This window comes from Apus apus, chromosome 22 (assembly GCF_020740795.1).
Source record: "Apus apus isolate bApuApu2 chromosome 22, bApuApu2.pri.cur, whole genome shotgun sequence".
Taxonomy (NCBI): domain Eukaryota; kingdom Metazoa; phylum Chordata; class Aves; order Apodiformes; family Apodidae; genus Apus; species Apus apus.
In genome coordinates, this window is record NC_067303.1 from 3,507,335 (window position 1) to 3,568,282 (window position 60,948).

The following is a 60,948-nucleotide window of genomic DNA, read 5'->3' on the forward strand; positions in this document are numbered from 1 at the left end:
TGGCATCCTGAGTTAAGTTCACTGATGTGTAGCAGTTCCCCTGCTGTACAGAGTGGAGGAGATCGTGCCTAACCACCTTTGCCACTGGATTTGTCCAGTGAAACAGCTGGGAAAAAGAATCAAGATTTATATTGAAACTGGAAGATGTCAAATATTAGTTACCTTAATATTTAAATCTACATAGATGTTATTATAAATATTTGTATGTGTGCGTGGATGGATAACTGGAAGAATTAAGTGATCTCTGCCTGTCTCTCAGCACCTTCTTGGTCCTTAAGCAGTGTGTGTGTCTGAGACAGCCCACCACTTTCTCTAGGCAGTGAGAGTTACCACCAGAAGCCTTGCCCCAGTGGCTATTACTGCCCTCCTCTGGCATCTGCCCCACTGCCCTGTCCCCCGGGGACCCATGGAAGCAGCAACTTGGCAAAGCATAGAGAGGATTGCCAGGCCTGTCCTGCTGGCACCTTCAATCACCTTCCTGCCCAGGCTGCCTGTTTCCCCTGTGGCAGCTCTTCTTCCTCTCAGCCTGGTGAGTTACAGTTTGTGCATGAAACTCTCGTCTCTGTTAAGGGAAAGACTAGAAAGGAAATCATCTAGAACCTTTTATTTCCCAACCTGGTGTCATGATGGACCTCAAGAGCCCTGGGATCCTCATGATGTGTGTTGTCAGTTCCCTGCTCCTCTTCCTCTGTTCACCCAGAAGAAGAATTCACTTTTCAAAGCTGCCTTTTGTTCTCTTGCACTCAGTCAAGGGAAATTGGTCTCACCTTCAAAAGAAGGAAGGTAGGAGCAGCCCCACTAACTCTTGCTCTCTCATTGCTTTGAAAGCAGTGGAATTTCACCTAGAGTGTTTTTGCCCTGCATTGGGAAGCTGCATTAAGCATAGGTGTGTTTTGGAGTCAAAACTGGGCACTGTAACCCTCTCCAGCTTGGGCCATGATAACGTGGGAGAAGGCTGGGCAATGGGAGGGGAGGCAGCTAAGCACAGCAGAGAGGGCAGGTACTGGGCAGAACTGCCCCAGCATTGCAAAGCAAGTGGATTTGGGAGTGTTGGGGCACAAGAGAGGGGCTTGGCAGCTTTGATTTTGACTCGATCCTTACCCTGTTCAGTGGCTTCATGTACCGTTTAAAGGAGTGCTTGTCAAAAATGCCCCTGCTGCAAATGACCAGCTGAACTTGTCTGCATCTCTTGTTAAATGGACACTTCAGGAAATGGTCTAATGATTGTGTTGGTGGAGCAAAAGGCAGGCTGGCTCCAGCTGGCTTTCCTGTTGGCTCTGCTGTGCCAGTGGGGCAGCAGCCTCCAGGAGTGTCACTGAAAGGAGCAAAGAGCATTAAACACAGGAACTGCTCCCGTGTGGTGACCACTGTTTTGTGAACTGCATTCCTTACCCTGATGGCCATTCTAAATCCAACCTCTTCTCAAAGGTGCTACCAGCTGTACCTGCCATGGGCTGAACCGGGCCTTCCAGCACTCAGATGCCTCCTGCATCTGCCAGGCAGGGTATGTTTACTATGACGAGAGAGGCAAGGAACACTCTGACAGCAACAGCGACCAGGACTGCCAACCTCAGGTGAAATTTGGCTTCAAAACAAAGTTGCTGTGTGACATACAGGAGAGGGAAAAGAGTTCAGTGCTTTAGGCCCTGTCTCAGGGAGTGTGGGTGTGTGCAGTCTGAGCTTGGGTCTCTGGGCTGCAGACACAAAAGCAAGTCCTTTAGCTGGTTTGTTTGAGACCCTTGGCCCTTTCTTGTAGGATAATGGCATTTGTCATCTTTACCAGAATCCTGTGAGTGTAAATTCATAAGGGCTGGAGACAAAAGATTCTTCCATTCTGGGGCAATGGGGACCAGCACAGGCTCTCAGATGGATGACAGATGCAGGAATTTAAGTCTCCAAATTGTGACTATGGAGTTCTTCATCAGATCTGCTTGAGGAGTTTGGATGAGAAGTTAAATTGTTGTAATCTTTCTTCCATGCTTTCCAAGTTGTCTCTTAATGTTGGATTACCTCCGTGTTGAGTGTCGTTAGCACGGGTGGGAGAGGAAGAGAGTTTTAGGGATGCTGCATTTTTGGTGGCAGTGCTAGAGCTGGTCTGGTTTCCCAGGCTGGATGAGTGTTGTTGTTCCAGGTGGATGAGCTGTGTGCTCCTGGAGAGGTCCGGCTGGCATCCACACGCCAGTGCCTTCTTCCTGAGCGCTACGACTGCTCTCCTTCCTGTGGGCCTGCAGGTGGAGAGCTTAATGCAGAGCTGGGCATGTAAGTCTCAGCCCAACCCCTCACTGAGAAGCACTTCATTAACTCTGGCTGCCTGAGTTACTGATCCTAGGAGGTCATTCCAGGGTAGGGCTGTGGGAAGTGTTTTTGAGGAACTTTCCATTGCTGGGGCTCCTCTCGGTGGAGACACTGGCCTTCACTGACCTCCTTGCTCTACCTGGAGAGTGTGCCTGTGTTTCCAACATTACCTAGTGATTTTGTATGCTTGGGTGGAGACACCAGAATGAACTCTGTGTAACAAGGTGAGGGTGGACAGAGCTCACATTTCCCGAGGCAGACCTTTTCCTTGTCCCTCAGGTGAAGTCTCAGGAATGTGGATGGTCACTCTGCTACATCTTGACCAGAAATGAGGAAATTGACCCTCATTCCTGCCTCCCTTGAATGATGACTAAAACATTGAAGCTAATTCTTGTCATATGACAGCATGTTTTTCAATTTGTGAATGAACTTCTGCATAGCAAAATCTTCTGGCAGAAGATTGCATAGAAATCTAGTGTGTTAAAATTATACTCTGTTATTTTCCCCATTTTCTTAAAGCAGAACTTTGAGGGGGGGATTCATGATGTTCTGTTACAGGGTTGAAATTGATCTCTCCCTGTTAGAGAGTGGGGTGTCCCATCTTTGGCCCTTTGCACACACTGAAGAGCAGACAGTACTGGATGAGATGGGTTGTGAGTTTGCTCTATCCCGTTTTCCATGGATAGAGAGCAGGCCCAGATATTGTGTAGACTGGGAGACACTGGAGCATGCTTGACCATCAGTACATTGTAGTTGTCTGCTCAGGAATGACAAGCAATCAAGACCTTTTTTTCTGCTTTATAGATGTCACTGCAAGCAGTATGTGTCTGCTGAGGAGCTCTGTGACCAAGTGTGTGTGCTGAGAGCCCCACAGATCTCCTTGGGATTTGATATCAACAGAGAGCTGCTTCTGAGGGTAAATGGAGGAGAAGTGAAGGTGAGTATTGAGTAGGGGGCTGCTTTCTTACCATACAAGTCTGGAGAGAGCCCTTAGAGATGACAGTTAAGTGAAGGGACTCCTGGGGGTGAGGTTACAGAAGGATGTGAAGCTGTGAGCAGAGAGAAGGAGGAGATGCTCAGTATGTCTCACAACCTAGAGTACTGATCAGGCAGAAGGTTGGTGCATTTATGAGAGATGACAGTTCCTGGATGGTGGGGAGAAAAACCTCACTAAGGCAGTCTTGCATAGCTGAAGGTAAGGCTGATCACAAACCGGGGTCTGAGCCCAGGGTTGATCCTATCAATGATCAGGGTTTCCCTCTGCTTTTTAACAGGAAGTGGCAAATGTCCTGGGCCCAGATGAACACGTGCAGAAAAGCCAGTGGGTACACTTGGTTCTGTTCAGTCCCAGTGGAGTTCTTGGTTTCATTGTCTCCAGCACAGATGTTCTGGATGCATTTCTCATGGGTAAGGATTGATAGCTCCTGAGAGTGAACCCAGCTTCCAGCCAGACTAAGCTATTTGTTTCAAGTTGGCACAGCAAGTTGGCACAGAGGGAATTTATTGTCAGACACTCCAAACTGTTTACAAAGTAGGGAAAGATCTCATTCTGTCTGGGAATGAGCAATGGGGACCTGCACTGGCTGCACAGTTGGCTCCCTGGGAATGGATCAAATAAAGATTGTAGGATGATTTTGGCCTTCCAAGAAACTAGAAGGAAACTCCATTTGGAGGCAAATCTGTTGGCAAGCGTGTGCTGGCTCCTGATGGCAGTTGTTCCTCATTTACACCATGTAACTGAGGGCACTAGTTGGCTTTGTGAGCTGTAATTGCCCACAGATGCAAAATGAATTGTTCTCATGGCCAAGGGTTAGGGGTTTTCACGTGCTGCTCATTTTGTGGAATTCATTCTGGTTTGTTCTGTTGCCTGTGGCAGGAGATTTTACGTCAGATCAGTTGCTGCAGAAAGGTCGTCAAGTCCAGAGGGCTTCCTCCAAAGACATCCATGCCCTGCCTGTGGTTCCTAACCCAGTGGTATGTTTGGAAGCAGGAGACACGATTCTGTTCCACCTTAGCATCAATTCCCAGAGTAAGTGCTGTTTGGGTCTGTGAGCTCTTTTCAGATCTCTGTGTCCAGACCCGTTCCCAGCAATGACTCCACGTGTGGTAGTGCTGCATGTATGAGCACATTCCTTCACCTGCCTCCCTCTCTTGCCTTCAAGGGATTCCAGAACCTCAGTCTAGGCTCTGCCAGTGACTTACCTGGGGTTTTTTTTAGTTTTTGACTGGATTTCTATAGAATGGAGAGATTTTTTTTCCTCTGCTGGAGAGTGTAAGTCTTTGTTGGACAGTAATGTGTCCCTCAGTTAAATGACAGCCCACTGCAGGGCCCTGTAAGAGCCATGCAGTCTCATACCTTTGCCAGACAAGTGTCAGCTGTCCTAACTGAGGTGGGTCAGAGCTGCTGAGACTGTGCTGAACTGTTCCCAGATCGTGCATCCAGTCATTACCCTGTTTATCAGAAGCAGCACCTCTATAACAGCAACCCAGGCTGGGACTTCGGGCCCTTCCGAAGGCTAGACCACCTCATCCAGGAGACTCATCTCAACATCTCCTGGTAAGATCTGCTGTGATTAGTAGTGCATGTGTCACGTGCAGGACTTGAGAGTGAGTCTTTCACGGAATCATCAGCATCCATCACTTGGCAGTGACCAGGATGTGAAAATGCCAGAGTTGGGTGTGTTCAAGTCCTTGTATTTAACCATCATCACAGATGGAGGCCAAAGGAAACTTGCATCAACAAGTGCCTTCCTTACTTCTCCCTTTTAGGTTTGCCCATGTTTTCCTGGAGTCTGGGACATACGTTTTCAGGGATAGGACCATTCAGGAACACTTCTTGATTGTGACTGTGAATGAAGCAAACGTGGCCTGTGACCCCAGAGGTGTGCCCTTCCAGCCCTCTTCTCTGTTCCAGCTGGCCAGACATGGGGTTTCGAAGCAAAAGGAACTGAACTTAGCTCCTAACTGGGCTGCTATCACAGGTACAGCTCAAACACTGTGATACCTACCTTGATGCTTAGCTTTGACTTCTCTTGTACCTCTTTGGGTGTGTTATAACAACCATTGGATTGTGTTTTGTTTTGGTGGGTTTTTTTAATATCACAAAAGCACCGGTTTTGTCAGTTTTAATCTCTTTCTCCTCTGGAGTTTCCCAAAGGTCACTGCTCTCTAGCCAAGAACCTGCCTGTGTAGGAGCTGAATCAGGGAGAGAGGAAAGAAGCAGTTGTGTTTCTCCCCACACCCTGCTTGAAGAATTCATGTCAATTGAGAGCTTTGTTTTCCTTGGCATGGGAGCAGAAAGTGCCTGTGTGTTTCCTGATAACCTAAACTGAAATAAAATGCATCATTTAAAAGTTCATTAAAGGCTAAACACAAGAGCAGGTAAGGGCTTTCCTCAAAGCCATACCTCTGGGGAAGTGCTGTGCCCTTCCCTTGGCCATCAGTGAGAGGACAGTAAAGCAACAGAAATGAAAGTGTGTCTTGCCAGCATGATCCTTGGTTCTGTCACCTTCAGCTGCCAGTGCTGAGAACATTTTGCCTCCTGGCCTGCATGCACTGGATCAGCAAGGGGAGAAGCAGAAGCCCATGTGATGAATATGAATGTTGCTAAATGTTGGGGTTTTTTGGGGGTGAGAGGGTTTAGTGAAGTGTAGAAGGCAGACTGTTCTATTGATACACTCTGCTTCCCGTGTGTCTCACTTTTTACCATCCCTCTTGGCTTCCCCAGTGGTCCTCTTTGTCCTGGCCTTCCTAATTGTGGTGCTGACAACCTTGGCTATAGTGTTCCACCCTGCTGTCCCCATCGTTAGCCCCCTGAAGAGCTGGAAGCCACGATGGAGGAGCCTGAGTGAGCCACACATCCCCCCAGAGTACATCCTCCTTAAAGACAGGTAAGATAAGATAGATACCAGGAGCTCAGACCTTGACAGTACCAAAGCATGTCCTACTGCAGTTACCAACTCTCTCAGTCCCTGATGCTGGATTTCTTGCCAGGTTTACAGCACACTGAGTTTCTAGCTGCACAGGGTTACCCTGGAGTTCCTCAGTGGTAGTCCAGCTCTCTTCCAGTATAACAGCTCTGTTGTGTCTTCTGCACAGAGCACCTGAAATTACCTGGCCTAGGCTTCTCCTGCATATTTTGACTTCAAAATCTGGACAAGAAACCTGTCCTTCTGCTTGAACTAGGCTGGTGCTACTGCAGTGTCTGATTTTACTGAGAAGAATGAGATGCTCTTCACCCTTTTCTGTCATTCTCTCCAGCCTTCAGTTCTATCAGGCGGTTGGTCCTCATGGTTCTGGAGAAGATGCTGGCTTTGGAGAGAAAGGAGCTGCACAGAATGCAGGTGAAGTGCTGTGCCAACCCCTCAGGTCTTCTCCCATTGGCTTCTTCTTCCCACTTACTCCCCGTTCTGTTGTCTGTTAACTCTCTGGTATGATATTGTGAAACATGCTCAGCAGAAGTTTGTGCCCACACATCAGGTCACACAGGCACTTGGGCCGCTGGGCACTCCCATGTTTCTGCACGTTTACACAAACACACACATCTCAATTCTAGGTTTATTTGATCTCTTCAGTTGTGGAGTGTAATCTCCTGTCCTTGGTTAGGGTTAGTGTTTCCTTCCTGAGGAGTTAGGAGGGTCCTGACCAGTCCTGACAAGGTTTTTAAAACAACGGTGGGTTCAAAGGGCTGGTGAAGAGAATGAAAATCTTTAAAAAATATTTCCTGGGGTTCTTCTGTTGCTCCTTCTGTTCCCAGAAGGCACGGGACTCGGGGGCCTTCTTTGCCTTCTGGGGATAACCTCATCTTGGGAATTTCAGGACGTTCACATGGCACAGCGAGCCCAGCAGATGGCACCATCCAGGGATGCTGAGAACAGCTTGCAGAGAAGTAGCAACCTGACAGCTGAGCGGCCAAGCTCGGAGTTGATAGTGATGCTCTGTCGTGCTCCCCCCTCGCTAAGGAAACAGGCTTCTTTATATCTCCTGCCTCACCCGCTTTCCTTCTGCAGAGTACACGAAATGCTGCTGCCTCCTGTGGACGGGTAGTGCCCCTTCTGGGCAGCAGAGCAGCCTTGTGGGCAGTGGGTTAAGTGTGAGACTTGCCTTGTGTTTCAGAAGAGCGTTTTGCTCCGAGGGTTCTGGAGGATTTCAGTGTCCGCACCCTGTACGACAAGCTGGAAGATCAGAACTTGCACCTGGCATCTCAGCTGGCAAAGCAGAGGATGGACGTGTTGGTGTTTTACAATGGGATCAGCCAGCAGATCCAAAGTCTGGTGGTCAGTGTAAAGAAGCCATTGAGGGAAAGGAGTCTTGGAACAGTGAAATTTGTGAGATAGACGGTTCCCCTGAAGTTGTAGTTTTCTTGGGAAAGGACATGAAGCTCCTGGAGAGAGTCCAGAGGAGGCCTTGAAGATGATCAGAGAGCTGGAGCAGCTCTGGAGACAGGCTGGGAGAGTTGGGGTGTTCAGCCTGGAGAAGAGAAGGCTCCAGGGAGACCTTAGAGCACCTTCCAGTGCCTGAAGGGGCTCCAGGAAAGCTGGGGAGGGGCTTGGGACAAGGGCAGGGAGGGAGAGGACAAGGGAGAAGGGATGGAAACTGGGAGAGGGAGATTGAGGTGAGACATGAGGAGGGAATTCTGGAGTGTGAGGGTGGGGAGAGCCTGGCCCAGGTTGCCCAGGGAAGCTGTGGCTGCCCCATCCCTGGCAGTGTTGAAGGGCAGGTTGGATGGGGCTTGGAGCAACCTGGGCTGGTGGGAGGTGTCCCTGCCCATGCAGGAGGGTTGGATCTAGATGATCTTGAAGGTCCCTTCCAACCCAAAGCGTTCTGTGATCTTACTCCTTTTGGTACCTTATTTTGCCATAAAGTAGTTATGCTAATCTCTGCTGTGAGAGGCAGAATGTGGGATGGACAGATTGTGAAGCTTGCAGAGTGTAATGGTGCTGCTCTCTGTAAACAGGACATGGTGCAAGGACTGGACTCTGAAGGCCTGAAAATCTCTGCTGAGCAAAGGATTTGTGGGCATGAACCTGCAGACAGCAACGGGGCAGCTGTGGGCTTTGAACAGTGTGATGGGTATTGGGGCAGCAACTTCCAAGCAGGTGAGAGAACCAGAGTGCAGAGCAAGAGAGAAGCTGAGTGTGAGGGTGTCAGTGAGCTGGTTAAAGAAAGGCATGGCTCACACCCACGGGAAGAGATCCCACAAGACTGTGTCTTCCAGTGGTGGTGTAGTTCTGTAAGAGCTGACAGCCTGTTTCCATGTGAGTTCAAAGAGAGGACAGGCCTGTCAGCTTAGGGATGAGCAGAGAGTAGGAAATGTTACAGCACGAAGCATCTTGGAGCCATCTTGTGGAATTTCCAAAGAAAGGTTCCTGTTCTTGGTTTTGCTCCAGAGATAATTGCATGTGGTTCTGTGGATGTCCATTTAAATTGATTCATTAGGTGCTCCATGGCAAGAGGCAACAGAGTTAATGAAAGCTCTGGAGATGCTGCTTGGGAATGCTCTGTACAAGAATGGAGCTGTGAAACGAGAGATGGAGCAGAAGGTCCAAGAGCAGGATGTGCTGGCAGTTGTACCCTCCCTGGACAGCCCGGCCAGTGCGAGTAGATCTGGAGTAGTGGAGGGGCAAGTGAGTTACAGGTGTCTGTTGTTGGGCCACCTCTCAGCTTTCTGTCTATTCCAGTTGCCCATTTTTTTAAACTCTTGGGCTCTCTTTATCCCACAGGGTCACAAGGTGCCTCAGCAGTGTGAGCTCTTCAGTAGGAAAGATGCTTTTTTCAGCTTCCCTGGACATGAGGAACCAGGTAAGGGCAGTGACTTCATTGTGGGTGCCCTGGGTTCTTTTCAGAGATCACAGCAGAAGGCTCATACAGTGAAGTCTAGGTTGAGAGAGTGTGTGTATGTTTGCCATAATGGCAAATGTATAATTTCTTTTTCCCATTTATCTATTTCTTGTTTTCACAGTTGTTTCTGGTTTGTTTTGTTTATTTCCTGCATTAGACAACTGAAAGCCACTTCCTCCTCCTCTCTTCCTCTGTGGAGGAGCTTTCATCTCCACAGACCCTTTACACCTATATATTAAGCTATTGTAGGGAAGAGGTTTGGTGTCATTATACTAATTAAATATGGGGAGGCCAGGCAGATTCTATACCATGAGTTCTGTGATGTTCACAGCCTCTGGGTAGGCCTGCTCTCTGCTCAGTGCAGCATTGCCTTGTGGCAGCAGGTATGTTGCAGTCATCCAGCCACCAAGAGCCTCTTCTTCCTTCAGGCTTAAAAGTGCCCCCTTGTTTTCTTCAGGTTTAGATCTTCAGTTGGCTTATCTGACTGAGTTGGAGGTGGAGGACCTGATAGCAGCTTCCCCCCTTGCCAAGCCTCTGTGTGAGATCAAGCAAGCTTTGGTGAATCCAGGTACCAAACTGTACTGCAGTTTCTGTTTCCCTATAGTGGATGGGATACTAGATTACTTGGGGAGGGGGGAAATGTCTCACCCTTGGTGAGACACACACACAAATGTCTGCTGTTGAGCTGCAGGTCATTGAAAAGAAGTCACCAGAAGGTCAGTAAGCAGATCTAAGTGCTTGACTAATTCACACGGGTAGACTTGTTTCCTTCTTTCTCTCAGCAGGTACTCACACAGAGGATTTTTGTTCCTTATGCATTCATTTGTTAGAGCTTTTCTGTTCATCAGAAAAGGCTCCTGACAAAAATGTTGTAATGTAGCCAAGATCTGTGACCTCAGGGAGCAGTTTACCAGTGAGAGAATACAGGGTTGTTTCTTTTAATAGCAGTAAATAAACAAAGAGTTAAGATAAGCAGGATGTCTTCTGAACTGAGTGTTTTCCTCAAGCTGCTGCTGAGTTTTTAGACTGTGAGGCTTAGAGTTTGAAATGATGAAAGCTGTGATTTGGTGTAATTAGGGGTGGATCATTTGCATTATTTTGAAATTCAGATTCATTGAGCTTTGCAAAGGCCTGAAAAAAAACGATCAGGGTGCACTGTGCAGCTTGACATGTGCTCTAGAGCCAGAGGGTTCAGTGCTAGCTGTAGATCCTGGTGTTCTGCCCACTGCATCAGGCTGCCTTAGTGGTGGCACAGCAGTCCCTTGATGCTGTCCACTCAGTTTGCACTCTGCTTTTTGTTTTGAATTTCTGTAACAGACAGCAAACATCAAACAAGCACGGGGAGCTCAGCCCTCTTCTGAGCTGCTGGATTCTTGGGCCACAAAGAGGAATGAAGCTCTGCTGCTGGAAATAAGGAGGAGCTGCATTGCTCAAGGGACTGAAGAGACAGAAGCACAACTATTTCATTTTCTGCAAAGGAAAATAACCACCAGCTCATTTTCTTGAGGATCCCAGCTTATTCTTGGCAGTGGCTAGAGGTGGTTAATGGGAGAGTGTGTGTGTCTGTGGACAGAGCTGCAATACCTGACATAACAGAATAGATATTTATTTAGTTAGAGATGTACTTGGTCAAATATGTAATGAACACCCCATATTCTGTTTGCTTCACCTGACTGAAGCACTTTAACAATTGCCTTGCACTGTCAATAATTTGTAGACTTGAGAAGGGAGCTGAGGTTCTTGGCATTGTTTAATAATTTGATTTTTGAGTCAGTAAGACAGAAATTGTGTGAGGCCACAGTTGGTGTAAGAGCCCCTATTTATCAGTGCAATTGGTCCAGCCTTTCTGTTCTCTGATAGGAAGGGAATTTGTGAGGATTTTTCAAATATAGTTTACAGCCACACTTTTTAAGCCTTGCCCAGCACCTCTACGTTGTCTGTGCATGTTTTCAATATGCTCGTGTTGCTCTCAGTAAGGTCTGGTGGCAGAGATGTGATTTTTGAGCAAAGAGTGCACTTTACCAGTTCCCTTAGTGGTGACTGCAGGGATCAGTGCAGCTGCTGGTGTCCAGTGCTCTGGGAGCCTCACCCTTGAACTGAAAATATCCTTCCTACCACTCTAACTCCTTTGGCCAAGAAGTGCAGCAGTGTAAAATCTCTTGACTATGAGCCAGCACAATACCTTGGCAACACCTACAGGTAGGCTTCAGCCAAATGTTTCCAACAGCAAAGCCTATTCTCTTCTCATTGCAGTATTTACGGAATTGCTTATGTGTGAAGAGGTTTGTGAACCCAGTCCTTCCTGGTTCCTAGACAAAAATCTGTGTTTACTCCTTCTGCCTTTGCATAACCAGTAGTGGGTGTTAAGAGGGTGAGCCTTCAGTGCTCAGGAGCCCAGACAGAAGCTCTCAGTTTTGCTCCCACTAACTGGTGTCTCTGGTGGATCCAAAGGAACTGCAAGGTCTTTCACCCCATCTACTCATTTTGGTCACTCCACGTTTTCTCAGCTTGCTCCCCAAACCAAAAGGTTTGGTTTGGTTCCTTTGCCACTTCACCTTGGGAGAATTTAGCTGCTTACTGACACTTCAAGGGGACTTCCAGAAAATGGGAGGATTTTAGGAACCAAAACCTACCTAACAGCAAACACTGCAAGACACCTGTAGATCACACTCTCTCACTGCCTGTTCTAGAATGTAGTAGTGAAAAAAATGTCATTGCTTTCCTCACTGCTCTTTTTTTAGGTGAGCAGGTTTGTTTCTAACAGTACTACATGAAGGTGTCCTCAGTGGCTGCTTTCTCTCTAATATCCACAGGGAACCATGGCATCCAGACAGGTGATAAAGTTATCTCTATTTCTTCTGTTTTCTTGTGGTTCTATTTGTAAAAGCCAGCGTGGAAGGTGGTAGCAAATAAAATTTGTAACAGTAAAAATTGAAACAGTTTTCCAAATAAAACAACTTGGGGGTTTATAGATCCAAAGATATGTGCATGGAATTTTGCTACAAGTTTTCTTTTTCCCCTGCTGTGCTTTTCCTAACAAGTGCACTTCAGTTAAAAGTAAATATTTTTGAGTTTCAAAATGTTTTGGCTCTTTTTTTTTTTTTCCCCACAAGACCAAAGAATATCAATGAAAAGACCAGAGTTTCACCCAGAGTTTCGTTTTGTGCTGTTAAAAGTCCCTTGGAAAGAGCAAATAAAAAGGAGTGGCGCGATGAGGATTTTTGTTCTACTTCTGAAGTATGTTCATAGCTTTTTTTTCTAGTGTTCTATGGAATCTTCTGGAAGTTCAGGGCTGTCTGGAGTAGCTGTGAAGTCCCCTCACATCCAGAAGAGTGCTATTTTCCTCAGACTCCTAAGAGGCATCAAGTGCAGGGTCCCTTCGTTTGGAGTGTGGAAAAGGGTCACATGGCTGTTGGTTTTTCTTCGGTTGCTTTGACTTATGCCTCTTTAAACAGAAAATGAAAAGGCCCCTTTCAACATCAGGTGTAAAGTTCAGCTTCTCTTGGAGAGCATTGAAGCTGCTGAGGCTGGGAGGAGGGAAGGTATGGTTGAGTTCCCTGGGAAGGAGCTGTTTGATTTCGTGGCAGTTTGTGGCTCTGAGTTCTGAAATGAGCTGGGTGGTTTCTGCTGATTCTCTCTTCCAGTGTCCTCCAGTGTGTTAACAAAGGCTGATACCATTCCTGAGGGTGTTTGTTGCAGTTCCTGAGGCCACCCTTGGCAGTGAGCATTACCTGGTTAATCCTTGCCCCTTACACAGCTAGATGCAGGGCTTTTAAATGTTGTTGGAAGAAAAGGTCCATTGACCATTCTAACAAAAATTCCCATCTGCAGAGATAATCCAAGAAGGATTTCATTTCTGTGTCAACACAGTGAGAGCTGCCAACAGCCCAGATCTGCTGCTGGATCCATTGCAGGTTTTCACACTCCTTGAATACAGTCCTATTAACTAAGCCTGACGAGTTGCCACGGATGAACATAACTATCCACTGAATCCTCCCAGCCCATGGCACGTGCAGTGTGTCACAAGCCACCTTATCCCACAGCAAGAGAGGTTTGCACCAAGCTGTGCTTCTCCGTATCTTCCCACTGTGCATGGAGGACTGGAGTGGTAGATAAGATGATGTGTGCCATGGAAGTACAAGAATTACATTTGAGGTTCTCTTATCAGCCACTTTTTCTCTTCTTTTGACAGCTAAATTGAGGAAGTAGGAAGATGCAAGTGTGTCATGCACCAGAGTGGAATCCTTGCAGACACTGGGCTTGGATGGTGAATCACAGAAGTTGGCAGAAGGACAAGCTGCAGCCCCAGGTTGGTTCATCTTTAACTCAGTGGGTTTATTTCTGGAATCATTGAAGTATTCAAATAACATGCCTCTAGTAATTTTATCTCAACTTCTTCCTGACCAACTTTTAAATAACTTTATAACTCCCCAAGTGGGTCATATTTCCATGAATTGGACTCTGTCCCATCCTTCACATACCTGCTGGATCAGCAAGGACTTGTATATATGCAGCACAATGACAAACTTATTAAAACTGTGTATAAAAATTTATATAATCTTACAAAAGCTGCAGATGAGCCTTTCTTCTTCAAGGTTCCTCTTAAAGAAAAAAAAAAAAAAAGGCTGTAAAACCTAATCAGTGAGAATATAACTTTTCCCTCTGCAACACCCAGTGGTACATTGATCTCACATAAATTCACAAGCAGTTTTAAAGCTGCAATACCTGACTTCACACAATTCTCTAATTACTGAAAAGACTTTGAATTAAACAATAAGATCTCCAAAATGTATCTTTGAACAGCAGCTCCCAGATAAGAAGAGAGCTGTTGGGACTTTCCAGTAAGATTCCCTATCATACAGTGAAACAGGGAGCATCAGAACTAACAATTCTTTCAGTGGGAAGTCTCTGTTTTCTCTTGAACTTACAGAATTTAGTCTTGCAAGAAGTCAGAGAAAATGAAAATTGGGTGAAAGGAATAGTTACCCCTGCTAGCTTTTGCTGGGAAGGAAGGAGAGAACCCTGAAAGAGCAGCAGACAGGCAAGATGACTTCAGAAATTAAAATCTCATCTTAAGTCAAGCATCAAGTCATTAGAACTGGAAGAAACTTGAACTGAGGAGAGGAAACTTGCTTTTCCTTGTTCCTTTTTACTGTCTGGCAGTATTAGACCCTGAAAAAGAGGGACCTGGGAAAGCTACTTCTCTCTACCAAAACCAGCAGGCATGGCTTCCCAGTCCTCCCCTCACCCAGCTGTCAGCCACTCTAAGTTCTGACAAATCCAAGCCCAAAGTAGCAGAAGATATGCACTGCTTTCTGTGAATAATCTGCTGCAGCCCATCACACCTACACCTTTGAGCAACAAAGCAAACAAGTCTGTTATTTCATAGTTCCAAAACCATACCAAGTGTACACCTGGGGTATTCTTATTGGGAGAAAAGCTGCTAATAAGCCTGTGTCTTGGAGCACATTTGCCAAAGCCAAACACAGATAAGGTGACAAATGTGGCATTAAAACAGCTGGTGGTTTCCAAGTGCCCAGCTCTTACTGAGTTCTACCAAGAGCCCTTGTGTGTAGGTCTGACAAGCTGGGCTTTGTAAACAGAGCCAGGGCAGGAATGAGCTGATAACTGGGTTGTGGTCAGTGAGGAAGTCAACGTGCTCTATAGGTCAAAGGCCTCTCATCATGCTGGATGTTGAGGTCAGTCCTTTTTGGCAGGTGTAAGAACAGTGTTTTCAGAAGCAGCTTGGCTGGAGCACCAAGCTCTTGAGGATCCACAGACTGAGCTGTACTGCAGTGGTAGAAGGCAGGAGGGGAGAATTCCCACAGTCCAACAGGCAGATCCTGGGCTAACAGCTTTTTGGAACCAGATAGTGAATATGCTCAGAGATAATGCCAGAGGAGAGATCAGAGGGGAAAGTGGATATTCATGGTTTGGATTTATATTACAACACTGCTGCAGGAGCTAGAAGTTGGAACGATAAAGAGACATGCTCCTCTCTTATTACATGCTGCTGTGAGATTGGATTTACTCCACTTAGATGAAATGTCAGTGTATTTTGCTGCAGATGAGGGGTCAGGACATGTGGGGTTCCTTTTTGGTCTTGTCAGAGAAGCCAGAGTTAATTTTTTCTCTTGTAGCAGAAGCCTTGTACACTAGGTAAAAAGTCCTTGAACTCTCTTCTGGAGACAGAATTTTAAATTTAAGATGTAAATGTTATTTGATGCATAGTAAGTCCATCAGCAAATATGCCCCATCAATGATTTACCACCCTAAGCAGTCTTCCTGCAGTTGATTTACCTGTGCTTTCTAGGTCAGCATAACTTAGAACAAGGAAGACTTTGTAGTGTTCTAAATCCTTTGCTTACCTTGGCTTCTCTGCCCTCTCTTAGTAAACTGCATTTCCAAAACTCTAAGCTAAGCTCAGAAAGGAAAGTATTCATGCAGCTGAGTTACTCCCCATGGGTTTTATTCTTTTGTGGATTTTTTTTTTTCTTCATGCCACATTCACCTTCTAGACTGGGAGAAAATTTGAGACTGGGTTATATAGATCCTGGACTCAAGGAGAAACTCACCTTGTGGGAGAGTTTAATCTCAGGAACAAGCAAGCTGGATCCAGCTGCCATCTGAACAGGAGGCTGTGCAGCCAAGCAGCTCCTTCCCCTTCCAGTCACTTCATACCTCATTGGGTGGTGCTGAGAGGAAGAGGAGAGCAGTTCTCCTGCACCCTAGTTGACCTGCCCTGTTGTGTTCCCTGTAAGGAAAGCTCAGCTGACCAGCTGGGAACTCTGAGGAGATTTAAGACAAATCTCATGCTGGGAATGTTCTGTCTGTTCAGGTCATAATGAACGCTCTTCCAAAGTAGTTCAAACCTGGCTATTGCAGACAGAAATACAGAGTCACACAAGCCTCATCTAGCAGAGCTGACTTGAGCCCCCATGGAATTTAAAGCAAAATTCATTTCAACCAAAATGAAGAGACAGGTTCTAGATGGGGCTGTGTTGCTCCCAGAGAGGCAGAGGAGTGGAGAGAGCTAATACAAAGCTCTAAATGTTTCCCAGAATGACTGACCTGGATGCCTGAAATGAAATAACAGAACAGCATTGTGCTCCTGACCTCACATGAGGACTTGCAAATGTACATAAGGAAATTGCTACCAGTAGCTGCTTTCTCTGGTTCTGCTGGTATAAGATTTGGGGTTAATCCATTAGTGTTTGTGTTTTGGGAGTCTGCTGAACCTTGCAGCTGAGGTTGTTTGGACTGTTACCATAGGTTTATGATCTCTTTCTCCAAAACTGCTTTTTAGGTAAATGGAGCCTGCTGTTGCAGCATTGCATGAGATTCCTTCTCCAGTCTTGGAGGAATGCTGATTCTACAAAGCACATGAACCTCCTAAGATGAAAGGTGTAGGGTAGTACTGTACATTCACAGCCTCCCCAGCCAGCACATCCAGTGAGTATTTCTTTGTGTCACAGTTTGTTAACTTCCAGAACTAATATAAGAGCTGGTTTTGAGCCCTTTCAGGTCACAAGCACCCTATTTATGTACCACGAAGGAATAGATCAGTTTTCCTGGAATAAAATCCCTGTCTGGACTTCAGTTACTGTCTTTAAAATCCCATCTGAAGTGTACTTTGCCCATAAGTCACTCTTTTGGGGTGAATTCACTTGGGAAGGGCAGGAAAACCCATCAAAACAAATCCCTTCAAGGGGGAAAAATAAGGTCTCTATAGATAAGAGGTTTGGTTTACTAAGGAACAGTGAAGATGGCCAAACAAAATTATCAAATTTGATGCAATGTGAGTTCCTAAATTGTTGCAACTCATTAACTGGCATCTTGAGACTGGAATAATCTGCAAGAATATCCCTGCCCTTATTTGAACTCAGTGTTCTGTTGTTTAAAGTAGAACCTGACTCTCCTGTTAGCATTCCTTGTGACCAAGGGAGTTTGCAAAAGCTTTCACTGTCCCCAGGTTGTTTTCTGCAAGGTTGCATTGTGAGCTGTGTGATCTGTTGCTGTGTACCTCTTGGCCTACTTTGCCATTGCTTTGGCTCTTGCCCTTGTTCAGACCTGCACGGTCTTGTCTTGATAAGGCAGGACTTAAAAACTGAAATTCTCCTCTCTTTTTGCCACAAGAGAGGTGAGGGCTACGAGGAACTAGTGCTGTAGTCATCTTTAAAAACACCTGTATGTGTATTTTGCTTCCTCTTTCTGTGACATAACTCTAGTGCTTCTGCATGGCTGCCTTCTCCTCCCAGCCTTTCCTGCCAGCAGGCAGCAGAGCCAAGCTCAGAATCAAACAGAAGCAAAGCATTGCTGGGAGGGGTCTCTGAACTTTAACTCTCCCCCTTCCCCGACTCTCTGGCACCACTTTTGCCCCCAGGAGAAGTAAAGGTAGCTTCTTCAGCAGTTTCTGCTTTAGGGGAATTCCCTCTGCTTGGTCTTCTGGTTCTTATCTACTCTCTTACTCAACATACTCTGGTTTTAGTTTGTGCAGAACTTCTGATGTGTTACTGAGCTGCTTCACATAGTCCATCCATGCAGCACAGCTTTGCAGTCCTCCCTCTGTCCATCTTCCTCCCTGTCCTAATTGCTACCATGAGTCTGCTAAGTGTATTTCTACACTTTGTTTAGGATGCACAGCTCAGGACTGTTCCTGTTTAAGTGTGCACTCTTTGGTTTGCAGACCACTCAGACTGCCAGGGAAGTCATGAGATTTTGACTTAATGCCTGGAAAACAGGCCTAAAGACCTGGTGAGATGTACCAGGAATTCTACCAGAAATAAGTTTACTCACATGATAAATAATACTGTCCATGGGATTCTCATCAACAATGAGTCCTCCAGAGAAGTTACAGTAGGATAACTCAATTCTCTCCTTACTTTTTCTTTCTTCCATCTCCCTGAGGATCATGTCACTTGCCATGTATTCTTGTCACCCTTCTTTGTTCTATTTTTTCCCTAATTCTGTTATACTCTTCAGCTTCTTACTGTAATTATTGTAGCTTCCAGGTGATTCTTTCTGGCATTTAAAATCTGTGAACTGCTAGTGTCAGGTCGGTGTGATAAAGATGATGTGCCATGTTCTCTCCCTAAACCTCTGATTGCAATATAGGAGGCAGACAGTCAAGTGTCACAGACTTACCTGAGCCATTAGTTAAGTGTCACAGACTTACCTGAGCCATTAGTTAAGTGTCACAGACTTACCTGAGCCATTAGTTAAGTGTCACAGACTTACCTGAGCCATTAGTTAAGTGTCACAGACTTACCTGAGCCATTTTGCCTCGTTTACTTCCCTGCTTAATGCACAGTCTCCATGTCTGCCAGCTGTAGCTGTGAAGGATTCTTCCATGCTGCTGGAACTTCACCTCTGCTGACAGCCTGTGTGACAAGGAGGGACCAGGGAGATGTCAGGGCCTGGGGCAGCAGTGGTACGTGGAGGTGAGAGGATCTGCTGGTACCAGGAGAGAAGAGAGGGCACAATATGTGCCTGCAGCCTCTCCTCCTTCCCTGCTGGTACCAGCGCATTCTCCTTGCTCAGGTTCAGCCTGGTGTCAGCATTTCACATGTTTTATTGTTTCACACAAAATAATTTGGTTTTCTACAGAGCTAAAACAAAGGTCACACCAGCTCTTTTAGCTGAGGGACACCTGTTAGTGGGAGCCTTTTCAAAGGCATGGCTTTGAGCTGTGTCCCTATTCTGTCCCTGCCACAGAAAGGCCAGAAGAGACAGTTACAGGGAGTCTTTTCAGTATGACCAGCATATTATTGAGACCAGCCTGCCTCACGTGCTGCAGAATTAACAGAAGGCCAAGATATCTAGGGAAAAGAGGAGTTAAGTGAAAGATTCTTGAAGAAAAGAGAGAAGTATCTTACCTAGAAAATTAATTATTGTCTGGAAATGCATTTTCTGTTCAGCCAGGGGCTATCCCAGGTGTTCGGATCTTTCCACTAAAATAGATGAAGTGTATTTTCTTCCTATTGGATCTCTTGTGTAGCAACCTGATCCTGTAAATCCTTTATTCAAGATAGACAAGTAGGTGTTGTACCTACGCAAGGTTTTCAAAACTCTGCTGTGCAATTTTTTGGCCACCAAACTCCAGGTCTGCGACAGTTCTTGACAGTTTTCAGGTACCTTCTTGGAATCACAGGGATGTTTCATGGGAGGCCGAGCAGAGATTCCAGAGGCATGTGACCCTGAAAACATCAGTGCTTTCATGAAAGAAGATTGGAATAGTTTCTGAATATGTAAAGCAAACTGATGTCCTGGTCTATATAAAGCCAGCAGCCCAAATTACTGCAGCAGTGTAGGAAGGATTGTGTGTAGGTACCAGCTGCTCCCTTGGAAAGCCTGGCCTAGGGCTGTGAAGCTGTCCTAAAAGACTTCAGACCTGGCAAACTAACTGCATAGGAATTTCTGCTGAAGAGGCTAGGCTTGTACAGAGCAATGTGGTTTTTCCTGTAGTTTCTCAGTTGCACAGCCCCAAAAGTTCTGTTTTCCAGTTTTACTAGAGTGGTGGCTGGAGAAGTATGGAGACTATGTAGGGCTGGAACAGCAGGAGAGAACAGAGGTGCTGAATGACTGAAGAATTCATAGGTTGGAAAAATAAATAATGCAATCGCTTCCAATATTTTTATTGTCAAGATAGTTTCAGGTTGGGACATTTCTTGCCTGCTGACAGTAAGTGACTGATAAGCTATGTTTTGCTTTTCCCATTGAGATTGGAATGAGATTGGGCCAAATGGTTACTAATCTAACAGTGGGGTCCCATTACAGTGTACAAAAGGGCCAGATACAGACTCTTTGTTGGGGTGAAATTTGGAGGAGCAGAGGCTTAGCAATAGTTGTGTGTGAAGCTTCGAAGCCACACTATTTGTATCATAGTAGTTATAAAAATAACTTTTTCCCTTGGTGTTTAAAAAAAGGATTGGTTATGTTGAACAGATCTCAGGTACATGACAGCACATGAGTTTGTTGACTTGCAGGGGAGAAATTTCATAGCTGTCAAACCCACTACATTCAGCAGAGAAATCTGTTACCCTTTTTGCCTTTTTTTTTTTTCCCCTCAATACTTTATGCCTAATTTAAGTGCATGTTTCTTTTGCTGAAGAATATCACATTCATCTTAGAAGCTCCTGGGAGCACAGAAAATCTTCAGCTTGATGTCTGCAAATCTTGCTGGTGCACGTAGCCTGGTTTTGTGATTGCTGCAGAACTGGAGGCTGCTTTTTTATTGCCCATCTCTGCAGCATTTACCCATCTTGCTGCCTTCTTTACTGCTGCCTGGGAAGGGGCTTAGCTGGACTGCTCCCTCCTGCCGGGAACTCCTTTGTCCCTGCTGGATATCAAAGTTTGTCTTTCTTCAGTTCATAACCTGGATGCTTTAGGGGTATAAACGCTAAGGTGGATTTATTTTAGGAAAATAAAGAGCAAGCTGGCTGGGGTGGGGGGTGTGCAGGTGGGTCCTGGTGAGGTGGCCCAGCCCTAACGAGCAGCTGGGTCCTGTCTCGTTAGCGGGCAGTGGGCTCAGCTGCGTGGGGCTTTGTCCCGAGGGCTGCAGGACCTCTGGACAGACTCATTCCTGCTGTACAGCTCGGTAGGAAAGGTGGATTTGGCTGTGCTGCTCCAGTGGTGCTTTTTGGGCTGTTTGTGGTAAGTCTTGTGGGGTTTTGGGGGGCTCTGGTGGCCACGTCCCGTGGGAAGTCGAGGCGGGATTTTTACCTCAGGGAGGGTCTGGGGAGGGGCCTTCCTGTGGACGCAGGGAAAAATGGAGTGTAAGTTGCTTTTACCCATGAACAACACCAGCCATGGGCAGCCTGCTGGGCTCGTGGTGATCCTGGGGTCGGGATATTTTCCTTGGAAGAGCTGTGGCTTTGTCAGGCTCCCCAGTGGCTCCCTGAGACTCCGAAAGCCTCAGGCCCTGAAAATGGAGTCCCTTGCTGTACTTAAACCTTTTGCAGTGATGATTTTAAGCTCACTTGCACAGAGATCTTGTTACCATTCTGTTTTTCAAGAAAAAGAACAATACCTTCTCCTGCTCATTTCAAGTTTTTACTTGAAATTTTTAGGAAATGCAGGACAGGAGGAGTTATTCTTCTAGCCTTTTCAGGAAGAATCATGGCCTGTTGAAATTAATTTTCCAGTTAAAATGGCAGTAGTTGAAAAACAGTGGTGTTGCAGAGCAGGTTGTTAAATAAAAGACATTTCTAAACTGGGCTTTTTGCTGCTTTGCTGTACAGGTCTGCTAGAGAATTCCAGTTTATCCTTAAATGCAGCATCCTGGGTTGCTCTGACTGGGCTAGTGGGCTTTCTGCTTGAAATTCCTAACACTACAAGGGTTCAGCAGCACTAAACCAGCTAAAGTTGATTTCCAGTTGAGCTTTGTTTCCTAAATAGCATGCTTAGTAAAGCAAGCATTTAAATGATGCCAAATGAGTCCTGAAGATACCATCTTGGAGGTAACAAAATAGTAGCTCAAGTTGCCGTGGGGATTATAGTTGGTCCAGAGAATCTGTTAGGTAGGTAAGTATTGGGAGTAAATACCTTTCAATCTAGCATTTCTGTGTTTATTTGGTCTTCATTTGTGGCCTCAGATTTGGCACCTTCAAATCAAAACTCTTCTTTCAGCATCAAAATAAACTCCAGTTTGTGATGTGGAGTTGAAGGAAACTCGGTTACTGTCTGAGCAAGAAATCGAGTGTCATTACAAATGCAAACTAGGTTGTGCTTTCCAGTGCTGTTGCCTGGAACGAGATGGATTGTGTGATTATAGGGCATGCAAGGCTGCCAGAAAATACCTGCTCCCAGGGGATCTTTCCCACTAGTGGGTCTGGACTAGTTTTTCAGTCATTGCAAAATAATGTTTTGGAAAAGTTCATGAACTGACCTAGTTAAAGCAGGTGCAATAAGGCATGACTTGAGAGAAATTGTTTTTCCTTTGTGAAAATCCACAGTAGCAGAAGACACATTAATGTAGGAGCTTAACAGTGTCTGACACTTTTTTGTCAGAGGCTGGGCTGGAAAAAATCTTTGGGATCTGTGTGAATCAGGATGCCCTAGGTTGTGTAATGCTGAACCTATGTCAAGGTGGGGTGCACCATAACCACACTCTGTGAGTGCAATTTGGTCTCTTTTCCCATGGCTTACATACATGCTTATGTGAATTTACTTGGCTACACTACAGATCTGCACCAAGGCCCTAGAGAATATGTTACCCTCAAGAGCAGCCAGCTCAGAGTTTATTGTGTGGTAATGCACCCACATTAGTCTTTTGAATTACAAGAATAAATGGACTGTGAGTTGGGTGTGTCTTTCTAGCATCATCAGTGCTGCCAGAAGAGGTAATAAGAACAATTTTCACTGTGTAATTTGACTAATTTTGTTTTAAAATGTGAACCCTGCCTATGAGTCAGTAACAATGAAGGCACTCTTCACCTCATGAGAATACAAGTTTTCACTGTATCCCTCCAATCTTCACTGAAACCTCAGCATCAGAAGCTCTCCAAACAGCCCTCCAGCTCTTCAAGCATCTCATGTGGTTAAAAATGCAACACTGTGAAATCCTAGTTACTCATCATTTTGTGAGGGGATGAGTATCCTACATGAGGTCTACAAAACTGACTTTCAGGGGAGGGAATGGGCCCTACATATTGTCATCAGTGATGAGTCTACATACTACTCTTAGATACTACATGTGTCTTTTCTGCTACTACCAAAATCAGTTTTGAATTTGAGCATTAAGGGAAATGTCAGACCTGCCACACATAAGAACTTTAGCTTTTACACAGTTATGGTAGAAGGTAGATGTTCATATTTGCTACTGTCTTGAAGCCTGACTTGTTCAAAACCTGTGTGTTGGGAGGTATAATACAAAATCCCCCTTCCTCATTCTAATATGATGTCTTGTTATGAATGAAGTTTTGAATAGCACACTAATAAGACCAAGAGACTGACCTCATGACAGAGAAACCAGTACAATTTCCCTGCCTACATGGCTTTTTACATACTGCAGTGCACTGGAGTTCTTGCCTTCCTTAAATACTGCCTTTCCTTGCTGCAGAGCAGCACTTTGCCTTAAGCCAGTGCTCCCTTTTCATCTTGTGTGCCCCTTCACCAGAGGGCAGGAATTGTCTAGTAACACAGCAGGTGAAAGGGGAAAGGTGCTTGGGTTTTTTTGGAGATGGTGAGAGCTAGTTTGAACTAGAGAAAACTGAGCAAAGGAGCTGCTGTTAAAAGAAGCAAAGGAAGGTAAAGGAAAGCTGTGAAGTTCAGCCTAATCAGTAGGGACACCTGACCTGTCTAGTCCGGCTGAGGCTGGAGCAAGAAAGCAGAGTTTGTGATAAAGAAAGATTTCTCCATTTATGAGCTAGTGAATTAACTCTTGGCATGCTTGCAACATGGCTGTAGGCAGACAAGGAACAGCCTGCTTGAAGGTATTTTAACTTATACTGCTTATCTTTGGGTTATTGCTGCTTACCTGGCTGAGGGAGAGCAGTGCTGATTCCTGTTGGGGCTGCAGAAATGACTAAAGGAGTTTACAAGTAAGAACTCAGTGTGTTTTCTTTCTGTTTTCCTCTTTAGCACAGAAGTATTTTTCATGGTCCTACATGTTTTCTCACCCCTCAAATGAGAATAATAGTGATGGTGATGTAGTAGTAAGAAACCTCCACAAGGTTGAAGACTCCTTGTGATAAAGACCATTAAAGGGTAAATGAAAAAGCAGTACATAGATCTGACCAGGGAAGTAAATTTCTTCTTTCCCAGCCACAATATAAAGGACTTGTCAGCTCAGTTCTTCGGCTTCTGGATTAGAGTGTGTATTCTACCCAGATTTGGAGTTGAACTGAATGTCTACAGCAGTTTTTATTTGGGAGGCACTAGAACGTGAACATGCTGTGCCAGGGTGAATACCTCTAACCTCCTCACAAATGGAATGCAAAACAGGTGACATGGAATAAATGATGCAGCACTAAGTATGAGAATTGGTTTGATACTGCTATTTAAAAACCCTTTATGAGATCAGGGTGAAGATGCTCGTGTGTGTACTTGGGTTGCTTAGTTTGTAACTGCATTGGGCCACCATCTTTGCACTGTTCCTTGGGAATGGTCTTAATATGATTTGATGGGTCCAGCAGTGTTCTCTGAGTTTATTGGGTTAAACAAGGCCCGTGTTTGAGGACAGTTCCACATTCACTTGCATCAGATACCAGCACCTCATGCCTCAGTTGGATGTCAGGGGAGGATGGTCATGCTGGACAGGGAGGTCCTGCCTGCTGCACCCTGCACATCCTGTTAGGCAATGACCTGTCGTGTCCTAGGCAGAAATTCCTGGACTTACTAGTTCAAACAAACACTGTGCATGCCAGTGAGCAAATGCAGGATTAGTTCTTTCCATGCCTGTGGCCTGTTTGTCCATTTTGCCTAAATGGTTTTGAGATTTTTGGAGTGCTGGACGGTCTCTCATATTTAGAAACAGCAAATCTGTCTTTAGGTTCATGGGCTTTACCTTCTTGGAAATTACGTTAATCTTCTGATTTCTTAACTTGTCTTTTTTGGTTGCTTTGCATACCTCTGGTTTGGACTTTCTGCTCAGGCATTGATAGAATAAAACAGATTGCAAAGTACATCTTGTTCTCTCAAAGCCAACGTTGGTGTGATGGAGTCACAGGCAGCCAAGCTACAGAGCCATGGAGTTAAAGCTACAGACCTTAAGCAAGCTTAGCATTAGCTTGGGCTGAGCTACAGAGCTTCTAAGCACCATTTGACATGTAAAGCATTTGCTGATAACTTGTTAAAAGCAAAACTGACCCTGTGGGTACTAGAGCAGGATATTTCAGAATGAAGTGCTAATGTTGAGGTTTTGCTGCAGAAAATGTGTCGTCACGATTTTTCCCCACTAACTTTTGCACAGAGGGGACGTGGAGACATATGCTTGCTAGTTTTCCAGATATTATTATGACAGAATTCTTTTGCTCTTCTCTCAAAAGCATATGTTGATGCTAAAATGGACCCATCACATCCATCTTTTCAGTTTTCCTCTCGAAGCTTTGATTATTTTTCCCCCACCCTGTGCTGTTGAGCTTTTTCCAGCTTGCATCAATTTGTTTCCTCCTGATCTCTTTGTCTCTACTTCAAGCCAAGGACATCCATGTGCCAAAGTTCTCTCTGATACTGGGGAGGGTGCACTGGTCAGGCAGACTGCATGGTTTGTGGTACTGCAAAAGAAGCAGGTTCCTAGAAAAAATTAAGGAAGGAGCCAGATAAGCTTCCAGGTTTACAGTTCTAGCACTGTCACTGGGCCTTGAAATCCTGGAGAATTCCTCTTTTGTAGCTCTGTGGTTTTGTCAGTTTCTTTTGCTGTGTTGTGAGATTCTGAGGTTCTGTGGATACAGTTACGTGAGTATGATTTTGTTTTCCATGAGCAGCAATGTGGTATGTTGAATGTGAATGGAGTTGAAGGTACTGCAAGTCAGAAGCAGAACTGCAGTCTGGGGGACAGTGTTTAGAGAGAGGACACTCCTGGTCTTCCAGAGCCATGAGTCTAGGAGGTGCTAACCATCAGAGGTTAGAGCACAACAAGAGAAATCTGGTTTTGTATGAATTTGTTGTAGATCTGGTCTTTGACCAGTAGGACTCTGTTCTTTAGATGATTTTGCAGAGCAACTACTGCATTTCTCAGTCTTTTATGTACTACAAGTGAACAACCTGTCCAGTTATCTTTCCCACAAGCCTTTACAAGAAAATGCATGTTGTTTTTGAAGTAAAACATAGCTATTCTTTCCTGGCTCTGTGCAGTAACTGCAAATCTGTATATGGTGGAACGTCGTTTATGTTTCTTGCCCATTATAGCTTCTCCTCATATTTTACCTCTCTTTTAAGCAGAAGACAAAACAAATCAGTCCTGATTACAGAGAAATGACAAGGTGTTGAAGTGAGTCAGCTTGGCACCTCAGAGACTTGCTGATGTGTTACAGGGTTGCATTACCAAGTGATAAGCAGCATATATATCTGGAATTTGGACTCACCCTTTGTTTAGATGTTTATTTTTTGTCACTCTTCCTTCTTCCTTTGTGATTCCTCTTCTTCATATCAATATGTGTAAAAACCTGATATCCAGTATAGTTTATACTTCCTGTAATAGTCAGATGTTGAGGAGATCTGGGGAAGGAGGCTCACAGAATGCAGAGCAGTTTCCAGCACATAAGGGAGGGGACTTCTGGGAACAGGCAAGCCTTAAGCTGGAGAAATCTCGGTTTTACCCTCCCTAGTTCTTCTTTTGGTTTCTTTCTCATTAGTAATCCCTCTTGCTGTTTGTTCTAGCAGATTTCCATCTGCCCTTGTTCTCTAAAGCTTGTCTAGATTTGTGTTTAAATGTGAAATATCAACATCCATCATTTTTGTTGGCTTTAAAATTGGTAAAGCCTTTGGCTGAACAAGATGATAGTGCCTACAGGTTCTTGCTAAAATGACTATATTAAAGACCTGGTTTCAAAGAGAACTTTAATTGTACCTGTCTAGTGCTGAGGTTTTGCCATAAAGATTGTTGCCTTCCAAAAGTGAATGTTGAATTTGCTGTCTCAAAGTGTTCAAATTGTCTGGTTGTGCTTTGATTTTTTTTCAAGACCCGCTTATCAAAACTGAACAGGTATTTGAAACACGTTTGTCTGGTAATGGAGGCAAAGAAAGCAGGTGTGCACTTTCCTCTTAGACCTGGCAGACATTAGTTCCTTTCTTGCTGCACTCATTTTCTCTTAGTCTTTATAAGAAAATAAGATGCAGGACTATTTTCTGGAAAAAGTTTTATTATCAAATTATTATTATACAGCATTTTTACCCCTGGTAAGGTAATCCAGATCTATGTATGCTCTCACTTGGAATTCAGTTCCACCAAAATAAGAAAATCAGCAAACACCACCTTTAGTGCAAATTAATGCCTTAGATTATATGGATTTTCTGGGGTTTTTTCCCCCTTTATATGTGTTTTCCTCTCAGAATGCTCTCCAAGCTCATCTTCGAATGAGAGAAAATTGTGCTTGTTACAAAAATAGGTAGCATTTCAATTTCTAGACAAGTGTCAGCTTTCAAGTACAGTGAGAGGTAATTTATCAACCTCTGAAGTCCTTATTTCTTCATGAAATTCATGGAATTTCTTCACCCCTCCACGGGGTGAACACGGGCTTGATATTGCACAGAGAGGACATCAAAGCAGCAGAGGCTGTGTCAGGTGAGGAAGAAACTCTCCACAGGGAGGAAGAAGACCAGTGGTAAGGACTCTTTCAGTAATACATGTTCTTGTCCCACCAGCCTGCAGCAGGAGAAGGGAGGGAGGAAAAAAAACCAACAAAACAGTTATTTTTTTTTCCTCGGAAGAGAAAAGAAATCACTGGGAACAAATGGTCCAGTTTTAAGCAGTTCACCTGCCAGCAGCAGCTCAGGTGGGGGTATGAGTGAAAGGCTAGGAGAGGATACTTTATATTAAAGGAACAATAAACTGGAAAAATCCACTTACTTCCTGGGTATCTCCGGATAAACAGCTTGCGGACTTCATCATACACCCATATCAAGATGGCAAAGGGAACAGCCACAAACCAATACTGAAACCTGGCAGTGGGAGAGAGAATCTCATTCAGAAGCAGCTAAATCACTAAGCTGAATTTCTGGGCTCTCTGTCTATGCTATTTGATGTCGCTAAGAGATAAGCTGGCCTTTTGGGCTTGCTTTTCTATTTTCTCTCTCAATTTAAGCACTCAAGCAGTTAGAAATAAAGTGATGGGCATGTAAGCCTCCCAGTTTTAAGTAGTTAATGAATTATTGCAGATACTATTGAGAAGGAAATGTTGCTTGGTGGTATCACAGTCTCTGAAGATAACAGAAAAATGAAACCTTTCTGACAGTGATGTATTTAAAATAGATGTTTTTTGTATAAAGTTACCTAAAATACTATTGAACCTCAACAAGATGTTGGGAATCCTGGAAAAAAAAAGTTTAAAACATTTGTTCTAGTATATTTCTGGATTCTCAGCAGCAAACCCAGTTGAAAAAGGAGTGCTTATTTTAAATGGACCTTTCTGGCCAAGAAATTGTCCACCCTGTTCTTCATAATTAATATGCTTCAGTATTCCTCCTAGAATTGTGCTGCACAGGCATCCTGCTCCTATTTCTTTCTGGCAGAATGGGAAGGCCATGTCTGTCTGTAGGTGAGGGCAAGACTCACTGGCATCCAAACTCACCTCAGTGGTGTGAAGTTCAGGGCTGTAACATGTCCAAGACCATAGGTGAGGATCAGGGCAATTCCAATCTGGGAAAATATACCCACCCAGATGACTTTGTTCCTGCAAGGAAACACAGAGAAAGGGTTACACGCCTGTATCCTTGCATAAAAACCTGATGCCACAGCATAATGCAAAGGCTGTGCCACCTTCTCAGCTGTGTTTGCTCTCTGGTAGCTTGGCTGATTCTATGATCTGCATCAGATGATGAGCACTGCAAGCACAGCAGCATGAACCAAGGGGTAAACCCTGTAGCTCTGTCTTAGGTTGCACATGCCTTTGCCTTTCCTGCTGGCACTCCTGACCTACCTAGATTAAAGCAAGCTTTAGGCAAACGTGCAGCCTGCATTAGTCATGTCTTCTAGCTGATCTGAGAATGTGCACATTGTGACTCAAATGTAAGAAGGAAATATACATAGGTGTAGGCTCTGTATCTGCAGATAAAAAAAGGAAAACAGTTTGCTTTGCTATCAGAAATACTCTGACTAAATGCCAGCTTTTATATGTAGCCTCTGTCCCAATATGTTTAACTCTCTGGCCTCCATGGGACTGGAGGGTGCAGAGTGCTCTGCAAAGGGCAGCCAGCATTTTGGGGGGTTTGACCAAGGAGGCTGGTGTCTCCTCAGAGGCTAGAGTTATCTCAGACAAGTCCAAATGTGCTGTCTACTGATAACTACACAAAGAACCCGAGAAAATAATCTGGTGAGGAAACTCCCTTTTGTTTGTAGCAAACATTTTAATGAATGGAGAGTTAGCTTTAAGCTGATGCATTTTCAGAGTAATGAATGCAATGTCTTTCTTTACAGAAAATCCCTATCATGAAGTAGGAAAGTGAATGGGGGGACATGTAATAAAATGTGTGTCTGAGATTTGTGATTGCTTGAAGCCAGATTTAGCCTTTGTTCAAAGATAGAATGTGAGTGGACTAAATCACTGAGCTAACTTTGTTCTAAAATTAGCAGCTGGCTAACTTACCCTCTCACGTGTCAGGTAAAGAATCTGCAAAGCTTACCTGAAAAGACCTTGCTGGAAAATGGAATTTCTTCGTGTTTTCCTGATGATCAAATCAGCAACTTGCTGAATTGTGATGCTGACAAAGAAGGCAGTGTAGCCCGTCCACTGTAGGTACGTCCTCTGGTATTTAGTCTGCAAGTGAAGGAAAAATCAAGTAGTGTTATAGGAGACACTCACACCTTGTGCAAGTGACTGCAAACCCTGATTAGTGGGATTTCACTTACTGAGGTGTAAATGCAGAGTTATTCCAGATTTAGCTACGTGATGATCAGGTTTTGGCCAATTTTTCTAGTCCACTAGGTTATTGTGGATGAGTCATGAGGCTGAAGCACGAGCTTGGTGGAAGGAGGTGTTTATATTGATTTATTAATGGCTTCTGTGTCTTGTGACTTCTGCAGAGTGAGTATGGGGGAGTGAAGAGTGAAAGGGGGAGGGAGAGTCTGCAAAGTACTTCACAGCAATGCTGTTCAGAAGCAGGGCTGAGAGATTGTGATGGGTCTAAACATTAAATCCAGGGAAGAAGGTGCCGCTCCAGAGGCTGTGAATCATAGAATCATCCTTGTTGGAAGGGCCTTGAAGATCATTAAGTCCAACCATAATCAGAAGGCAGCAAATTATAGAAGAATGAATGAAATAATGGAGTCTGACTGAAAGCTCTAAAGAGTCTTTCCTGAGGGACTGTTAGAAGAAAACTAAGTATTCTTGCATTTACATCTTTCTCTCTTTCCCTAATGCTTTATTTTGCAGAAGAGTACAGATTTTTTTTTTAAGAAACTGTTAAATGACAGACAGTACAAGGATGTTTCAGTGCTTCCTTACCCATTCCTGTCCATATGAATCCTCAAAGTCATTAATGTCGTTGTTCTCCCAGTTGACTCGCACCCCAAGCAGCATGGAAGGGAGGAACCCTTGCTCAGCGTACACAGTAAAATAGGTTACAAAGGCTCCCACAGCCTGCATGATACCTGCAAAACCAAACAGGCAGAAATGAGGAAGAAGCAAAGTCTAGAACTGGGCAGTGTGCTGGATACCAGCATTGATCTATCTCCTGTGGCATGAAACTTGCCACGAACCTAAAGGTAGTTTTGAATCTCTTGGTTCTCTAAGATTCTTGACTTCTATATATAAAACTTACATTGTTGGACAACGAGCAACAGAAAAGACTTAGTAAGCTTGTCTAGGAAGGCAGAGGAAGGAGTTTTTTGCTCCCTGCTTTCTAAACGATTGATTAAGTTGACTCTGTCTTGGTGTGCTGGTACAAGACAGAGTGTCAGAGAACAGGCCAACCTACCAATATGCAGATAGGAGTACACAGCAAGCTGCTCGTTCACCAGCCTGTCTTTCCTTTTGTTACGAGGTCTTCTGTTCATGATATCACTTTCAGCTTTTTCATAGGCCAGTGCAACAGAGGGGATCTACAACAGAGATAAACCATCAGAGTCTTGTTGGCAACATTTGGTGCTTCTCAGATGCTGTTAAGAAAAGTGTTGGTTCTCAAGTGGTTCTGTTGCCACGCCCTGCTCTCTATACACAGAACAAATGAAAGAAGGGTCTGTCTAGCACTCTCTTGACATGTATAAAGGCTTTGAGGGAAGTCTGAGACTGTTTCATAGGTCTGATAACCATACAAAGTGCCAGAGGATGCAGAAAACATTCAAGGGTTCTTCACATCCCTGTTGCTGGGCTCTGATGAAATGTCTGGTGTGCATCCCTGTCCTGTCTGCAGCGACCTCTGATCTCTTGATTGAAACACAGTTATTTTGTTCTGCTTGTCAGTGTAGATCAGAAGCCTTTTCTTTCTGCTCTCCCTCTGCAGGATTTTTTCCTACTCTTCTTTCTCCACACCTGGCTGCTTTTCATCTAGCCCTCTACTCTTTCACTAGCCTGTTACTCAGCTGCAGGGTAAGGCAACTAAATCTTCCAGTGTTCTGCATGTACCTTTGCACCCATCCCCTCTCTCTTGTCATGATATTACAGCAGGAAATAACTCAAAAGACACCAACTTACGATGTCTGTGCCCAGGTCAATGAACAGAATGGTGATCGTGCCAATGGGCATTGGAATGCTGGCAATAATGTAGATGAGGAAGGGACAGAGCTCAGCAATGTTCTTAGTCAGGGTGTAGGCAATTGTTTTCTTTAGGTTGTCAAAGATCAGGCGGCCTGGAGGAGAAGGAAACACTTCTGTAACAACTAATTATCAACAGTGTTTTTTAAAAAAAGGTTTTTAAGTAAACCTTAAACCTTAAAAAAATTTATGGTTTACATCTACTTTTCTCATGCATTTTGGTTTGTTGTTTGTTTGTTTTTTAAACTACTAACTTTGAGCCTTCTGAAAATTCAAGAGACAATAAAAAAACCTCTTTCAATGAGGAAGAGTAAGGAAAAAAATCCCTTTCCACAATGTGCTATAGTTTTGATGGAAACCACAAGCTCTTTATGGTGAAAGAGGAGGGGAATGTGTATCACTGGCATAGGTGGAGCATGGAGAAGGTGGGGTGAGCAAGTAATAGAGTGAAAATGTAGAGAAAACCATTTGTGTCTTTGAGAGGCTCTTTTATGAGAACTGCAGGGGAACAGGAGGGGAACTGCTTTTGTCTGGAGGTTGAACAGGCAGTGACAGCAGATTGATGCTCTACCTAAATATGTGTGAAAGAGGGGATGATTTCATTCTTGTGTGTTTGTCACGTGGCTATAAATTGAATTAACTCCCAGTTTTTCCAAATATCAAAATCAAGCTTCCAAATCAAGAAAGAATAAAGAGGGGGTGAGTGCTGGAGGAGGAAGGATCAGGAGGACCCGCCAGCATTGTGTAGCTGTTGGCAGCTTTCAGCTAAGGAGGTGGATAGCAACAATATTTTTTACCTTCCTCTACTCCTGTGACAATAGAAGCGAAGTTGTCATCCAGCAGAACCATATCAGCTGCATTTTTGGCTGCATCCGAACCAGCAATGCCCATAGCAATTCCAATATCTGCTTTTTTAAGAGCAGGGGAGTCATTGACTCCATCTCCAGTCACGGCAACAACTGCTCCCTGGAACACACAAAAGGATTGAGATGTGGGCTTTGAGAGGATGTGGTGCTGCCTTCCCCTAAAGACAGTCTGCTCTTGGCAAGCTCCCTGTCTTTAAACCTCTAGAAAAAAGATGCTGATACGAAGTTGTGCACCCTCTTCATATCCACATAAAACATAGTGATCAGAAAGATGCTAGGAAGGATTAATGCAGGAAGCCCAGGCTGCAGTGTGATAGGTGTCTGTATCTGAGTGTGTCATCTAGATGCCTGTCATAGTAGAGAAAAATTGGAAATTTGGGGGTATGATTTACTACATCCTAAAGGAGACGTCTGGATTAGATGCATTTAAAATGCAATTAATCTGATAATTTCTTTCTGTGGATTATAAAGGGGCTTAAAAATTTAGACATTCATTTGTATGCCTATATATGATCTATCCCTGTCTGAGCAGGCTCACCTCTGGCATTGATGGGAGATTCAGTTGACATGACATGACATGTGTGCTTAATTTCATCTTAATTGTGAATTATGTACTTGCTCAGAGACTATTCTCATTCCAACACCTTGTGGTCATTGCCAGTCAATGCTGGAATTGCACTAGTAATCCAAAAGATGGAAACCTGGTTATTCAGGTCAGCTTCTTTGTTATCATCCAAGGAAAGCATCTAGAGCAGCTGAAGATCCTGTTCTAGTTAATTCAAAAGTTCATGGCTTGATAGCAATGCCAAGTGTTCCAAGTAGGAAAAAGCCTGACAAACTGATGAATACAAATGCTGCATGTCCTGTCCCTGGGGGGATTTAGCAGTGTCACTACCTATAAATAATGCCATGTGCAGAAGGGCTTATAAGCTCTAAGTGCTAAACATAACATGTTAGACTGTCTGGCTTGAGGTGCCAGGGAGAGGGTGTTCCTCTTCATCCTTTAAAGAGCCAGATCTACTAGTAGTGTGGGTGGTTAAGCAAAGCAGAACATATTTACCCTCTCTCTGCCAGAGGTCATTCAAGAAGAAAATTAAGAAGAGATGAAATTGATTTAATTCCCACCCCTTCTCCCCCCTCCTGAGAGCAGTTCAGGCTTAAACCCAAATAGCTGATAATGCTGAGTGGAAAACTTAGCTCTGGCATGACTACAATCATTAAAATGATGTGTCATGTCACATCTCCTTCCCTGCAAAGTTCAGGCACAGCAGTAGCGTGGCTTACAATTCACAGCATCCACTTGGATTTTGTCATATGTGAGGGGAGAAGCTTTTGATGACAATTTGCATTGTTTTCAGAGCTCCATACAGAACTCTATCCATTTATTTCCCTTCTGCTTCTTGTGCTGGCTGCACTCCATGTTCCCTTACATAGTACTGCGTATGGATGGGACAAACCCTCTTTAAATCCTGCTTTCTGTTTGGCTGTTTTACAGCCTCAGAAAGGTATAGAGAGAAGGCTTGGTCCTACATAAATCATGTTATAACGCTTTGCAGGGTTCATCCCTCATTTTGCTTCTAAACATTCCTGTGGGTGGGAAGCGCATAGGTCTAAACGGCCACAAGAGATAAGATGAGAGGATGTGGTAACATGTTGCTTTTATCTGGGCTTAAAGAATTCCTGAGGGAAGGCTCCTTCCAAACAGTGTACAACCTCTGCCCAGGAGGCTAAATGTTGGTTGGACCAGAGGATCCTTGAGGTCCCTTCCAACCTGGCATTCTATGTGCAGCAGCAGCAGCTTCTCAGAATTGCATGCAAAAGGCAGATCCTCAGTACAGCTTGAAGCCAATCAAGTTAGGAAAAGCTCATTTTGTCAACAGAAGTCCAGTGTCTGTAACAGGAGTTTGAGTACCTTGGATTCTGTCCAGACAGCGTCTGTGGCCATCTGTTCGATAATGTTCTTACACAGGGAAAAGAGTATAAACAGACCCCAGAGAACACTGGAAATCTGCTTCCACCCTCTGACCTCTGAGAGGATGATATCTGGAAATCTACACCCTCACAAAAGCCTTATAGCCATATCTGTGTTTAACCTTTTACACCTCTTACTCACCTGCCTTTGGCAACCTTCAACTATGATCAGTTTCTGTTGGGGTGATGTCCGAGCAAAGACGATCTCTGAGTGGTTACACAGTATTTCATCCAGCTGCTGCAAGCTCATGTCCTTCAGCTCCATCCCATTAACCACTGCTGCTGTAGCTTCCCTGTAAGAGCCGTGGGGATAGCTGGGTTAAATTTTCAATTCAAAAGGATTAGACAAAAATAATGCACTCTTAGAATGTATGCAGCTCATAGTAAGGAAAGCAGCAGATTGAGTGAATTTCAGAAGCATTAGTTGTTGATCAATCCAGAGTGAATCACAGTTACCTAGCTACAGAAGCAGTAATTGAAGCTTCCCCCTGAGCAGCTGTAACAGCAGAAAATGCAGCTTAAAGAGGGATCTGACTGAGAGGGTGGGACAGTGGAGGAGGAGGAGTTTTATTTTTCTGTGAAGAGCTGCTCTCTTTCTCCTATGAAGTTCTTTTTTTCACATGCCATGGGTGGAAGAGGAATTTGGACTGATGGTCCTTAAGTTGTGTGATTCTGAATTTTGCTTTTCCCGTGTGTGTGTTCTGTCCAACGAGTAGTGACACCAAAGCCCAACACCATCCCCTGAGCACAATTTGCTACATTTTTTTTCCGAGGGCCAGTGACGATGAGAGCCGCTGACCTAGGAACAATTATTGAAGTAGAGGTGACACATTGGATGGACACAATGGCTGGGAAAGTATCAAGAAACAGAAAAGCAGAAAGCAGCTGTGCTGTAGAAAGAGGCTGGGAAGGCTTTGTGGAGGGAGAGGGCAGGTTCTGCAGCTGACCCCGTAGGCATCTGCTACACTCTGCTTGCTCCTACCGTCTGTTGACTTGCTCAACAGGAATGTTGAGGCGCTTGGCAATGTCTTCCACCGTCTCGCTGGTGGCTGAAATGATGCCCACACTCTTGGCAATGGCCTTGGCTGTGATTGGATGGTCGCCAGTGACCATGATAACCTGAGGAAGGGACAAGCACGAAGCGTGAGTGACAAATGTATCTGCAGTGGCTGGAGGGAGATTAGGCGAGATGTCTATTGTTGTAGACCAGGAAGCAGTTAAGAATCTGAGCTTGGAAAGCTGTGCTGTGTACACAACAGTGACAGATTATGGCTATTACTTAATTAGCTCTATATTGAGATTGGTCTCTGCCTCTTGTTATTGGTGCTATTTTATCAGGGCTGTAAAGGAGGAACTTGTCACAGGCGGCAAGGTTAGAATAATGCAGGATAAAGGAGCCTTTATAGAATAATTTATATTGGGCATACTCAAAGGTGAGAGTTCATTAGAAAATTGCATCCTAAAAGTTGGATTATGCTGAGTCTTTCTGTAGAATCACTGTATCTTTATTGTGAAATCCCCACCTTGATCCCAGCGCTGCGGCATTTTGAGACAGCGTCTGGCACTGTGGAACGAGGAGGGTCAATCATGGATAAGAGCCCAACAAAGCACAGGTTGGAGGTTGGGAAGTTCATGGAATCTGTGTCAAACGGGTAGGTGTCTGGAAACTCGTTTTCAGGCAGGTACAAATGACAGAAACCTGAAAAGAAACTTCAGTTGATGTGATGTATGGGAAAGAGCAGGAGAAAGCGGAGAGCTTGCTTGATAGCATCAGGCTTGGCTCTTGTCTATAGAACTCCAGTGCATTTAGCCACTAGCTTTTTATGGAGGATTTTTGAACCTGCCATTTTAACCTTCCCATTAGAGTTCACACAGTCAGTGTTTCACATGGCAAAGCTGCCAGCAGGGAAGAGTGTTTTCCTTTGTGGATTTCTTATGGGATTTTGGCTGCACAGTGTGGCAGATCAACATCAGCACAGAGCAGTGAAGGCATCCCTGCCTCAGAGGGCTCACAGCACATCAGAGTAGTTTTAACACTGCTTAGAGGGCTGTGCACTTTCTTTTTTTTCCCTCCCCTGCAAGAGGAAGGAAGTCCAGACACACTGGATTCTACCAAGGATTAGAACATAATTTTACACCACTTGTTGGACTCACCCAGCACTCTCTCTCCCATGCCCCCCAGCTCCATGTATGCTGTTTGGAAAGCTTCTGCCTTTTCACTGTCCAGTGGCTCTTCTTTGCCATTGATCATGATGGTGCTACATCTCTCTAAAATCCTCTCGGGGGCACCTTTCATCACCAGCAGGAAGCGTTTGTCGTTGGGATCATCAGTTTCATGAATGGAAAGCTGTGTGCCACAAATATGAAGTTGTTGAAAAGTTCATGACATTTGGTCACTTTGCATGGAAGCAATGTTTCCTCTTTTCCAGGAGGATATCATACATCCATCAAATAGAAAGATCTACATTAATTATAGCTTGGGTTTCCTCTGTCACTGAATTACCCTGTTAAGAATTCCAGGTCACAAATAGTTACATGAGACCCAGTGATAGAAATGGTTTAAGTTTGAAACAGTCTGTCATCATTTCTACACACGAGACACACCTGGAATTTGTTGGTAGAGTTGAAAGGAATTTCAGCCACCTTCTTGTTCTGTGTTCTAATATCCATGACATCACCCAAAATGACTTCTGCAAACTTCAGCAAAGCTGTTTCAGAGGCATCACCCACCACAACTCTCTGTATGCACAAAAGAAGAAACAGTTTAGAGCACACACACTTCTGTGCTTCCAGCAGGAGAGCTTTTATGTTTCTATGACGTGTTGTATGCTCAAGCAGCAGTGAATCTACATTGCAACATCCAGGTTGTCCTGGGAAAGTACTACAGTAAACGTTTGGAACATCTGTTTTGCACTTGCTGCTAGAATTAAGCTGCAGCAAAGAGGTGAAATCAGTGCTTGATTCTAGGAAAGTGCAAGATGTTTGATCACTTTCAGGTTTGTGTGGACACTTTGGAATACAGTTCTAGGGTAGCAGCAGGCATGGACTGGAGAGCTAAATGATGCATAAATTCAAGTGACTTTGAGGAGGGCTGGAGTAGACAGTAAAAATCAGGGATTTATTCTGGTAATCTAGTCACCAGAATGTACTGCCTTCAGCAGTGGTGTGTAGAGACATTAACTAAGGCATGTTTACCTTTTCTATCTTGCTATATCAATTTAATAACTTAGTAATGTAGAAATTCTTGCTATCTGCATTGTCTATTTCCTTACTGGGACAGTTGTTCTTGGCTTTGTGGGGTTTTTTTTTCCCCCCATCTTAAACTTCTTGCAAGTGTATAGCAGTAATGCTACTATAAATAGTAACTAAAATGAAGGAGATTATTAAAGTGAGTAGAAGAACAACTGGCATGTGTTGTTCATTCAGAGGAAGTTAGATAAACTGATCTGAAGTAGGGCAGTACCTTCATTATTGGGAGATTCTCCTGTCCTGGACTGAATTCTGCCCTGTTGCAGAGAGTTACAATTTTTGATAATGCTGTCCATGATGGAGAACTTTGATCAAAAGGCTGGGCTGAAAGGAAGCAAATACATATTGCATCTGTTAGCTCATTACATGATGGAAGTAGAAACTTAAGTTTGAAGCAATGGGATTGAATTATTGGCAGAAGAAATTCCCTCTTTTGAGAGGTTACAGAAGAACAGAGCCACAAAGTTACATTGTTCAATTGGTTCTGGCAAGATTCCTTAGATGATGTTTCTGTTTATTTCCCTACTGAGTTCACTGTCAGCAAAGGGATCTGGATTAGGACCTCCTCCAGACTTAGATTCTGTGAGTGGAGTTCAAATACTAATTTTTTCTCATCTCTACGTGGCCAAGAAGGGACTTTCCTGTTGCACACTATGCTTGTATGTGGAAGGAAGACATGTCTGTTTTAGCTATCAAAAGACATTCCCATTGACATCAGCACAGGTTTGACCCAAGTAGCAGCCCCTCCCCACATCCCCCATTGCCATATTTACTTGTTTGATCTTCACTGGTGTCAGCTGAGTAGATCTGATTATCAAACCAGAGGTGAGCAACAGTCATCCTGTTCTGCGTGAGGGTCCCTGTCTTGTCTGAACAAATGATGGAGGTAGAACCCAGTGTTTCTACAGCTTCCAGGTTCTTCACCAAACAGTTCTTCTTGGCCATCCTCTTGGCTGTCAGAGACAGACTCACCTGGCAGAAGTCAAGTTCAGCTCAGAGTTAGTGAGGTACAGTTACAGATTGATGCAGTGAGCTTACATCCCTCTGCTAGGTTTCATTTGTTTTTTTAGGAAAAGAACATTTTTTTTAAAATAATCTCTTGGTTGTGACAGTGTCTTTTTTTTTTTTTTTTTCCTTAATAGCATTATTAAGGTCAGAGGTTTGGCTGTAACTAATGAAAGCACATTTGCTGCTGAGAGGAATCTGCTTGCCTGCTGGTAGAAATAAGAATGTCATAACAGTAAGGGGGATGTTTTAGATGGAAGAGCTTGCAAGGGAGGGAGCTCTTAATCACCAACTTAATGAATCCTGAATACTGCTGGTTGTTCATTGTTGGTGTACTTTAGGGCTAGCAGTGCTTAGCAGGTGTGCTGCTTCTCAGCCAGAGATTTTAGTGATGCTTTATATGTGTTAGGAAGTGGAATTTTCGTGGCACTTTTAGGGTACAATATCCTCATTTCCAAATAGGAACAGGTTGTGCAGAAATGAGTCACATCATTCTGCTGGTTAGCAACTGAGGGAGAAGGGTGCTTGAAGAACCTTATTTCAAACTGGATTATTGTGCTGAAGCTTGTAAAATTAATGGCTCAGTTATGCCAGGTTTCTCAAGTGGAATATTTGTCCTCTCAGTTTCATAGAAAAAAAAAACAACACCCCTATTTCAGACTCAGCTCAGCCAAGTCACTCTAATGGGTGATCTCTTCTTCAGTGGCTGGCTTGGCACTGCAATCAGCTTAGGAGTGATGAGCTGTGGTAATGACTGAAGCACTACAGGGGCTACCAGTGAATTCAAACACACACTTACTGTTACTGTGGCTAGCAACCCTTCTGGCACATTTGCCACAATGATGCCAATTAGAAAGATGATGGAGTCCATAATCTTGTATCGCATAGAAACAGATATGATGAAGAACAGCACACCGATGGAAATGGCCACTCCTGCCACCAGGTAGACAAAATGTTCTATCTCAATAGCAATGGGTGTCTTCTCGTTTCCCACTCCCGAGGTGAGCGAGGCAATCCTCCCGATGACTGTGCGGTCCCCGGTGTTGATCACAATGCCAGTGGCAGTGCCTGCAGCCAAGGAAAACACTGTCAGCTCCAGGAGAGACTGCCCCTGTGCTCCCTGCCCAGCACGGATTGACTAAGACTTCCCCCCAGAATGGTGTTCTTCCCCTTAGAAATCTTGTAGCCCTACTGGGAAAGAGAGGCATAAGCTATTTTCATTAATTAGCGTCCTTCTTGATTGCACTGCAGTAGGAATGTGGTGTTATCCTGGGCCCTGCACATCACAGAGAGTCTGTCAGGTGTGACACAGGCCTTTTAGCACTGAGAACAGGAGCAACACCTTCAGGTGTGCAGAGCCCTTACACAGAAGCATTCACAAATACTTAGAGGCATCTGCAACTTGACATTCCTAAAGATAATGGTAGAAAGAAGGGCCACAAAGATGATCAGAGGGCTGGAGCAGCTGTCCTGTGAAACTGGTTGAGACAGTTGGGGTTGCTCAGCCTGGAGAAGAGAAGGCTCCAGGGAGACCTTAGAACACCTTCCAGTGCCTGAAGGGGCTCCAGGAAAGCTGGGGAGGGGCTTGGGACAAGGGCAGGGAGGGAGAGGACAAGGGGGATGGATGAAAACTGGAAGAGGGAGATTGAGGTGAGACATGAGGAGGGAATTCTGGAGTGTGAGGGTGGTGAGACCCTGGCCCAGGTTGCCCAGGGAAGCTGTGGCTGCCCCATCCCTGGCAGTGTTGAAGGGCAGGTTGGATGGGGCTTGGAGCAGCCTGGGCTGGTGGGAGGTGTCCCTGCCCATGCAGGGGGTTGGATCTAGATGATCTTAAAGGTCCCTTCCAACCCAAACTGTTCTATGATTCTATGAGAAACCTAAAGGTAGCCAAGGAAACCACAGTTATTGATTGCTGTACCCGTAACTGGTCTAGGTGTTAAAACAACATCTCACTGATTGATGCCAATTATGAACAGCTCAGTGCTTAAGGCTTGATTTTGGTGTGCTTGGGACAGCAGTTTCTTGTGACCAATCAAACTTTCCTGGAATTCCTTGCAGCAGAACTGCTGAAAATGAGTTAGCAGTATCATGCAGCACCCTGCACAGGGGCCATTCTGGAGGCCCTTCTCTCTGTACACACCTTCCACACAGGTGGTGGAATAGAATGCGATGTTCCTGGTCTCCAAGGGGTTCTCATGGGTGAAGTCACAGGAACGAGGCTGTGGTTCTGATTCCCCTGTGAGTGAAGAATTGTCCACCTTTAATGAAACGGAGACATGCCCATATTAAAGTTAGTAGCATGCAGTTATGCCTTGCCCAGAAGGCAAGGTGGCAGCACATTTAACTGTCGAGGAGAGGGCCTCAGTCTCTCAGTGCCTTTCCTCTGAGAGAGCTGCTGTTGTCACTGAGAGACTATTTCTTTGGGAATTCAGTCAATGCTGTGTGTCTGTTGGTGGGATTTTCAGTAGCAGTCTGAAAGAAAATCCATTTTGAATCACAGAATCACAGAATTGCTGGAGTTGGAAGGGACCTCTAGAGATCATCTAGTCCAACTCTCCCACTGAAGTAGGATAACCTAGAGCACTTTACACAGGACTGTATCCAGACGGGTTCTGAGTATCTCCAGAGATGGAGACTCCACACCCTTCCTGGGCAGCCTGTTCCAGTGCTGCATCACCCTCACTGTAAAGAAGTTTTTCCTCATATTGAAGATATGCTTCCAGATGTGTGGATACTTCTAATGCTGTGTTGTTATTCTGCCTCTGTCCTGGAAATTCCTAGAACATGGTCTGGATCTAATGGCTTGTTTTGATGTTCAGGGAGTGGAGCTGTTAGTCCTAGGTGAGCTGAGCATCACAGTTTAGCTTTTGCACTCTGTAACTTCTTTAGATTACGTCTAATTACAGCTTCAATAACTCACATTGAGTGCAGAGAAATTCTTTATGTATAATAGAAGTTTCTAAACCATGTTCTTTCTCATTGCCTGTGCCTTTCAAAGTCCTGTTTACCTTACACCCCTGAGCAACAATCAGGCGAACGTCTGCTGGGATCCTGTCTCCACCCTTTATTTCCACGATGTCTCCAACCACCAGCTGGTCTGCTGGCAGTTCCTTCTTTTCTCCATCTCTGATGACAAGAGCTTGCTGAAAGACATCAGTGTGACAAAAATTAGCATTTTGCCATCCTCTAAACCTCCTCCCAAGAGGTGCATCAAGGATGATGGTGTTTTTGTCATTTCAAGGTGCATTTTGAGAATGAACTTCTATCTCTAATGAAATCCATTGGTTATTCTCACCTGTGGAATCATTTTGCTGAAGCTGGCCATGATGTTTGTGCTTTTAGCTTCTTGATAGTAAGCAAAGACACCAGTGAGGATGACAACCAATGCCAGGACTACTCCAAGGTAGAGCTGATCAATGAAAGATAGAATTTTATTTTAAGACAAGTGCTCAGCAATTCCTCTGCTAAAATAAATCACAGTTCTATATTGTTTCAGAAGACTCTTGAAATGGGGTACTCGTCTGGTTAAAAGATAGCTGAGAAAAAGAACTTTCAAGTTTTGCCCTGCTAATGGTATAATAAAGCTTTCTGAGTATGGAAAGGGCTTCTAATAGCAAGTTTCCTATACCTCTAAAAGCCTTCTCTAATCTACAGCTGCCACAAACCTGAGCAGATCATATTCTTAGCAGTGTGATTCACAAGGGAATTGGAGTCAATGAGTCCAGAGTCATTTGTGGACTTTAGTATTGCTCTTATGAGTACTGAAGTATTCTGATTATGGGTAGTGGTTATAAAACCTTTGGGTAGGCACTCTTAGACAGAAGTGGTATGTCAGGTATTTGAGCATTTATCATAAGTGTTCAGTAGTAGAGGGAGAGTCCTGAAAGAATAAAAGGCCCCCTTGTAGTTACTGAGAAACTGTGAAGTAGTATTTAAATTACTTGGATTGTCAAAGGGTCAAATACTTATTCAATTACTTACGTTGTCAAAGGCTGATTCAACTCCCTGGGCAAACTGAATGCCAAATGAAATCCAGGAGAAGACAGCTCCTATCCACAAGAGGATGGAAAACCCTCCAATCATCTGCTTGAGGAACTTAACAATTTCAGGAGTGGCTTTGGGAGGAGTCAGTGAGTTGGGACCATCCCGAGCCAAAATCTCTGCTGCTCTTGCACTAGAGAGACCCTACAAAAGTATGAGATGTTTAAAATCAAGTCACAGAAAAAACAGATTTTTATCTCAACTCAGAACAAACATATGTTGTGTGGGGTTTTTTTCCCCAAAATGTTACTTGTGTCACAGATCAGCTGCAGTAACCTGCATCTTTGATTTCCCACCTTTCTGATTTCAGAGTGGCTACTATTATTATTAGTTAGGAATTTCTTTACTGAAGCATGGAATTTGGGGGCTGTGTCCATCAGGAGTTTTCATTCTCTTGGTTATCTGTCAAGTGTCCCTGTACCAGGCATTTGGAAAGCTGGTTTAAAATGAACATCCATTCTTTTGCTACTGCTTCTGCATTTTCACCAAGGTGTTTGTAGTTCATGGGTTGCTTGAAATTCTTGTCTGTGCTCTGGCCAGAATATCTGCAATGCTTTGGTATTGGAACGTTAGGTGCTAAAGGGACTCAGGTGTATAGTTTCTCAAATCTAATGTTTCCTTCAAGATAAAATCATTTCCAGGAGGTTCTCTTGCTCTACACTGGTACAGACACCACCAGTGAAAAATGAACTGTAGTGAAATTGAAACACCAAATAAAAACTTTAGAAAAGCTGAGGTCCTGGTGCAAACTTCGAGGTCACATTTTGTGCAGGGATTATGATTTCAAAACAGTAGATCAGACTTCTTCAGGCTTGAAGGAGACTCCAGTTGAAGTGCAGGTCAGGGCTGCTCGTTGACTGGCTGGTTGAGGTTTTACTGGGAGTTGGGGAATCACAGCTGTGCATGTATCCACACGTGCATCTGTGTGTGTCTGCAGATCTGAGTGTTTTCCTACTGCTTCTGGGTAGCTTTGGGTAAGCCAGAGGCAAAGTAAGGCAACTGATTGAGTCAGTTTCTTAATGATGCCCTATGGACTTACGTTGTTCATGCTTGTTCCATACTTCTCCTCCAGTTCTGAAACACTGAGTCTGTGGTCATCCTGGATTCCAAAAGAAAGAGAAAATTACAGTGAGGAAAATATCAGACTGTTAAACTGTTTATTTCAGGATCTGGACTGTTCAAACTGCCTGGATCTGGGACCATGGCACCTGTTGCTAGTATGACATCCCACTTTCATGAATAGACAACAAGCAATTTGCATACTGAGAAGCAAAATATCTTCCACTGGAAGATGGTATTTTCTTTGGATTTTGAGAGTACTTGTGTAAATAGCTCCCTCCTCCAGGAAATCTGTCACAAGAACAGAGTGGTGTTTTCGTGTTAATACTGCCTGCCACTAAGGTCTGTGCTTCTGTTAGATAAATAGTTCCTCTTGACGTGCTACAGGACTCAAGCATACAGTACCATGGGCACCATATTGATAGAAAAAAAAGCTGTGGTGTCAGAACATGGGTGACACCAAAATTGCACCTGACTGACAGGGCAGGGTACATGAAATTATTCACTACAGGCCCATAGGAAGAACCCACAGGTTCTAAGCACACTCTAAAAGGGTGTGAGAGAGGGAAACCTTAAAGCTCTTCTCCTTTCCCTGCAGTGACACCTCTGTGGTATCACTGACCTAATTATATCTTGTGCCCAACTGAGATTTAGAAGCCAAGAATTTGAGAGATCTCACAATTGTTTTCACAGGATGACTCACTGGTATTTGGATGAGTCAATTAACTTGTCTGTGCTTTGGTTTCTCTTTAGAAACATGCCAGTAACGTTACAGCCCCTGGTGGCAGAGAGGAGAGACACGAAGAATTATTCAGCTAGTACTGGGTAGATCTTGGAAACGTGATGGGTTACCTGATGGTGTGTTTTGGGGGTTCCTTGTCTTTGAAATACCATCTAGCCCATCAGTAGCCTCTCCTTTGAGCTGCTCTCAAAGCAATTCAGAAAAGAGGTCAGAACAATTACCTCCATTTTTCAGGTTGGGAAACTGAAACATACAGAGAGGAAGGAACTTTCCAAGATCAACCAACAGGCTTAGTGCGCTGTCCTTGAAGTACAGTGCAGTTAGATTGCTGAAAAAAGCCTGTGATTAGAGATGAGGCATACTTTTAGATCACCTAGAAATCTCTGGAGCAAAATATTGTGCTTCTACCTTTCCCTCTGTTTCCTGGCTGCCTGTGCAAGTGGCAGTTCAGAGAAAATACTGATTGCACTTATTCCATCTGGGGAATAACTCCTCTTTGGGGAGACAATGCTCTGTATCACTGCTGGCTTAATTAAGGCAGAATATTTTTTTCTTTATAGATGAAAATCCTACACAACTTGGTTTGTTGTTTGTTTTGTTTTGTTTTGTTTTCCTGGCACACTTCAGGAGTCTGAGGAAGCAGGTCCTGCCTTGGGTTAGGGTTCTCAGAGCAGCAGGTCTTCTGGTAACATGATTGTGCATCAGAGTTTCACTCCCTCCACCAGACTTCACTCAGGTAGAGGTTGTCCTGCCAGCTGAAAGGGGAGCTTAGCAACACTCACCATGTCCACTTCTTTCTTAAGATCTTCTGTCTTCTTTTTTTTCTTGTTGCCTTTTAAGTCTTTGTACTTCTCTTCATCTCCAATCTCTGTATTTGCTAAATCTTTTGTCCCATAGATCTCAACTGAGTAAACGTTGGACTTTTTCTGTAAAAGAAACAAGTTTTTAGCATTGTTGAGAACATCTGTTGAGACTTGAAAGAAGCAGTAAAAAATACTCCAAACAAGTGAAACTCTGACAAATCTACTTTTTTTTTTAGACAAGGTTGCTAGTGTCTTCCTCCTGGCAACTTAAAGTGCTTGTTCCTGTTTTATCCTGAGATCTCTCCAGCATGTGTTACAGCAGTCATGGTCAGGTCTTCAGCAGATGCAGATCACAGTGATTCCTTTAGAGTTGTGCAACACTTTTAGTAGTTTATGGTCTACTCAAACTATAGAAATACTGCCCAGGATCTCAGCACTGCTAGCAAAAACCATTCAGTCATTCATCAGCTCCAAGAAGAGAGGTTGTAAAAGAATAAGATTTTTAAAGGAGAGGGGAGGGGAAAAATATTCATGGAGAACTTGTCTGTTTCTGGAGCTTTTTACATACATAACATGAAGATTTCTTTCAAAATTAAAATTAACATTTACACATCTATATTTATGCAGAATTTTTTAATATTTATGCATTTGGATGTGATCACAGAGAAAGGAATGGAGCCAAACACAACCCTGGTAGCCAAAGAGAAGCAGCCTGTCTTTTCTTGTAGAGCTCAGAACTGAACTGAGTTGGCTGACTCTTCACTTGTGTTTGCCACCTAGTATCAGGCACAGGAAACTGTTAATCTGGGGAAGCTGCTAAACCCCTGACAATGTTTTGCTTGTATAGGTAAATTGAGGGTTGTGCTGTTTCCTAACTTTAAGTTAATACTGTAGTCTGAAGGGCAAACTTCCTGTAATGCTAATTTACCAGCTTCTATAATCATAACGTTCCAGATCCTAATTATCTTGTAAACTACATGCCATGCCTTGGAAGAACTATTTGTTGACCCCATTTCAGAGCCTGTCTTACAGAGTAACCATCAGAGCTCCATGAGAGTCACAGTGGATTTTATCTGATGCTGTGCTTTACTAGTGGGACACAGGAGCTCCTGGGCTGCTGCTGTGTGTCTGATGAGGACATACACACTCTGCAGGGCACTCATCAGTAGCTGGGCTCCTGCAGAGGTTGTATTTCAGATGAGGTGAAAGGAGACATCTAAATTACATCCAGATTAAACCAGAGAAATTGTCTGTTACAATAAGTTCTATTTTTCCTACCTTGCCAAAGATTCATAATCTGGTTTATCTATTGGGATTTTTCCTTCACCTTCCTCCTCCTCCTCTTTTTAACCATCCCACCCAAAAATCTGTTCAGCTTCTCAAATTCCCATGAAGTAGAGAGACCAGGAGAGAAAGAAAACAACTATCTACTGTGAGAACTTAGCAGATGGAGGAGATTAATAAAGAAAATGAATTAACTTAGTAAAATCTATTGATCACTTCTGTGAATGATCTATGTTTTACACTTAACCTGCACAGTTTAATCTCAGATTTTGGCATTTGCAAAAGGGATAGTGTTCATGAAACTGTTGATTATAAAACTAGCCAGTCCTAAAATTCTTCCCTATCCAATCTGACCTCTTCATTTTTTAGGATTACAGGTGCATATCCATCTAGGGTGAATTACACTAGATGCCAAATAACGTCCAATTCATTCCGTTTTTCACTTAGATCATATTTATAATATTCAATTATAAGTAAAACTCAATGCTGGTTCTTAAGAAGAAACATAGTAGCAGCAATTCCATGAACAGTGTACTCACCTTTACCATCTTGGTGAATTTATTCCTTTCCTGATGGAGTCAAACAACCAGGCTAGAGTCTCTGATGAAAAGCAAAAGCCCAGCTGGTGAATGAAGTGGTTCAGAGCAGTTTTGGCTACTGGAGTGTAAGAGCTCACAGAGGTTTGCAAGCAGACGTTAGCTGGAATCCTGCTTGCACTTTGGCATCCTACAGGCAGGACAAGTTTGTTGTCCAAAGCCTGTGGAGAAAGAGGACTGTTTGCTAGTGCTTTATAAATCAGCATCTTGTGCTGCCACTCCACCCCTCCCCTTCCAGGTCCAGCCCATCTTCTGTTTCACCTGTAGTAGGTGGAAAAATACCACAGTAATGAGCATGTGGGTTTCAGGTCAGATAGTTTCTAATTATTCCTTTGTAGTGTTTGCTCACAACTAGGGAACAAGTGTATTATTCAACTTGCTAGAAGCAAAGAGTTTCCTTCGGAGACCTTCCAGCACTGGACTCCCCTCATGGTTTCCAGCTCTCATGGCAATGTGCAGTGGGGTAAAGGAAGTCTGTGCACATTTTGTCTTGCTTGTTTTGGTGATGTTCTGTTTGCCTGCCTAGGCTTCCTAAAGTCAGGTGCCTGCCCTGTTTAGTTGCTAGTAGGGATTTAGTGGAGTGGTGCTGCTTAGCTTGGACTTCACTTTTAATTATTGCACTTATTGTGGTTTTAACCTTCATACTTAGCTGGGAAAAGCACTTCCCTGTACATTTTCAGCAAGAGCACTTGCCTGAACAGCTTCCATACAGGGGTAATAATGAGATTTACAATACTTTTGATACCTGATGTGTCTTATCACTTAGAAGTCAAGTTAATTTCATCATCTCTGAAATGTAACTGGCAAAAACTAAGTCAAAAGTGATTTAAGAGTTTCTATAGTTTAACACTATTTGGGGGAAGACTGTCTTCTATCTATCTGATAGAACTGGTCTCACTGAACAGCACAGCATTTCAGCAGTTGGTCCTTAGCTTCAAATTGCATCACTTGAGATATTGTGAGGTACCACAGACACTGGCAGATGACTCAAATTGTGGTGAGAGAGAGAACTTGTTAATGGAGATAAGTAACGTTGGCCTTTCCAAGCCATATATCTAAGCTGTTATTGTGGAGAAAGCAACAAAGAAACATCCTTTATTACTTCAACAAGAGCATGAATAAATTCATAGTCAAATCACAGACTGGTTTCCACTGATTTGAGGATCATGCCTCCTTAAACATCACTTAGAGTAAAAGGAAAAGCTGTTTCTACTTCCCATTTTATGTGTTTCTGTCTTTTTCCATGACATTTTTTAATCCCAGATTGTTACACAAGATACAGAAGTGTCTCTGGAAAGGTTTCACATTCAGTTTCTGTGGTTTGTTGTATTGAGAACTGGATTGTGTCCTGGGGCTTGAATATAAAACCTTTTCATGTGCATAGAAGTATTGGAGATTTCATAATCTGTGCCATATGCAAAAGCAGTAATATATTGACTGTATCCAGGGATTCTGCCTGTCTCATGTCTTACCCGTTAACTAGTTAAGGACTGGTCAGTGTTAGGTTAACAATCAGACTTGATGATCTTGAAAGTCTTTTCCAACCAAGGTAATTCTGTGAGATTGTCTAGTCTGCTGCTGGAAAGGAGCTGGAGGAAGATGCTGAAGAGGTACAGTAAGTGTGTTTAACATCCAGCTAGACTACTGAGGCTGGAAGTGGAGTGATATGTGAAAGGAAACGTGGACTTGGAAATAGGGAATATATTGTCCATCAGATCTGTTGAAGACAGTGGCCTATGAGGAGTAGCTGATAGGTGGAGAACAAAACTGTGTATCATTATATCCTGCTGTTCACAGATTTGTAAAAACAACTACCCTGTACTTTTCAGCAATGTTTTGGGATTTAGAGTGTTGTCTGGGTCATTTGGGCACTTTTGAATTTGTCTTCTATAAATCATGACTGGTTTTGCCTGGGGACAAATGTTAGAAATGCAAATCAGGGAAGTGTTTGGCAACAAAGTTCCCCTGCACTTTGGACTACACGCAGTATTTACACTGACACATCTGTCTGTCCTCTTCAGGGATTGTTTCACAGCAGATTAACTGAACTGGAATCATAAATGTCCTTAGTATGATAGCTTCACAGTATCTACAAAGTGTTGAGTCAGATTTTTGGCTTTGCAGGATTAATAGTTAAAAAGTTCTGTGGTGAAAATGTCATTAATCTTTCCACAGAAGGGATTGTTTTCCTGTGAGTTACAAAGCAAAGATAAGAAGCACTGCAAGAAGGGACTTTCTGGTTCCTCCTAAACCAACATAAGGTGGTTGGGCAGCATATTATCCCACTGCTGGGAGGAATTGCCCCTTGTAGTAGCTCCCCCAAGTGGTCTCTAGCCACTGGTCTTTCTGATCCACTGAAAAGGTACCAGAAATCAAGCCCCCATGAGAACCTGAACTGCAGCTCTGGAAGAGTGCTTGTGAAAGCTGAACCCTACCAGTGAGGCACTTGTGCCTTGGGTTGGCAAGACGTGGCAGGTACAGAGAGGAATATTCTTGAGACTGTGCCAGGGTGCTGTAATCGTCACGTGTGTTTCTAGTGTGTCTCAACATCCACAGCTGAGCCCTGTTTAGAAGGTAAAATTAATATTATGCTGATTCCTAAGTATCAAGTCTAGAAAAAGAATGTGTCCCTTCTGAATTACTGTGTCTGTCTCTTGCACTTCCAGAATTAAGGAACACTTTAATTCTATTCTAAGTTCCTCTTCTACACTAGGACAGCCAGGAGAACACTTTGCTGTTACTTCACACCCAGAGACCACCTTTCTTAACCTGCAGTGTGTGAGGACTGCAGGCTGCTGCTGCCTTGCTGAGATGCTCCAGTTCTTTCAGGTTGTGAAGCAGAGGTGGAAACGTTTGTAAGGGCTGTTGGAGCAAGGAGAATGCAATGCCTGTGGTTTGCTTGTTGAGCTTTGCTGTGTTATTTATATGCCTCCTTTCTTGTATGAAGTGGGGCCTGCGTTAGCAGAAGGGAAGCGTGCAGCTTTGGGAGTGCCTGGGGAGGCAGGAGTGGGTGGTAGAGCTAGCCTTGAATTTGCTGTCACAAGGTGTGGTTCAGGCTTGCTGCCTTCCTCAGGCAGAGCCAGCAGAGGGAGCGCAGCAGCCTCTGTGCTCGGTGCTCGCTTTGTTCATTCATTGTTTTCACACCAGCAAAAACAAGATTTCAGAGAACAGTGTGTCTGGCTTGGTGTCTGGCACAGACCTATCTCCAGTGATCGAGAAGTGTTCTGGGTTTCTTTTCCCTTGGAGGCTAAGGGTAAAAGAAAACCTGAACTTGAGGTGTCAGTCTTGAGGTGTTGAAAACATCTTTCAAAGGCAGGAGAGAGCCTGGGATGAGCCAGGCAGGTACTGGCAGGTACCTACAGCAGCCTTAGGATTCCCTTGCCCTTTCAGTAGCCTTTAAAACAAGGCTTTGCAGCCAGGTATCTCCAGGAGCAGCCAACCTGTCTGTGAAGGCATTTAAAAGGGGCTGAGAATTTTTTCTGGGTTCATCCCTTAGCAAAGGAGGGAAGTTTTGAGTATTCTTTCCTTATTCCATGGAGAGGAGAAACCCCCTCTCAGCAGAAGAGGGAAAAGCCATGCTAAATCTTATGTTTTCTTCCTTCTTAATTTAACCCGAATATGTTAAACTCTAATTCACAGGCCACAAATAATAAACCAAGCACTCAGAGCTGTCAGGAGCCAAATTAAAACAAAAGCTTAGGTGGTATTTTGACACTGGTAATTCAGGCTTTGGTTGTAAACCACTCACCTGAGTTTTGTCTGTCCACAAAGAGGTAATGGAGCTGAACTGTATCATTTAATATACAGATATATTTCAATATATCATTTATTTTTTCACATGTGAAAAAAAGCTTCAAGAGTCCTTTTTTACAGAGTTTCTACTCAGATTTCTACAAGAATACAGTGGTTTCTTGTCACATTCTGTCACCATCTGATGTGGAGAACCACTCATTCAAAACATTTTTTCACGTGGGTCATCAAGAAGCCCTGAGTGTCTCTAGTATGTGTTACTTGAAACAGTGAGCTGCAGAGGTGTCTGCCAGGTGTGATACCAACTGCTGAGCTAGCTGCTCCCTGCCTAAAGAAATTTCAAAAAGATAAGTAAAGCTTGCACATTTCTTGGGGGGGTTATTACTTGGAAGCAATCTTTTGTTGAAATTTTCTGTCTCTGAGGAGGAAAAGAGAAGCCACAGGTGAGTCACGGTCTCTAGGACTTTCTTACTCTCCTTGATATTTTGTCTTCCTGCTTCCTAGTGCTATTAATAGGAACCATTACAAATTCGTATTGAATGTGGTATAAAAACAGTAAGGAAAATGGATCATCTTCCTCTTGGCAACTTCCTGGAGCTGTGCAAAGGTACAGTCAGGACTGAAAGCTGGTGTGGAAACACAGTTTAACCTTATTCTTGAAATGTGATGGTATTCCAAAAATTTCATTTGCAATCAGAAATTATTCCTAGGAGCTTGCAAATTGCAGTCTTTCTTTCAAACAGCTGCTGTCCTGATTATTCTCAGGCAAAACAATATATTTTTTTTTTCCTTTTAAAATATTATCTGCTGTGCTGGATCATGTGCCAAACCAGTGCATCTAGAACTTGCAGAGCCAACCAGTGGTTTTCAGTCTGAACCTACTCCTCTGGAACAACGTAACCAACCTCATTCCTACCAGACATCACAGCCTGTCAAGTGGCAGAGGCAAGCCAGGAAGACAGGATGGAAAGGGGACAGTTAGATGAGGGATGTAAGTATGGGCCTATGGACAGCTAAAGCTGGACACATGGGAAGAGAAAATGGATGGTGGTGCAGAGGTGTGTTTACCCCAGGGCACCTATGGAAATGCAGATGAGGAAGCTTAGGGGTTGTAAAACACACGGTTTGTGTGCTGGGTATTTGTAAGCAGTGCTGTCTAGAGAGGGCAGCCTGTGCTCAGCAGAGCTTCCCCTGCCCAGCCTCTGGCAGGGTGATTGTAATTTGTCAAAAGTCATTTGAATGGGCACTAATTATTCCCCAATTTCATGTGGAAATAGAGTAAGGGTTATTTGCAGAGATGCTCTTTTGCTTAGAAAATGTTGGTCCTGTGGCTTTCGGGGTTTCCAGTGAAGAAAAGCAGGTCATTCAACTAATGTGACTGCACAGGTGAGTGACACCTGCTAGAGCAGGACTAGATGTTGACTGGCAGGATAGTTGTCTATGGAAGATGGTTGAAGTGCCACAGCCTGTTTGCTGTCTGGTTGACCTCTATTGGAAAGTGATTAAAAATGATTCAGTTGGTTGAATGTGGGTCATTCAAACAGCTGATCCTTTTTTTTACCCTGTGATGCCCTTGCAGTGTTGCCATGTCACCCCAGAGTTCTGAAAATGACATTTTGTGAGCACAGAAGTGGTGAGTGTTTCAGCTGAGAATGCCAAGATGCTGGCTCACAGCTTGCAACAGCTGATAGCAGAGCAAGGCAGGATCTTTAGTCACAGCTTGCAGAGCTGAAGGCTGAGACTGACAAAGTGATGGGTCATGGTTTACAAGAGCTGAGAGCCAGCCACCATTGCTCTGCTACAGACTGACCTCCCATCTGTAGCAGTGCTCACACTTTGGCAGGCAGGAAGCAAAATTTAAATGGCCAGCAGTTGAACAGGATATTGAAAACTGTGGGCTTAGGTGGCTTAGTGGACAGAAAGAGTAAACTGTGTCTAAAAATGACTGAGGTTAAGGTATATTTTTCATTTTGCCTTTGCACTTTTACATTCCTAGAAAAGTGGGAGGATTGTATAGAGCAGACAGGGTGGAAGGCATCTGTTGAGGAATGTAATGGAGAATGCTGTGACCCCTTCTTTTTCTCTTTTTTCCATTTCTATGCAAAATCATTGCAGTGGAATTCTGTTGGCCACATTAAAAGGTGGGGAAGGAGAGCAGTTTCTATTCAATTCCTCATTCCTTTTGAGATACTTCAGAGAATCTGTATGTATTTCGTTGTTCATTTCTATGTCCTGCAATTCTGTCCTCTAGCAATAATGGTCACATTTTGTGTCCTTGAGTAAAATTCAGAGAAGGCTTCTGGGGTGATAGCAGATGATCTTGAAATAGTTCACAGTGTTACACAACTGGGATGTCTGAGCTGTGATGTGAAGTTGCAAACAGCATTTTACCTGTGGAATTTGAAAATCACATGGGTTTGTACATAGCCCAGAGGAGTGTGAAATCTTACCTCCACAGACCTTGTACAGAAAATACTTTAGGTCAAGAAAAACTTGTTTCATATTTGTCAAAGCCACGTGAAGGGGCTTGGCTGAGTCTCCATGCCCTCACTGCCAGGGCCTCTGCTTCTGTCCCACATCAGCCTTTGGGGTTGTTGCTGTGTCATTTCAGTCCCACAGGCAGGCTGAGATGTTGCAGGTGGGAGATGAGCAATGTGAAAGGTAAAATGCAGAAATAGAGAGAACACCTGTGACATGAGCCTAAGAAATCCACAGTGCCAGTTCTCACCAGGTTCTAAACCCTATATTGGCTGTGCACTGCTAACCTGAGGTACTGGTGCTTCTGCCACGATACACAAAATCCCAGTGAATAGACTCTGCTGCCACTTATCTCTGTCCAGGGAAAGCCTTAGGTGCTGGACATCTCTATGATGGAGTGGTGGCCATGAACAGAGGAAGGAGCCTTTCTACCCCCAACAACACCAGCCTGAGCCAGACTCTGCCTGCACTGCTGCCCTTGCCTCCCTGGGCACCAACCCTGAGCGTGTCCCTGGACGTGGGGAGAGTTTCACCTTGGGCTTGCAGTCTTAGTTCATGCTGTAAGAAAATCCAGCCTTACCTTTTCCCTACTTACCTCTTGGGAAAATGCCCTTAACTTTGATTTACACTGGATATTGTTTGAGTGCTGCTGAGAACCAGTCCAACCGCTCGCTCGATGCAAACGAGAATAAAGTCACATAAGTAAGAAATATAGAAAGTTATAGGATTGGGGCTTGGTTAGCAATGAACTCACTAGTTTTCATAGTCTGTCTGACTTTGGGAATGGCTCAGGATAGCATGGCTAATGTTTTGAAAAGCTATTCTATCCCCAAAGAATGCAAGATGTACTTAAGTGTTTTGTAGTCTTGTTTTAGTGAAGCATTTGTATTTAAAATGGTGTCTTAATAGGAAATGTCATCTGAGTTTAGATTTTATCCTGCAGCTCTTCTCCTTTTATAAGCTGTGTCTGTGGTATCTGCTTTTATTGTGCTCAGCTTGGGGAAGGTCTCAGGACTGGGCCTTTTAGTGTCATACTTGAAGTATAATTTGTATTTTACAAATGCCTGTAGTTGGTGATTAGTAACCTGTGTGTTAGAGTTGGGTTTTTTTCATCAGTAGATCTAATAATAATTGGCAAAGGAGGTCAGGAGCATCACCTCCAAATTAGAAACTGAGTCATGGAGAGGCAGTGACTTATACAAGATCAACCAGTAAATCTGAGGTCCTAGTTGAGTATCACAATGCTCTGGATCCAATTCCCCTCCCACCCAGGTAGGGAAGGAGAGAGAGAAAAAGAGAGATACTTGGCTGGATTGAAAACTAAACTACACAGCTTTAAACACTAATGATACAAGAAAACATATACAATTATGTACAAATGTGTCCAGGAAAGGAGCTGGAGCAAGATGCTGAAGAGGTACAGTAAGTGTGTTTAACATCCAGCTAGACTACTGAGGCTGGAAGTGGAGTGATATGTGAAAGGAAATGTGGACTTGGAAATAGGGAATATATTGTCCATCAGATCTGTTGAAGACAGTGGCCTATGAGGAGTAGCTGATAGGTGGAGAACAAAACTGTGTATCATTATATCCTGCTGTTCACAGATTGGTAAAAACAACTACCCTGTACTTTTTAGCAATGGTTTGGGATTTACAGTGTTGTCTGGGTCATTTGGGCAGTTTTGAATTTGTCTTCTATAAATCATGACTGGTTTGGCCTGGGGACAAATGTTAGAAATGCAAATCAGGGAAGTGTTTGGCAACAAAGTTCCCCTGCACTTTGGACTACACGCAGTATTTACACTGACACATCTGTCTGTCCTCTTCAGGGATTGTTTCACAGCAGATTAACTGAACTGGAATCATAAATGTCCTTAGTATGATAGCTTCACAGTATCTATAAACTGTTGAGTCAGATTTTTTTGGCTTTGCAGGATTAATAGTTAAAAAGTTCTGTGGTGGAAATGTTATTAATCTTTCCACAGAAGGGATTGTTTTCCTGTGAGTTACAAAGCAAAGATAAGAAGCACTGCAAGAAGGGACTTTCTGGTTCCTCCTAAACCAACATACGGTGGTTGGGCAGCATATTATCCCACTGCTGGGAGGAATTGCCCCTTGTAGTAGCTCCCCCAAGTCGTCTCTAGCCACTGATCTTTCTGATCCACTGAAAAGGTACCAGAAATCAAGCCCCCATGAGAACCTGAGCTGCAGCTCTGGAAGAGTGCTTGTGAAAGCTGAACCCTACCAGTGAGGCACTTGTGCCTTGGGTTGGCAAGACGTGGCAGGTACAGAGAGGAATATTCTTGAGACTGTGCCAGGGTGCTGTAATCGTCACGTGTGTTTCTAGTGTGTCTCAACATCCACAGCTGAGCCCTGTTTAGAAGGTAAAATTAATATTATGCTGATTTCTAAGTATCAAGTCTAGAAAAAGAATGTGTCCCTTCTGAATTACTGTGTCTGTCTCTTGCACTTCCAGAATTAAGGTACACTTTAATTCTATTCTAAGTTCCTCTTCTACAGTAGGACAGCCAGGAGAACACTTTGCTGTTACTTTACACCCAGAGACCACCTTTCTTAACCTGCAGTGTGTGAGGACTGCAGGCTGCTGCTGCCTTGCTGAGATGCTCCAGTTCTTTCAGGTTGTGAAGCAGAGGTGTAAACATTTGTAAGGGCTGTTGGAGCAAGGAGAATGCAATGCCTGTGGTTTGCTTGTTGAGCTTTGCTGTGTTATTTATATGCCTCCTTTCTTGTATGAAGTGGGGCCTGCATTAGCAGAAGGGAAGCGTGCAGCTTTGGGAGTGCCTGAGGAGGCAGGAGTGGGTGGTAGAGCTACCCTTGAATTTGCTGTCACAAGGTGAAGGTGCATATACAGTTATATACAAATGTGTTCAGGAAAGGTACGAAGCCCCTGTTGCCTCCCCCTACCCCCAGGACTCCCACAGCATCTCCTGAGCTGTGAACAGTCCCAAAAAGTTCCTGAGCTGCTGGAGAAAGTACAGAGTGATGAGAGTCAGGAGAGCTGGAGCTTGGGGTTCCCCGGTGAGGGATGGACGGAGTCCTCCCCGGACACCGGCCATGGGTGGAGGAGAAGGGAAGAAGAAGCAGGAAGGAAGTTGTCTTGTGTGATCTCTGTGCTTCCCCTGAGCTCACGTAGCTCTCTGGAATGGAAGATCTCTGGCCAGTTTTGCTGTCTGTCTCACTCAGCCTCCTCCGGGGGGGTCAGAGATCTCCCTGTAGCGTCTGAGCCGGCAGAGTGAAGGTGCGACCTTGAAGTCCCAGCAGGTAGAAAAACATTCCACTGTTTGTTATCATTCCTAGCTGGAACACTCTGCTACTAGTTAAAAGAAAGCTTACTGAAGGGGGAAAAAAAAAAAATAAATCAGTGAAAGGAAAATTGACTTCATCCTGGCTCAAACCAGGACAGTGGTGCACAGATGCCCATGGGTTGTGGGGTCACCAGTCTACGCTGGGGACAGCTGGTGTTCCCCACAATCTGAGTGCTACCAGAGTCAAATCAGTAGCAGCAGCAAAGCCCCAGTGGAAGGATGATACCTGAGTTTTTGCTTCCTTGATTTGTGTGTCCACTCCCCCTATAATTTGCCTGGTATCTCCAAAACATAGCAAGATCTCCTAGTACAAATTTGGGATGGGATACGGCTCATCTAATTTAACTCTGAGGCTACACTAGTCATTCAGGTTGTCTTTATAGCCAAAAGGAAGGAAGAAAGAAGCACCTCCAGACAGCAATTCATCTCATTCGTGTTAGGTGTATACAAGATAATAATTACCCTGTACAGACATGCTGTTCTCTGCCTGAATAAAGGAGCAGCTTGGAAGAGTACTTTGGATTAAATACCTAGGATTTAATGGAGATCAATCCTGTCCTTAGGAACAAATGCACATAGACCTGTCCAGATGACGTGGCTTAAATATTAAAACAAGCATTTCCCAAGCTTCTGCTGTTTGGATTTGGCTTCTGTGTAGAGACACGTCTGGACTAGTCACATGCATAGTCCTTGGTCTTCCTTTCAACGTACATTGCTAGGAGTTGAGCTTCAGTTGGTCACTGATTTGCTATGGAGAATTATTTGTTGTTAATGCTGATTTTTAACAAAAGATCTTGCAAGTCCCATCAGGTTCTTCTTCAAGAGTCAATTTTATTGAATGTGTCTGGGGTGAGAGGATGTGTGAAAAAGCTATGAATGAAAGGCTCCCTAGGGCACCAAATCCATGCTCAGAATGCAAAGTTTTATGCTGTAAAGTAGGTGGTGGCTGAGACCTGGCCTGAGTTTCATGTGGGTAAGCTCAGTGCTGGTATAAGCAAGCAGATGAGCTGAAACAGCTGGGCCTGTGCTTTTGACAAGAGGAAAACAAGTCCTTTTGGTAGTGGATCAGACCCAAGTGCTTCCCAGAATGCAGAAGGTTGTTCCTCTCTTAGGACAAATGCCATGTGCTCCTTGTCTTTCTCTGGAAGTGGAGGAAGGAATAAAAAGTGAACACAGCTGTATGAGGTGCTCTGAATTTAATAAGGCAAAGGACTGTGAAGTGCAACGTATGATTATGTTCTTGATAACCCTATCACAAGATGGACAAAGTAGGGAATAACTGGGACATCCTGCCCAATGAGCTTTATTGCTTCTTCCTGGTGGCTCTGTACCCATCTGCAGAGCTGCCCTTGCAGCCCAGCACCAGGGCTGGCAGGGTTGCAGCTGACCTCTCTGCTTGGGAAGTCTCTTTTGTTGTATTGTGATACTCTTATTCCAGGCACTTTGCTGGACAGTGTGAGAGAGATGGGGTGTCACAGCACAACTACACCCTGCAACAAGAGACAGGCAGGGCAGAAACTGCTGGCTCCAGAGAGAGAGGCAACATAATCCCATCAGCACAGTGTTTGTGTTCATAAGCTCTGCTGCATCATGCCAGTAATTGGTATTTGCATAGCACTTGGCAAATATGAAAGCATTGCTTAAATGCAAATGATAAATGCATTGCCTTCCAGTCTGCCTGTATAGCTTGTCCTCTCAGCTAATGAGGCAGCTAAATGCTTAATGTGAGTATAAAATAAAGGATTAAATATCTTTTTTACAGTTTCCTTCTGACTAGACAGGCTTGTTCCTCTTCAAATGTGCGGATGGGCTGGGAAACCATTTGAGCTTAGAGAACTGTTAGTAAAGGAATGTGCAGCATTTGAGGATCATGATTCCATGAAGTGCCCTGAAAGCCACACAAACACCTGTGCCCTGCTTTGCTTCGTGTGAGCTGTTGTGTGATGAGGTTTACAGTGCTTAGACTTTACCTGAGAGGGTTTCATCCTCCTTGGTGTCAATGTGAACTTAGATTTGGGAGTGTGTGTAGTTAATTTGCTGGCTTGGGGTTTTATTGGACTCTAGCCATGTGCTTTCCAGCAATAGTAAACTCTGTCTTCTCATGTAACCGTTTTAAATTGTAGTGCAGTTTGGGCAGGCAGCACAGCATCCACAGATAAAGTATTTGAGATCACTAGAAAAGTTCCAAAACTTACATTATTCCTCTCTCCTCTGGAATCTCTAATCATGGCAAATTCAAATACTTGAGTTGGTATTTTCTTCCTTGGAAGTGAAGTTGAATAATGTGATATTTTATACATGCATCACAATTTTTAGCTATTTCAAATCAAGTTGGCAAAATGAGGCTTTTGTATTCATGGCTTGCAGGAGTTTTGGCTTCTGCATCATTTGGAAATAGATTACTCTTGAAATGTATTTTAAGATTAATCATTTCAGAAGTTTGTGAGCAGCTCCTTGGATCAATGTCTGTTTTTATTGGGTTATTGCATGAAATCAGCATTGCATTCAAAATATTACTGTCTTGCAGTATCATTATAAGGTGTATTTCTCAGCTGCTGAAGTGATACTACAAAATTAGTATCATTTTATCACAAAGTGAATGCCTGTGAAACCAGGCTGCAGAAAGGGAGAATTATATGCTGGGAGGAAACAAAGACCAAAATATGATAATGAAACAGTTTTTCTAAGGCCACCAAAGTTCAGAAGGGAAAACAGCATCATAAAGAAAATGGTCCTAATCAATTGTCATTCCTGTGGGATTGTATTCTGCAAAGCAGTTTTGTCTTTTCTTCTCACCAGGATGATGAATGGACTGATTCTGCCAAAGGTAGCACGTTTAAGCAAAAGGTGAGCACTAAAAATGAAAGCTTAGTATTTTTGCACATCAGGAAGATATGTTATCCCCAGATCAGCTCCTTGCTTATGCATCCTCCCCCAAAATCATCTCGGCTACCTGAGTCACTTGACTGTGAAATTAAAATCAGGAGCAAGCTTTCCCTCTCAGCAGAGATGTGACCTACTGAATTCAGCCTCCTGCTCTCAATTGCCCTGTGAGGTTTTGTCTTTCTCCATGGGCTCTGTGAAACCAGGTAAGCAACAGGGTAAGTTTCTCTCTGCTGGTGGTTTGAAGGTGCTGCTGATCAGTTCCCACTTCTCACTTCTTCTGACAAAAACAGTCTGCCTTCTGACACATCCCTGGTACCAGCTGTCTCACATGCTTTCACAATAACTTGCTGTGTGATGGTGTTCCTTGCAAAAAAACTGTGCTCTATTGAAACATCTTTGTTTGTTAGACGGAAATATTTTGTCCTACCCAATATTTGGATGTACTGTTTGCCAGTTAAAAATTCTGAAGACTGATTTCCTCTTTGGCAGGCTTTGGAGTGACACTGCTAAATAGTTCAGTGTGTCACTGCTAAAAAGTTCAGAGACAAAAGTTGTGTGTGCTCAGAGTTTCTGGGTGAATGAACCCAACTCCCATTACCTTTGCTCTAAGTTGTGCTTTGAAGTCACACTTGCTTTTCAGCTCTGCAGCCTCTTGCAGGACATATCAGTAATGGTTTATACAAACCTTTTGGTTTATACAAACCCAGCTACCAAGGAAGAACAAGCTGTAAATAAGTACTTGAGAAGTATAAGATGAATTAATCCCTTTTCTGTTGAAGCAGGTGGCACATAAAGGTTTATCAGATACGCTGTTCTAGATCAACATATGATTTTCATCTGCTTGTCTTCCTTATGGAGATGAGTCAGAGGTTAAGAAGTTTCAGTCCAGTGAGGAACTGAGTATCTATTTTAATTTGCTACGTATTCTTGATTTCTCCTAAGAGGGAGATAGCAGGGACTGAACATTTTAGCAGATATCACTGATATAATGGAGTCACAGAATCATGGAATTGTCACAGTTGGAAGGGACCTGTAGAGATCATCTAACCCAACTGCCCTGCTAAAACAGGATCCTCTGGAGCACATTACTCAGGCCTGCATCTAGGTGGGTCTTGAACATCTCCAGAGAAGGGGACTCCACACCCTCCCTGGGCAGCCTGTCCCAGGGCTCTGTCACCCTCACTGTAAAGAACTTTTTCCTCATATTTAAATGGAACTCCCCATGTTCCATCTTGTGCCTATTGCCCCTCATCCTGTCACTGGGAACTACTGTCTGGCTCCATCCTCCTTGCACCCACCCTTAGGTACTTGTAGAGGTTGATAAGGTCTCCCCTCAGCCTTCTCTTCTCCAGGCTGAACAGTCCCAGCTCTCTCAGCCTTTCCTCGTAAGGGAGATGCTCCAATCCCCC

The 60,948-nt window shown here is 43.9% G+C and overlaps 1 protein-coding gene across 1 annotated transcript; it reads right to left on the minus strand.

The window, feature by feature from the left end:
• Window positions 1-27,354: 27,354 nt before the first annotated feature.
• ATP12A (ATPase H+/K+ transporting non-gastric alpha2 subunit) lies at window positions 27,355-45,343 on the minus strand. Its single transcript, XM_051638305.1, has 22 exons — window positions 45,200-45,343; window positions 43,656-43,715; window positions 42,557-42,760; window positions 41,871-41,984; window positions 41,584-41,718; window positions 40,716-40,833; window positions 39,375-39,643; window positions 38,344-38,542; window positions 37,785-37,894; window positions 36,926-37,060; window positions 36,476-36,668; window positions 35,845-36,020; window positions 35,304-35,440; window positions 34,464-34,614; window positions 32,282-32,450; window positions 31,425-31,579; window positions 30,709-30,832; window positions 30,237-30,382; window positions 29,416-29,549; window positions 28,365-28,466; window positions 27,604-27,735; window positions 27,355-27,439 (listed from the first exon to the last, which is right to left on the minus strand). Exons 1-22 carry the CDS (start codon window positions 45,200-45,202, stop codon window positions 27,355-27,357), a joined length of 3,051 nt encoding a protein of 1,016 aa, XP_051494265.1. The 5' UTR covers window positions 45,203-45,343.
• Window positions 45,344-60,948: the final 15,605 nt, after the last annotated feature.

Coding starts and splice junctions, on each gene's coding strand:
- ATP12A (XM_051638305.1), bottom strand. Junction 41,985..42,556: donor TTGAATCAGCCTTTGACAAC/GTAAGTAATTGA, acceptor TTCATTGATCAG/CTCTACCTTGGAGTAGTCCT. Junction 36,669..36,925: donor ACTCTACCAACAAATTCCAG/GTGTGTCTCGTG, acceptor TGTGGCACACAG/CTTTCCATTCATGAAACTGA.